At 42.5% G+C, this 69,638-nt stretch overlaps 6 protein-coding genes across 10 annotated transcripts in view; 2 read left to right on the top strand and 4 right to left on the bottom strand.

The window, feature by feature from the left end:
• Positions 1–7,901, bottom strand: part of ogdhb (oxoglutarate dehydrogenase b) — a 16,442-nt gene extending 8,541 nt beyond the window's left edge. The window contains exons 1-5 of one of the 2 annotated variants that reach the window (XM_084572627.1): positions 7,806–7,901; positions 6,445–6,873; positions 4,740–4,928; positions 4,127–4,220; positions 2,092–2,136 (exon numbers count right to left, since the gene is read on the bottom strand). In XM_084572627.1, the coding sequence (XP_084428753.1) occupies positions 2,092–2,136; positions 4,127–4,220; positions 4,740–4,928; positions 6,445–6,672 (556 nt within the window). In that variant the 5' untranslated portion in view covers positions 6,673–6,873; positions 7,806–7,901. The remainder of the gene's footprint in view (positions 1–2,091; positions 2,137–4,126; positions 4,221–4,739; positions 4,929–6,444; positions 6,874–7,805) is intronic. The other variant, XM_084572626.1, reaches the window with a different exon arrangement.
• Positions 7,902–15,370: 7,469 nt separating this feature from the next.
• camk2b2 (calcium/calmodulin-dependent protein kinase (CaM kinase) II beta 2) lies at positions 15,371–44,145 on the bottom strand (the record flags this gene model as incomplete). 4 transcript variants are annotated; one of them, XM_084572782.1, is made up of 20 exons in its annotated part: positions 15,371–15,606; positions 15,703–15,797; positions 17,100–17,175; positions 18,918–18,966; positions 20,758–20,802; positions 22,605–22,673; positions 25,367–25,404; positions 26,289–26,360; positions 27,935–27,977; positions 28,822–28,905; positions 30,524–30,646; positions 30,732–30,826; positions 30,924–31,007; positions 32,457–32,559; positions 35,268–35,340; positions 37,749–37,814; positions 38,366–38,420; positions 39,225–39,284; positions 41,012–41,106; positions 44,084–44,145. In XM_084572782.1, the coding sequence occupies 20 exons, from the start codon at positions 44,143–44,145 to the stop codon at positions 15,371–15,373; spliced, it is 1,623 nt and encodes a 540-aa protein (XP_084428908.1). The 4 variants fall into 4 exon arrangements, with proteins under 4 accessions (XP_084428908.1, XP_084428907.1, XP_084428909.1 ...); XM_084572781.1 differs by lacking the exon at positions 35,268–35,340 and adding an exon at positions 34,767–34,839; XM_084572783.1 differs by lacking the exon at positions 35,268–35,340 and adding an exon at positions 34,767–34,839 and having other exon boundaries at positions 18,918–18,969; positions 25,367–25,401.
• Positions 44,146–47,397: 3,252 nt separating this feature from the next.
• Positions 47,398–51,309, bottom strand: nudcd3 (NudC domain containing 3). The gene is made up of 6 exons (XM_084572001.1): positions 50,961–51,309; positions 49,848–50,173; positions 49,640–49,775; positions 49,187–49,330; positions 48,902–49,090; positions 47,398–48,046 (listed from the first exon to the last, which is right to left on the bottom strand). Exons 1-6 carry the CDS (start codon positions 51,156–51,158, stop codon positions 47,936–47,938), a joined length of 1,104 nt encoding a protein of 367 aa, XP_084428127.1. The 5' UTR covers positions 51,159–51,309; the 3' UTR covers positions 47,398–47,935.
• A 594-nt stretch (positions 51,310–51,903) lies between these two features.
• mrps24 (mitochondrial ribosomal protein S24) lies at positions 51,904–54,376 on the top strand. The gene is made up of 4 exons (XM_084572951.1): positions 51,904–52,005; positions 52,274–52,348; positions 53,574–53,685; positions 53,801–54,376. The coding sequence occupies exons 1-4, from the start codon at positions 51,964–51,966 to the stop codon at positions 54,082–54,084; spliced, it is 513 nt and encodes a 170-aa protein (XP_084429077.1). The 5' UTR covers positions 51,904–51,963; the 3' UTR covers positions 54,085–54,376.
• A 475-nt stretch (positions 54,377–54,851) lies between these two features.
• Positions 54,852–62,853, bottom strand: gnsb (glucosamine (N-acetyl)-6-sulfatase (Sanfilippo disease IIID), b). Its single transcript, XM_084572714.1, has 13 exons — positions 62,517–62,853; positions 61,708–61,767; positions 61,295–61,498; positions 60,032–60,097; positions 59,849–59,947; positions 59,290–59,457; positions 59,133–59,215; positions 58,929–59,047; positions 57,874–57,977; positions 57,676–57,777; positions 57,482–57,592; positions 56,490–56,600; positions 54,852–56,391 (listed from the first exon to the last, which is right to left on the bottom strand). Exons 1-13 carry the CDS (start codon positions 62,700–62,702, stop codon positions 56,242–56,244), a joined length of 1,563 nt encoding a protein of 520 aa, XP_084428840.1. The 5' UTR covers positions 62,703–62,853; the 3' UTR covers positions 54,852–56,241.
• A 735-nt stretch (positions 62,854–63,588) lies between these two features.
• Positions 63,589–68,674, top strand: polm (polymerase (DNA directed), mu). Its single transcript, XM_084571810.1, is given in 15 exon segments — positions 63,589–63,957; positions 64,821–64,995; positions 65,088–65,183; positions 65,254–65,424; positions 65,531–65,602; positions 66,638–66,758; positions 66,865–66,997; positions 67,136–67,238; positions 67,507–67,626; positions 67,628–67,701; positions 67,703–67,808; positions 67,923–67,952; positions 67,955–68,008; positions 68,395–68,436; positions 68,438–68,674. Coding segments are annotated over 15 exon segments (1,530 nt in total). The 5' UTR covers positions 63,589–63,769; the 3' UTR covers positions 68,483–68,674.
• The last annotated feature ends 964 nt before the right edge of the window (positions 68,675–69,638 follow it).

Genomic DNA, 69,638 nt, shown 5'->3' with positions numbered 1-69,638 from the left:
GTTGATGCAGGGTGAATTTCTAATGATTTCCCTTCTGACCTGTTGCTGTTTTAATAACTGTTCAGACCTCTCAGGGAGTTTGTTATAATCTATTTTCTCATTCTAACCTCATTTTAACCATCTATTGTACTTTATTTTACAATTTTAAATCCCATTCTGTAGGTTTTTAAGTCGTCTTTCTTCAACCGTCAATATTTAAATTCAGAAAACTGGTAAGATCAGATGTTTGGCATATTTGCTTCTGACTGATAAATGACAAATGTTAGTGGTGTGGTGGTTAGCACTGATGCCTCACAGCCAGAAGGTTCTGGGTTCTAATCCACCATGGGCCGACTGGTTCCTTTCTGTGTGGAGTTTCCATGTTCTCCCTGTGTCTGCGTGGGTTCTCTCCAGGTTCTCCAGCTTCCTCCCACCGTCCAAAGACATGCTGGTTAGGTTCATTGGTGATTCTAAATTGGCCGTAGGTGTGAGTGTGAGTGGTGGTCTGGCTCCAGCCCCCCCCCCCCCCCCATGACCCTCCAGAGGACAAGCGGGTACAGAAAATGAATGAATGTGTTTTTGTTTTCTATATTAGAGCCGTTGAACTACACGGGGCCACTACATTTTGTAAGCAGAGCATAACACGTTATCTCCATCTGCCTCAGAACCGAGACTGAACTGACCACATTCTCAAAATGTCTGAGCGAACCAGCCGAGCGAGATCAGACAAGTCCCGCAACGCTCGTTTCATTTTAACGTACAGTTGAAGGCCGTTCTCTTGTCTTTGTTGAGCTCTGTTCACTTTGCATTTGAAGGGTTTGGTTTAACCGGTCAGTAAATCCTTGAAACCCAAGCAGCTAAATGAGTTTAACTGAACAAATTTCCTTAATAAAACTCATTAACAGATTATTTATAGTTATTAGAAACTAATGCTGAATACCAGAAGACAAGATTTAATAGTCTGGACACTAGATCAACTTCCCCCTGGGTCTGGAGTCTCTCTGTTGGGAACTGATTCTCCTCTGTTGTAAAAGACACTGCCGGGAAAATAACTTTAAAGGATGAATAATTAACAGAAATGAAGGCGTTCGGTTGGAGGACTATCCAACTGATGCACTGGTTGAAACATGCGCCACAATAAAATCATAAGTGTGTACCTAATGCTCTGGCAAATGAGTGTAAGATTTAATTTCCATGTCCACTGTTAGAGTGATTATCTGTTTAAATGATGCTTTCAGCTACACGGATTAATGGACGTTTATGTCAGGCTGTCGTTTCTTTACAATAAATTTGTAATTTGTAAATTTTCTTTTGCACTTTTCTTGACTTTCTTCGTCTTTTACACTCGTTCAAACAACCGCAGGAAGTGTCTGAAGCTGTGTATATCCCCCCCCCCCCATGTGTCAAACAGCCAGAAGCAGCTGATGAGCAAACAGGACGAGAGCGGTGGGTTGGATTTGAGTCAATACTCTGAGGGGGAACCGTAGGAGCTTGTGTTTATCTACAGCATGCGACCAAACAGAGATAAGGCAACGTGGAACAGGAGGAGGGGTGGAGGGAGGGGTGTATCTGTGTCTGTTTGAACGTCTGTGTCAGCAAATTAGTGCTGAGTGCTGAGGACGTTTTTTATTTATTTTTTTCTCCAATCCGATACGACAGAGTCAGCGCTCTAAGAGATCTTTAGACTTTCCTCTCTTCACTCTGTGTTTTCTCTGACGGTGCAAAGCAGTCGAGGCAACGCTTACAATTTAATCACCGGCAACATTTACATGAAGCAGATAAACCTGGAGGAGACCCTTCAGTGCAGGGGTGTCAAACTTTAGTTCAAGGGGCCAACTCATGCAGAAGCGCCAGATTGTTCCCCTCTGGCGTGCCACTTTATGGCCTGCGAGCCTCATGTTTGACACCCCTGCTTTAGCGGATACAGAGCAAAGGTTGTCACACGCCTTCTTTCCGAGTAGTACTACCACCCTGCAGGTTGATGTGAAGCAAACACAAGAGGACACCAGGCAGAGGCCGACCACATCGCGCTTAATGAAGCACAGGAAACTAGTTTTAACCCAAAGCACCATGGGAGCAGCAGCAGAGCCAGTAGAGAGGGTCTCGTCCTACCTTGAGCGGTAATTCTACACATACGTTCTTTAAAGCGAGAGAACTCTGCAGACACAAACACACGGGTTAAACATTGCACAGAGCGGCTCACATGTTCCTTTCGACCTCTGTGAACCTCAGCGCGCCGCGCCGCGCCGGGACAAAGCAGAGCTGAACAATACCAGCGCTAACGGTGGAAACGTCCCATCACCTGCTGCTCGGAGGCCCGGCCTTTTCATTAGGCACAATGAGTGTTTGCTGCAGGAATGCATAACACACACGGTTTCTAAGTCGTTCTAACACTTTACAGCTTTGTGTCAACAAACAGAAACATGTTGATTTAACTTCAGTCCTTCATGATCATAACTAGCTACGGGCTGTGAGATAAAAACAATAACAATAACACATTTTAATATCAAACTTTACATTTGAAGGCATGAACCTGTTGATGATTTCCCAGTTCATTAGGTACATTAGTTAAAAAACAGTGTAATGACCAGTGCTGCTCTTCATGAAGGGTCTGGTGTTCAGCTTTACTTTAACATAAGATTAGAGCTGTTGTTGTTTCAACTGTGTCTTTATTGTGGAGGCTGCGGGTTGTTGTTCTATTGAACTGTATTGTGTTATTGTCTATTATTTTGATATTTTAGTTGGTGTGCTATGCTAAATAACTTTTAACATGAAGTTTATTTTAGTGTGGGACTGTTATATTTGAATGGATTCAATAGTGTACCTAATGAACTGGCCAGTGGACGTATGAATGATTACTCCCAGGTACTTGATCACAACTGTGAGTAAAAGGCTAACATCGGCACGCTAACATCAGCTTGCTAACATCAGCTTGCTAACATTAGTTTGCTAACATCAGCCTGCTAACATCAGCCTGCTAACATCAGCTTGCTAACATTAGTTTGCTAACATCAGCTTGCTAACATTAGCCTGCTAACACCAGCTTGCTAACATCAGCTTGCTAACATTAGCTTGCTTACATTAACCTGCTAACATTAGGTTGCTAACATTAGCCTGCTAACATTAGTTTGCTAACATTTGCCTGGTAACATCAGCCTGCTAACATTAGCTTGCTAACATTAGGTTGCTAACATCAGCTTGCTAACATTAGCCTGCTAACATTAGCCTCCTAACATCAGCCTGCTAACACCAGCCTGCTAAAATCAGCCTGCTAACATCAGTTTGCTAACATTAGCCTGCTAACATTAGTTTGCTAACATCAGCTTGCTAACATCAGCTTGCTAACATTAGCCTCCTAACATCAGCCTGCTAACACCAGCCTGCTAAAATCAGCCTGCTAACATCAGCCTGCTAACATCAGCTTGCTAACATTAGTTTGCTAACATCAGCTTGCTAACATTAGCCTGCTAACACCAGCTTGCTAACATCAGCTTGCTAACATTAGCTTGCTTACATTAACCTGCTAACATTAGGTTGCTAACATTAGCCTGCTAACATTAGTTTGCTAACATTTGCCTGGTAACATCAGCCTGCTAACATTAGCTTGCTAACATTAGGTTGCTAACATCAGCTTGCTAACATTAGCCTGCTAACATTAGCCTCCTAACATCAGCCTGCTAACACCAGCCTGCTAAAATCAGCCTGCTAACATCAGTTTGCTAACATTAGCCTGCTAACATTAGTTTGCTAACATCAGCTTGCTAACATCAGCTTGCTAACATTAGCCTGCTAACACCAGCTTGCTAACACCAGCTTGCTAACATTAGCCTGCTAACATCAGCTTGCTAACATCAGCTTGTTAACATCAGCTTGCTAACATTAGCCTGCCAACATTAGCCTGCTAACATTAGCTTGCTAACATTAGCCTGCTAACATTAGCTTGTTAACATCAGCTTGCTAACATTAGCCTGCTAACATTAGCCTGCTAACATCAGCTTGCTAACATTAGTTTGTTAACATCAGCCTGCTAACATTAGCCTGCTAACATTAGCCTGCTAACATTAGCCTGCCAGGTGCCAAAACCAGATGAACCAAAAACAAAAGAACGACAGGAACAGCAGAACAGAGCGACACATTATTTTCTCACCAACGTTCTGGAAACCGACGGCACACGGAGCGTCGTCAAAGTCGACACAGCTGATGTCCAGGGGGTCCAGCTTGGCTATGTGATGCCCTCGTACCTGGACGCAGGGAAACGCCATCAGTGTGTGTGTGTGTGTGTGTGTGTGTGTGTGGATGCTTTGACGGGTCAGTCAACATGTTTCAGAACGTCAGCGTCTGCCTCTCTCTTGTGAACTGCTGACAGCTTCCTTCAAGGTTTCCTAACATGTTAGCAGAATCCTAGATGCAGATTGAGGTCAACGTTTTTAAACGGGCCAATAAATTGCTCAGTTGGTCATTGTTTGGTTCAGGAGTCAAAATAGCTCCTATTAGCTGGGGAGGCTAGGAAGAGCTACTGTTAGCTGACATGCTAGGAAGCTAGGAAGCTAGGAGAGGCCACCTGTCAGATAGAGTACCAACAGTGTAAGGTACTGCTTCCTCTTTGCTTGTTTGCCTGTGTGACCTTTGTACACACTAAGTAACTATGAGATAGCACTAATGCCTCGAAAACTACTAATTAAGCAGCTGACAAGGAAACTTGTTTGACGACAGGTATGACCACAAACATTCTCAGCGTGACATAAACACCAAAGGTTTACCTGGTACGCTCTGATCAGCGTGTGCACCGCTAGATGATCCTCCACCAGCTTCTCTGCACTGGGCCGAGCCTGCACCAGAGCCTGGACGCTGGACAGTCCCCGGGAAGGTCCCGCGAGGGGCGGAGGGCTCTGGTAGGCCGCACCGGGCGGAGCCCCGGCGTTGGCGTTACGGAAAAATATATCCCAGGACTGCAGAAGAAGAAGAAGAAGAAGAAGAAGAAGAGGTGTAAATGAAAGTGTACGACATGGATGCATTAAACTGTTTCTGTTTCACTCAAAAGCACAAACATCAACCTCATGGTGAAGATGGAGGGAACGTTGGAGGTTGACCATGAATGTCACTGCATATGTGACTAAAATATATTTATTCTTTTCTTTATATTTCACAGCTATGTCCACAAATGTCCACCAACGGCCGCAGTAGAAAGGTCAGGGTCGAATCATTAGGATATATCAGTAGAATTCACTAGAATTTGTTCTCTAGGTGCCGTATACATCTTTCTTCAGATTTCCTAGTCGTGAACGTGGCTGAGAAAAGTCCCAAATCCCAACAGGCCTCAGGGTTCATCCTCTCAGGACCATGCACGTAGTTTTTAAGACATTTTAGTCCGGACTAGGATGGATGACCTGCATGTATATATCCCTGAAACGACACACAAGAGGTTAAAGCTGCATCTACCCAGAGAGGAGAGTAATATTATTATTATTATAATTAATAATTAATTAATTAATTAATAACTAATCGTACTCAATAAAACCCTTGAAGTGATAAACATCCTCTAAACACTGGATTCCCACACGTGTGCGTTCAGGCCGCCCACCAACAACCGTGATGTTCTGCACACAATGTTTGTTTTTACGACACATAAATGTGAAAGTCTGCGTCCACAGGTTCATCGTTAATCCACTTATCAGCTCACTGACTGTAAATCTGAGTTGCTCTACTTGGCCCGCCAAAAGCAAAGTTTAAAGTTCCTCGATAAGCTCACAAACGTCTCTGGCTCTGGCTCTTATCAAGGCTGGGGGCTTTGTTTTTCTTTTCAAGCTGGAGTGTTTGTCACTATTTGATTGAATCCAAGACGGCTGAGCTGAAAATAATTAAGTTATTTCTGATTTGGAGAAAGTTGTTGTGGAAACAGAGTCAGTCATTTAAATCAAGACCTTTAGCCAGATGTTTTTAGTGTTTTTATGATGAGTTAAATCAATTCCTATTCTTCTGCTAATGATTTATAGCATCCCAGTGTAAGCAGCAGGTATTCTGTTCCTGTAGTAATAATAGTAATAATAGTAGTGATCAATCATGCTGCGTTCACACACTGTCAGTTGAAGCTGGTGTTATAAACATCTGATCTGAGCCCTGAACCAATTTTGGTGTTTTGAGTCATTTTTATGTAGAAATCTATGAATGAAACATAAATGTAGTGAACGACACATCGATGGAAACACTTCAGAACACATGGACCCTAATTTGGCTCTGAAATTAACTTGTAATCATAGAGGTGCACCTCACTGATATGTAATATTGGCTCATTTCCCTGAATAAACAAACACACAATGTGTTTTGCTGGGTCCTCTTCGTCTACTGTCAGGACTTGTGTCACAGTCCGCTGGTGTTTTGAGTCATTTTTTTTGCAGAAATGTAGAAAAATCTACGAAAACACTTTGGTAAAAACATTTAAACATATTTATAGCAGATGTACTGAACCTTGTGCACATTCTTGGGATCCTCCAGCCACGCGTAGTACATCTCTTCTACATAGTTGGAGCTGGTGCCGTTAAGAAAAGGCTCAGCGGCCACAGATGAACTCAGGCGCCTCACACACTGAAGCGTCCCGCAGCCTCCTTTGGCCGCCACCGGTCTGGGCTGTGACGGCGCCGTCTGTGCGGCGGCTAACGGCCGAAGCCTCGACACTGTAGTCCTTAAACGGTGCATGGCTGCAAATCAGCCACAGCCTTCCTCCGTCACCCAAAACCTGCCTACAGCAGAAAACACTGCCCCGGGACAAGGAGGCTCTCCAGGCTCCTCAGCAGCTGCTAACTCTCAATCCTCCCTGACTGGATGAAACCGGTGAGGACGGCTGCTCCCAGGTCTGCTCTGTCTCGTCTCCTGAATGTCCACGGGACCCTCTTCAGTCTAAATGTGGAACCAAAGTAGTTTATGTTTTAGTTAATGATACACCCATAAACCAAGAAAACCTACAAAGATCCTTAATTACATATCTTATTTAAACTATACTGTATATGGTATCTATATATGCTTTCAAGCACATGACAATAACACGACCTAAACCAACAGTAAGTTCCTTAAAAACATGAACAAATATTACTTGTAAATAAGAAAGTAAAGGGGGTTTACTTTAAATAATGTTTTCAGCAGCTGATTAATCCACATTTTAATTAAACAAACTATATTCTCCATGTTTGTTGCATTTAATGAACATTTCCCACTTTTAGAGGAGACACAAAGGAACAAACTGACTTGTTATAAGGAGCAGTAACTTATGGTTTGTGTTTTTATTGATAAATAAAATATATTTAGTCAGTCTTATCTGGGTAGATGATAAACTGTACAGCAGATAAAGAAGCCTGGCTATAGTCCACGGTATTATCTGGAGGAGTCTTGTCTCTGAGCCTCATCGGTTCATTCAGGATTTCATTATTTATCTGTTAAATGTCAGAAACGAGAGGCGAAATATTCCCAACTTGACTAAAAACCAGCATTTTACTGACACGCACGAAATAAAAGCAAGAAATAAGTTTCTTTCTTTTACTTTTAAACTCATATTTGATCGTAACAAGAAGCTTTTCGAAGTTTTTTAGGGTTTCGATGTTAAATTTTCTGGTCAACAACCGTCAAACTTAAAGATTTACCTGAGTTTAGACACGTTTGTCCTCATAACGACTGGAAAACACAGACCGAAGCTCGACAACAGAAACTGTGTTTTAGTTTTTAAATTAACCGTCGAGTCACGCGAGGAAAAACCCCACAAAGTAACCCCGCGGTTAAAACGAAAGGTTAGCATTTAGCTAAAAGTTTGTGGCTAACGTTTTTGTTTTGTTTTTTACCTGCCGGAGCTCGTGCGGCTTCTCTTCCTCCGCAGCGTCTCGTGCCGAGGAGCAAACTGTCCTGAGCGCGAGCTGTGTGTGTGTATCTGTGTGTGTGTGTGTTTGTGTGGAGCAGAGTTCCCCGCGAGCTCGGGCACTGTCCAATCACTCTGGTGCTGATCTACGTCACGACGGCGTGACGTCAGCACAAAAACAGAAAAAAAAAAAAAATGAAAACAGGAAAAACAAAGAAAGTGAATTTAACTGAGCTGATCATAAACGGTGGTTAAATACAAACCCAGATTATTTTTGTAACACATTTATTTTTTTTACTTTTTTTTATTATTTACAATTGTTTGCATTTATGTTTTTTACTTAAAATATTTTGTATTTTAATTTTATCTATATATTCTTACGCATTTTTAAGTTAATTTATCTGTATTCATCACAAACGATGGTTAAAGATTAATTCAGGCTAATTTTAGCATTTTTGTTTTTTTATCATTTTATTATGTCGTTAATTATTTATAAGGTAGTTCAGCTGGATTAATCAAAAACAACAATAAAAGTTAGTTAAAAATTAATTTGTTTTTTGCTCATTTCTGTTATTAGTATTTTCAGTTTCTACTTCGTTCATAATTTTTTCTAAAATAATTTTATTTATATTGTTTAGTATTGTTTAAGCTAATAAAAGATTACGATTCTAAATTATATTAAAAGAATATGAAAGAATGGCTTCAAACAAGATAATGTGCAAAACATAGCAGCTCTGGCACATAGATGCAGATCAAACTCAGTGTACAAAGTCTTTATTTCTTCTATTTTAAAATGGTTTCCCTCTCAGCTTTCTCATTAAATTGTTCCCATACAGGACAGTCCTGCCTTCCAGCGTCCTGCTACCTCTTACTGTCATGTTAATGTGTGTTAATGATTTTGAGGCTTTGGCAACACAAATCCTCTGATCATGCAAATGAAGTCTTTGTGATACTAAAGACAGAGGAGAGACTTTAACCCAGCCTCCAGCGGCAGATTCACTTCATTTGTGGTGAACATTAACCTTTGTCCTCCTGACACTGATTACGTAAGGAGCAAGTCAATGAACTTCTTGTCCAGATAATGTTAACGTCACTGTCAGGTCTCAGAGAGACAGAGATGACCACTGTCCAGTGGCGGGAGAAGAATTCAGCAACTTTATTGCAGCAACGTAAAAATACGCAATTAACATTCTTTCTTGTAAAAACCATGTTTGTAACTGCAGAACTCAATGATTAGTTGATATACCTGAGCTTTTTAGTCAACTGACAGTAAATCAACAATCATGAAAGTAGTTCTTCATGAAAAAATACCCCAAATTTTATGATTCCAGCTACTTAGAGCTGCAATTTTATTCTTATTTTTCTTTGATTTAAACAAAATGTTTAAGTCCAGACGAGATAAGGATTATGAACTCTGGACTCTGGGTGAATTTGTGACTTTTGCAGCCAGTACCTGAATTTCTAAAGAACAAACAATCAATCAACGAATTGAGAAAACGGTCAGCAGACTTCTATAATACGTATATATATGCATTAGCAACACCTCAGTCAGCTACAACAGACCAAATATTAGTTGATTCTACTAAATCCCAGTGTGATGGTTTACAGTGTAACAATGCACTACATTTTCTGATCTTATTACATTTACTTCTAATAAAATATTAACCTGCTACTCAGTTCATTTAATTTGTACATAAGTTGCATTATCTTGAATTCAACTGACCAAAGACAAAACATTAGTTGATTCTACTAAATTCCGATTTGATGTTTTACAGTGTAACAATGTATTTTCTAAGTAAAGCAGTAATACAGCTTGACGTCAAATAGAGATACTGAAATAAAACCCAGTCAAGAACCTTAACATCTTTCTTTAGTGCAGTTCCCGAGTAAATCTTCTCTTCATCAGATAAAGACCGAGTCCAGCAGGGTGCGCTCTGCATTGTCAGTTTATTGTTTCACACACTGATTACATCAGATCACATTTCAATATTGATAATCATCTTCAGTATGAGTAAAATAAATAATAATAATTAAAAAAACAATGAATATTAAAACAGAAAAGCTTGGTTTTACATACAGTTAGTGTTTCTCAGTCGTGAGGCTCTTTCACCTACAACCCAAACCCGATAGCGGTTAACACAAGAAGGAGGAGTGGTTTCTGAAATAGATAATATTGATACTGAGCTGTTTACTCAGCTGATGAACGTGAATATTCCACTAAGGTTTCAGTTTACATGTTCAACCGTCTAGCTTTCTAATTTAACGCCTTCAACCGATGTTTTTCTGTGAATATTCATCCAGGTCACGGTGAAACTAAAACTCAGTTTCTTGAAGATGTTTCATCCAAGACTAAATGAGTTTAAGGTTTTTATTAGGAACATCTGGACCATTTGTTAGCCCTCTGATTGGCCTGTTGTCCACCAATCAGATGGCTCAGTCTGCTTTGTCAAGTCTTCCTATGTTACTGTTGCTAGGTCAGACAAACGCTATGCAGGGGTCCATTCCCAGAGAAAAACGTTGGAAACTTGTAATAATAAATCAGGAAACATTAGCAACAGTTAGCAACTATGCTAACACTGACCAGTTTTCAGTTTGTATTTATAGTTTTTATGTGAAAACTGGTATTCTTTTTAAAAATCTACTAATGTTAGCACAGTTTCTAACAATTGGTGACTTCCTCTAATTGACCCCTTGCTGGATTTCTTATTGGTCTGCAGACCACCAATCAGAGGCCTCCTACTCTTTGTCAAGTTTTAATTTCCTGTAACTGTTTTTGAGCCATCGCAGTTACAAGTTGCATTGCTAATGAAGTTTCCAGGTGTTCAACGCTTTTCTGTAGCCATGTAAGCTTTATTAGCACTGAAACTTGTAATTGTGATTCTTCAAAAAAATGTTAAAAACGTACCTAGCAACAGTAACATAGGAAGTCAGTGCTAGATGAAGAGTAGGAGCTCTCTGACTGGTGAAAGCCTACAAAGGGTCAATTTGAGGATGTTAGCAACCGTTTGCAACTCTGCTAACATTGGTAGATTTTTAATACATTTCTAGTTTCCGTCTTAGAAGAGTTATAATTATTGAAACTTACTGTGATTAACACTTTAAAAACATAACCACATATAAAAACTGGTGAGAAAACTAGAAATGTTTCCAAAAATAAAACGGTTGCTAACGTTAGCCACCTTGCCTCCAAGCTATTTCTAGACTCTATTGTTGCAGGTTTTTAATATTTTTCTATGAGAATGAACACTGACATGCCTATTGTTTGTCTAACCTAGCAACAGTAACATAGGAAGTAGGGACTTCACAAAGAGTAGGAGCCCTCTGATTGGTGGTCAGCAGACCAATCAGAAGACCAGCAAAGAACAAATTAGTGGAAGTTAATCAGATTAACCTGCTGGTGTCGTGTTACTTCACCATTAGCGATACTCAAACTATCAGAAAGACTCAAGCTGTGAATGAGGTCAGACATTAAGATTGTTCAGAGAGAGGCCGTCCTAAGATGGAAAGGGACAAAAGACACTTCTTTGAGGACATTTTAGCCAGAGAAGACATCTATGTAACACCAGTCTGAACATCTGTCCACGTGAAGTTTGACCTCCAGTCACATCTCGACTCTTTCTGCTGATTGGAGCACCCATAATTGTGAAGAAACACGACACCAGCAGGTTAATCTGATTAACTTCCTCTAACCGGCCCTTTGATGGCTTTCTGATTGGTCAGCTGACCACCAATCAGAGGGCTCCTACTCTCTGTAAAGTTCCGACTTCCTTTGTTACTGTTGTTAGGTTAGACAAACGATAACCAAGCTAGGGTCCACTCCCATAGAGAAACACTGAAAGCCTTTAACGGTAGAGTCTAGAGGTAACATGGAGGCAAGACAGCTAATGTTAGCAACAGTTAGTGCTAACACGGCTAGACTTTGGAAAAATGACCAACTTTCTCACCAGATTTCAGTTTGTATGTATATTCGAAAACCTTTCATGAAAGATTTTATAGGTAAGACAGCTAACGTTAGCAACAGTGCTAACACTAGTAGACAGGACAGGTTAATCTGAACACCCTCTAATAATAAAGGTTACTGCCAGGCCCTAGTCATGTGCATCAATGTCAAATAACAGAGAGCCGTTGATTCAACTGTGTTTTCATTTTGGAGCCCGTTGTCATGACGTGAGGAGATGATACATCATTTTAGAACAAGCTGTAATATCAGATGTTCCTGTTATTTATAAATTTCAGTCAGTGGACTAGGCTAAATGACTTCATTGTTTAATTCAATCTAAGATAAAGATTATTTTAGTGTGGCACAGTTATATTAGAATGGATGCACTAGCGTACCTAATGAACTGGCCAGTGAACGTATTGAATTCCTGGGCACGGTTGAGAGCTGTTGATTCAACTTTTCATTTTGGGGAGATGAAACATATTTTGGAACAAGCTGTGAACAAGTCTCTTTCACTCGCTGTGCCAGTTTATTAGGTACACCAGTGAAAACATCCTAATATAACAGCCCTGCGCTAACTCTGGTCTCCATGGAGGTTCTGGTGTTCAGCTTTAGTTTAAAATAACAGAGAGAGATGATGATTCTTCCTTTTGGAGGGAGACCGTTGTCATGACTTGGGGAGATGATACACATTTAAGAATAAGCTGTAAAGTCTCTTTTACTCACTGAAAGCAAACGTCTTCAAGGAAACACGTTTTAGCTTCAGATAATACCCTCCCGATACGTACATGCCCAAGAAATGCTCCTAAAACACAACTAGTGTCAGGAAAATGCTCCACAAACAGGAACCGTAATGTTTGGAATAAGAGTGCAACATTAATGTGCATAAATCATCCCATTAGATCAGTGGTGTTGTTATAGTTGGGCCTATCTTTTTGGGCTTTAACAAGCTGCAGAGTCTGATGATAACGACAAACTCGTTGGTGTGAAAGAGCTAAACCGACTCGCTAAGCTTCAAACACAACATGCTGCGTGCAAAACAAGAAATCACAGACCAAAAAAAATGAATAAATAAATAAATAAATAAATGAAATAAAAAGCGCGATAACAGGCAAAGTCACAGCTCGGAACATCATGCAGTTAAATACCATCGACAGCGTATTTGTAGTTAAGTCACCACGATGAGACTGGAAACAGCAGGATACTTATAGTTTCAACCAGTGTCGGTAGTTTACGTCAGCACACGGAGAATTTAGATAAGAAACGACGGTTAGCATGCCGCGGGGTTTTCACAGAGGCGCCGGTTCAGGGTCAACTACACTCCAGAGAAAGAGGGAATGAAACAAAGACATGAAAATTGTAGTAATTAACTACAGGTGGCGCTGTTTGTTTCACCTTAGTCGTGCAGAAAGAACAGTAACGCAGGTCAGAGTCATGCTCGTCATAAAAAAGAATAAAAGGGTTAAGATGTCTCGTAAATATACTGTACAGTGGAAAGAGCACAAAGATGAACGAGGTGATTAATACTAGAAGTAAGGAGCGATGTGAAGGATGGAGGCGTCGTCCAGGTCGGTCGGCCGGTGAGCGTTTCCTCGTGGCTGATGAGCGCCCTCTGCAGGGTGGGAGGGAGGGGGGCGTTGCAGAGAGAGGGAGGAGCCAGGTGGGGCTGCAGAGAGCATTAGGACGACCACCATCCAAGACAAAAAAGGTCCTCAAACCTACCCTCCATCCACCTGCTCCTCTCTCTCAGCGCTGATTCCTTCTCTGGGATTATTCTCTCGCTCCTCCCCTTCTTCTCTCCACCTCCTCGTGAAACCTGGAACACAGAGTTAGCGTCTCTGCTATGCTGTTGACGCTAGCGGCTGCTTTTAAGTCTCACGTTGCACTTGAATGCACCACAAAGACTAAACTCAACAAGCAGCTAATTTAAATGTTTGTGGAGGGGGCGTGGGGCATCAGCTGCAGGAGAGAGGTGTGGAGAGGGCTCATGAGAGCAGCACCAGGTGAGAGTGATTGGCACACCTGCATCCTGTTAGACTAATCACTCTCACCTGGTGCTGCTCTCATGAGCCCTCTCCACACCTCTCTCCTGCAGCTGATGCACCACACCCCCTCCACAATGTTCTACACCTGAGAGGAAATACCTCTTCATACCAGTAGGTGGCAGTAGACTGGATCCATCATTTAAAAGAGGAAACGGGAAGAGCTACTGTTAGCATCTTAGCCTCTCAGACAATAGTAGCTCCTCCTAGCTTCCTGGCCTCCCAGTTAATAATAGCTCCTCTTAGCTTCTTAGGCCCCCAGCTAGTAGTAGCTCATTCTAGCTACCTAGTCTCCAAGCTAACAGTAGCTCCTCCTAGCTTCCTAACTTGCAAGCTAACAGAAGGTCCTCCTAGCTTCATAGCATCCCAGCTAATAGTAGCTCTTACTAGCTTCCTAGCCTCCTAGCTTATAGGAGCACCTCCTATCTTCCCAGATAAAAGTAGCACTTCCTAGCTTCATAGTATCCCAGCTAACGGTAGCTCCTCCTAGCTTCCTAACCTGCAAGCTAACAAAAGCTCCTCACAGCTTCCTAACCTCACAGCTAATAGTAGCTCCTCCTAGCTTCCAAGCCTCCCAGCTAAATGTACATCTTCCTAGCTCCCTAGCCTCCTACCCAATGGCAGCTCTTCTTGCCACCCAGCTAACAGTTGCTATTCATAGCCTACTAGCCTCCTAGCTAATAGGAGCACCTCCTAACTTCCCAGCTAACAGAAGCTCCTCCTAGCTTCCTAGCCTCCCAGCTAACAGAAGCTCCTCCTAGCTTCTTAGCTTCCCAGCTAACAGTAGCTCCTCCTAATATCCTACCCTCCCAGCTAACAGTGGCTCCTCCTAGCTTCCTAGCCTCCCAGCTAACAGTAGCTCCTCCTAGCTTCCTAGCCTCCCAGCTAACATAAGTTCCTCCTAGCTTCCTAGCCTCCCAGCTAACAGAAGCTCCTCTTAGCTTCCTAACCTCCCAGCTAACATAAGTTCCTCCTAGCTTCCTAGCCTCCCAGCTAACAGAAGCTCCTCCTAGCTTCTTAGCTTCCCAGCTAACAGTAGCTCCTCCTAATATCCTACCCTCCCAGCTAACAGTGGCTCCTCCTAGCTTCCTAGCCTCCCAGCTAACAGAAGCTCCTCCTAGCTTCCTAACCTCCCAGCTAACATAAGTTCCTCCTAGCTTCCTAGCCTCCCAGCTAACAGAAGCTCCTCCTAGCTTCTTAGCTTCCCAGCTAACAGTAGCTCCTCCTAATATCCTACCCTCCCAGCTAACAGTGGCTCCTCCTAGCTTCCTAGCCTCCCAGCTAACAGTAGCTCCTCCTAGCTTCCTAGCCTCCCAGCTAACATAAGTTCCTCCTAGCTTCCTAGCCTCCCAGCTAACAGAAGCTCCTCCTAGCTTCCTAACCTCCCAGCTAACATAAGTTCCTCCTAGCTTCCTAGCCTCCCAGCTAACAGAAGCTCCTCCTAGCTTCCTACCCTCCCAGCTAACAGAAGCTCCTCCTAGATTCCTAGCCTCCCAGCTAACAGTAGCTCCTCCTAGCTTCCTAGCCTCCCAGATAACAGTAGCATGTTGTGTGATGGTGGTGTTTACCTCATCCCTGCAGGGGGGCAGCAGGAGCTCCTGAGCAGTGGAAGTGGACGTTTTGCCACCGGCTGTCCCTGCGGTGCCACACCCTGGTCTCCTCTGATTGGCTGGAGCGGGGTCGGCCCTGGCCGTCCACGAACTGCGTCAGGCGGATGTAGGCGATGCAGGCGGCGTCGTCTCCGATCATGTGCACGTGGGGGTTGAGGATGGTGGTATGGATGGGTTTGCTGTTCTTGGAGAGGACTGACAGGAGCGAGGGAGAGAGAGAGAGACACCTGAACACACCTGAACACGCTAACAGCATGCCTCATACGTGATGATAACAGCACGCCGCCTTACGGTTGTCAAAGTAAAATCTGTGGAAGTCCATTCCCTCCACCAGATTCCCCAGCCCCTCCGGCTCGAACGAGGTCAGACCAGGGTCACAGATCTTCCTGGAAAAACAAATTATGTGTTAGACCTGAGATCACCTGCACACCTGGGCTGTATGAGAGAACGATGAAATACAAAGTCTAGTTTAACATAGTTTCTAATAACTGTGATTTAACAGCTCTGAGATATGACGTAAGACAGCAACTCCAACATTTCCTCATTTTAACGAACTAACTCAGGATTTTGACTCATCATTGTGAGTCAGGACGTTGAGTTTAAATCTCATATTTTCATTTTTTATTACTTACTTCTACTAACTTCTATCTCTGGCTGTAAATGTAATCTTTAATCTTGACTTTAGTGTCAACTTTTGACTCATTATCTCGTCATTTAAGTCAAATTACAGTTTTTATTTACTGTTTCCTATCTGTGTCTTGTTATAAATCACATATTTGACTCAGTATTTTGCAGGTTTTGACTTATATTTAGTCCGTAATCATGAGTTACCGGCCAATAATTTTAATTTAGTAGTTTAGTAGTAACTTTTGACTGTTTTATAATCTTTATAAACTAATAACTCTTTTATGTGCTTAATTCAGGTCAGTTGATGTTGATCTCCTTCACATCTGTCCTTAAAACATTCTTTTATGACGTAGACTTTCCTGTTTTAATTAAATTTTAACAGTTTTTTTGGTTTTATTGTTTTGTTTTTTCTTAATTTTGTCTCATGTGCCTGTTTTTTTTGCAGATAAATCATATATTTGACTCAGTATCCTGCAGGTTTTGACTTATTTTCATCATGTTCTGTCTATAATTGCTCTTATTCGACTTATTTCAACTCCAAAGTTTGACTGACTACGTTTGTCACGAGTAAAAATCTTGACTTAGAAACTTTAAGTAAAATCTTAAAATGTCACGTCTTGTTGATTTGGACTCAGTCTTTGAGTTACTGCTTCATAAAGATATCTGTATATAACTGTGAGTCACCAGTATCAATCATTCTCTCTCTCTATATTATAACGATGTGTTCGTGTCGTGTGATTTAAACTCTCAGATTCCTGACTTTCTCTACTCAACCCTGACATTTGACTTCCTCTTCCATGGTTTTATTCCAGTGTTTGTTCATTTCCTGTAATTTCCCTTTATCCACCTCTCCACCAGCCGAGCTTTTATTCTTAATGGCACCGTGGGCGGGGGGGGGGGGGGGGGGGGGGGGGGGATGAAACAATGGCTGTAATTACTCTTTTAATCTTTTAATGCAACACATTAGCATGTCAATCAGACTAATGGTTCCCCCCGCCGCTGATGGAGCTTCAGATGCACTTTACTTTTCCCGCTCTGAAGAACAACAGAGGTGAACTCACGCGTAGGCCTCAAAGTCCCCGTTGTTGATGGCTTCGATCAGCTGCTCCGTGATCTTTATGATCTCCTGCTTGCGAGCTGCAGAGAAGAAACCGAACGTGAGGATCCCACAAGAGGTCACATTCTAGCCGCTGACCTGAAGCCCGGGACGCTGCAGCCTCGGGACGCTGAGGGGGTGGAGGGGGGTGGAAGGGGTTACCACTCACCTGAGAGCTTGTTAGTCATGGTGAAGCGGGGTCAGTCATCGCTCTCTCTCCTCCATGCCGCTGCACTCATCAAAAACTACTTCACTGCTACAAAATAAAAGCCTCCCTCATGTCTCCTGTTGGCATGTGAAGCTTCTTGAGCTCATCACGCTATTCTTGTCCCGGGCCCTTCAGATCAGATTTACTGTGTCCTTCTCCCGTCGCTTCCTCTCGACACTGAGAGGAAGGCTTAGCTCGCTCTGATTCTCCCCCCTCTCCCCTCTCTCTCTCTCTCCCTCTCTCTCTGATTTATTTCTGCCTCTATTAAACACCTCCTCACTTAATATACATGCTTCATATTCTAGGTAAAAGCGCCCTGTAAAACCAGCCATCAATACACTAAGCGGCCAGTTCATTAGGTACACTGGTGCATACATTCTAATATAACAGTCGTGCGTTAAACCTTCTCGTATTCAGTATTAGTTTAAATTAACTCAGAGAGACGTTGATTCATCTGGGTTCTCATTGTGGAGGCCGTCGTCATGACTTCAGGAGATGATGCACGATTTTAGAACAAGCTGTAATTTCTGATGTTCCTATTATTTTGACATTTCAGGCTAGATTACTTGAGTGTTTAATTCAATCTCAGACTACATCCTTTTCAAGATAAAGATTATTTTATATTAGAATGCATGCACCAGCGTACCTAATGAACTGGCCAGTGAGCGTATGAATTCCTGGGCGCTGCCGAGAGCTGTTGATTCAACTTGTCATTTTGGGGAGATGAAACATATTTTAGAAAAAGCTGTAAAGTCTTTTTCATTCCCTGAGAGCAAATACCCTAAAGATCTCACTTATTAATGGAGCTCAGTGAGTCTAGCAGCTTGATAACAGGCAAAGCAGGAAACTACTTGGGGTCCCAGACCAGTAGGGGGGTCCCAGACCAGTAGGGGGGCTCCAAGGGCCGACAAACCGTAAACTACAGCAGTGGCAAGTTTATATTGACAGCAGGAGACCTCATTCTCCAACTAAATCCTGTTACATGTCGTGTTTGTGACTCTTGAAAGTAATTAAGTGTGATAATTCAAATTTAAATTCAAAATGAGAAGAAGTTACGCATCCAAAGATGATTAATAGTAACCCTAACCCTAACCCTCAATAACTAACTGACTCAACTAATAACTTTAATTTGCTCTTTCTTTAACGGCTAACATTAGTTAGCTTAGCTAGCAGAGCAGTGAGTCCATGACAAAGACTAGTTTGTAACAACAGAATCATAAAATAAGAACAAAGAAAAAGCAAACTTGTTCTGCAGTCTCTCTGTTGGGAAATGATTCTGCTCCTGCAAAGATCTGTCGGGCCAATCAGATTGTTTAGGGGGCGGGGCTTAATGTGGTGATGGACAGAAGAGCAACAGCAGTCATACACGTCATCTGAGAGACGTGGAGGTGAATATGATTGGCTGCAGAGGTTGAAACACGCTCCATCGTGAAATCCAGATGTTACCAGACTCTGATAAGAGTTAAGCTACGTCTACGGCTGCTAGCTAGCATCACACTATTCCTTCAGCTGTTTCTTTAACGGCTAACATTAGCTCACTCGGCTAGCAGCTAGCAGCTAGCTCATTCTGCTCACCTTTCACGTCTTCATCCTCAATAGTCGTGTTGCTGCTGTCAGACGATCCCTGCTGAGGACAGATACAGAGACACGGATCAACAAGAGACTAATAAAAATAAATAAATCAACGAATAAAACACACACGACCACAGATGTGCATGCACACATACACACAACACGCTACCGCCAATAAAATATATATAATATCAGACAGTATGAGAATAAAAACAAAAAACTAATTTATTGAATGAATTAATGAAATTTGACATTAACAGTCAAACTCATTAGTTACATTATGATGTAAAAAACTATATAATTTATTGGCCGGTAACTTGCACATGAAGTAATAAGTCAAATATATGATCTAGAGTCAAATTTAATTAACTGAGTTCAGTAAATCCAGATTTTTATTTTTATTCTCCACATGTTTGACCAGTTTGGATATTTCAACTTGAAATAAATGAAAACCTGACAGATACTGAGTCTAATCTATGATCTATAGCGATAGTGAGTGAGTTTAAGTCAACTGTTTGGAGCTGAACTCAGTGAAATAAGTTGAAATGATCCAAACTAGTCAAATATTAAGGGAATAAAAATAAAAGTCTGGATCTACTGAACTCAGTAAATTCAATTTGATGTTAAAGTTTACTGACTTGATCACATTATGGAGTAAAACTAATCAGGTAAACATGAACTAATAAGTCACAACCTGCAAAATACTGAGACAAATATATGATCTGGACCATTAGTCAGAGTAAAGAGACCTTGAAGTCAAACGTTAACATCAAACTTCATTCATTCAGTTCGGTAAATACAGATTTTTATTTTTATTCCCTTAATATTTGACTAGTTTGGATCATTTCAACTTATTCCACCTATTTCAGCTCCAAACATTTGACTTCAATTCACTCACTCATCTCGTCATTTCAGTCAAACTTCAGTTTTCAGTCTCCGTCTCTTTACTGTGACTTGTTATAGATCATAGATTAGACTCAGTATCTGTCAGGTTTTCACTTATTTTAAGTTGAAATGATCCAAACTGGTCAAACATTGGAAGAATAAAAATAAAAATCTGGATTTACTGAACTCAGTTAATTAAATATGACGTTAAAGTTTGAATCATGGTGCAGATTATATATTAGTCTCAGTATTTTGCAGGTTTTGAAGTTTTACACCATAATGTCATTGATTTTTACTTCTAAGTCAAACTTTAATATCAAATTTAATTAACTGAGTTCAGTAGATTCAGATTTTTATTTTTATTCCTTTAATATTTGACTAGTTTGAACATCATTTCAACTTATTTCAACTCAAAAGTTTTGAGTTATTGCTTCATAAAGTGATCTCCATAGAACCGTGACTAAAGCTACGACTCTCTCATGTATTTGACTGAGATCATGATTAATATCATAACCACGTCGTTATATTGTCTATTTCAGATTCTCAGATTTCCGTCTTTCTCGACTCAATCTTTAATAAAACAGATAATAAAATCTACAACACGGCTCACGAAGCCTGACACCACCATCTGACCAGAAACACAAACAACACAGCTCTGCAGCACGGTCCCGTCTACGCACTGCACAACATTTATTCACCACCGAACAAGAGTCTGTGGAGACCAGGACCAGGTTTTAAATGGAAGCTGATCAGCAGCAGCAGCAGCAGCGTCTATTCGTCTGAACACAGAGGGGCAGCAGGAGGCAAGAAAAACACTCGCTCCCACTAGATCTCATGCAAGAAGAAACACAACACAACGTCCTAGCAGGTGGAGGAACAGAGTAAAGGATGGAGGAAGAGATGGTGGAGGAGGAGGAGGAGGAGGAGGAGAAGGAGGAGGAGGAGGAGGAGGATGTACCTTGGTCCCATCTACTGGATTATGGATAACAGTAGTCTGAGGCTCCTGGAGGGAGAATGGAGAGAAAAGAAAGAGGAGAGAGTGGACGGAGGAATGAATGTCTGGTGATGATTTAGAGGAAGTTTCATGGTGAAGGATGATTTCAGTCAACGTGAATGATTATTAATCTCTCTCTCTCTCTCTCACTTTAGTCCCAGTAAATAAAAACACATTGAACCGTTCGTGCTTGATTGTACTGATTCCTGCTGTTGATTCAGGACGCGTGTTTCCACTGTTTGAGGTTTAGAAAGTATCAAATCGTCCTTTGTTTCCTTTCGCCACTTCCTGTTTCTCTTCCCTCGCTCCGGTTCTCTAAACCAAAGCGGCCAGTCAGAGCGGAGTGATCCCTCTGACCGACTCAAGACGCCAAAATTGAAAAGCTGCGACAGAGAATCCAACGAGTGGCGATGATGCAGGAGACGCCGGAAAACAGCCGACCATCGCCCTGCAGCGTTACAGCCTTCACAGCAAAACGACGACAAGTGAATCCGTCCGGAAGCAAAAGGCTCCAAAATGGAAAGTATAAATATAATAACTGAGAGTCTACCTCCAGGTTTATTGAGTATAGCCGGATGAGAATTAACTGGAGGGATTATAGTTTCTACATTTGTGCATAAAAACGACTAAAAACATCAACAGATTTTCACTGTAAGTCCTGAAAGTAGACAAAGAGAACCCAATAAAACTGAAACTGAAATATTATACTTGTTTAATCAAGAAAGCCAATATTACATATCAGAGAGGTGTAAACGTAAATGAACTTAAAGGAACTGAACCACACCTGAGTCTCATTACATTGATGGAAACACTTCTGAACACATGGACTCTGATTGAATCCTAGAGGAGCACCTCTCTCATATGTAATATTGGCTCACTTTCCTGAATAAACAAGTATAATATTTCAGTTTCAAGGGTTTGATTTGGTTCTATCTTTGTCTACTTTCAGGCCTTGTGTGATAATCAGTTGATGTTTTGAGTCATATTTATGCAGGAATGTAGAAAATTCTGACTTGACTTTAGATCAAGCAAATAAAAAAGGTTGGATGGACGTTGGTTCTAACTTCGTTTCAACTGTATGAACCTTAGACTGTATATAAATATGAACTGTGGAACAGCTCCTCTAAAGTGAAGCCAAAGCAAGTAGAGCTCCCCCTGGTGGCTGGCTGCAGTATAGGTCATAAGCTCCACCCCCTCCATGTTAGTGGGCGGGACTTGGGCCAAACTAAAACACTGAAATACACGTCTAATAATTTATTTTCAAGGATGGTTTCTGTCATTTTAGGTAGTTAATATAATGTTGATGGATGTTCAAGAGTCAAGTTTTGTTTTAGTTATTTGACGCTATAGAAACATGTGACATAATGGCGACCAGCAGTTGCCATGCCAACCGCTCCGTAAGTCGTGACAGTTGTAAAAACAAATAAAATGTATAATCCATCATCTCCTTGTAACAGGTGGAGGTAGAGCAGAGCGTAGTATTAATTAAAGTGAGTCTGGAGGAAGTGTGGGCGGGGCATCAATATCACGGCGCCACGTGGCTCCGCCCTCAGACCGTACTGATCAGACTCTGGATCCAAACTCACAAGATGGCGCCGCCCCTATCCCCGGGAAAATAGAGTCAGTTTGACCAATGAGAGGAAGTGGAGACGTGGTGTCCATGTTTATATACAGACTATGCTCTGAACAGTGAGGAATCATTACAACAAGCAAACAAACACCGATCAGACCCAACTGCACACGCTTCCCTCCCTTTACACACTCATCCCAGGACGTGGTTTGGACAGACAGACGGACACGGGGCTGCGTACCAGTGCAGCAGAGGGGGCGGGGCCTTTGGGGCTGGTGACTATGCTGTTTCTCGTGCTGTTTGTCTGGGGCTGTGCAGAAAACACAAAGTGGCGCGTTAGTGCTGGACGACGATAACGGCTGAAAGCCGCCATCTGCTGGCTGTGACGTGGGCGGGCATTGTGCAAGAAGAAGAAGAAGAAGAAGAAGAAGAAGAAGTGTAATAACAAAATAAAAATAGCACAGAGAAGCTCCAGAGACAGAAATAGTGCAGAGTGTGGTCGTGCAGGTCGTTTCCATTCGTTAATCAGTCAGAAAAGAAGCAGGAGAATCTAAATGAACCCCGGTCACAGCTTTTTCTTTTCATTAGCAGATGGCAACGACAGCTGAGCACATCTACAACATCTGTCGGATATAAAGAAACGTCCGTTCTGACATTAGCGTCTCTAGAGGTTTCGCTGCAGAGTGAACTACAACACGAACCCACTGAATATACAGTTAATAAATATATACACAAACACACAGAGACAGACAGACAGACAGGAGGAAACTGTTAACTCTGAGCTGGACTCAAGAACAACGGCGTAAACGTGTCACCTCTACTAAGAGAGAAAATAAAATAAAATAAAAAAAGAGCTTGTGCTGAAGCAGAAACACTAAAATAGCTCCAGGGTTGTGTGACGTCAGGGAGCAGCCGAGGAGAAGCTGTGATTATGTAACGATAGATTAATCATCTGGTGGGAAATAATCTGAGATTAGCATTAGGCTACTGGAGGAGGGAGGGGGAGGAGTTAGCACGAGAGGAAGGAGGAAGAGGAGGAGGAGGAGGAGGTTAATGAAGGCGTGTCTTATAGATATACTAGAGAAATATACACAAACCAGCCACAACATTATAAATCAGAGAATGGACATGGGCCTTCTGAGGGTGTCCTGTTGTTAGTGGGGGGGCCTTTGAGGGGAGGGGCCTCTGTGGATCATCCCACAGATACTTGATCAGTTTGGGATCTAGTGAATTTGGAGGCCAGGTCAACACCTTGTGCTGTTTTTTTTAGTTGTTCCTAAAGTGTTTTTGTGGCTGCATCCTGCTGGGGATGGCTGCTGCCAGGCACCCCCACCCCATAGTGCGGGGTGGGGGTGCCTGGCAGCAGCCATCCCCAGCAGGATGGCAGTGTCTGGTCTAGGTGGGTGCTACATGTCTAAGTAACATCCACACCAATGAATGCCAGGTCCAGAAGTTTCCCAGCGAACACTGAACTGTCACAAGATGGTTTAAATGTTATTCACTTCTCCTCATATCCAGTCATAATGTTGTGGCTGAACGGTGTAAATCTAAAATAAAAAGTGTAAAAGGTAAAACAAAACACTTGTGCACTAAAATAAACCCGTCTCTACTCTCCATCCAGCCTCATGAACTCATCCAGAGGCTTCATTCAATGCTGACTCATGCAAACTCACCATGCAGGGCAACACTCACGCACTAAGTTGCAGCAGTGTGAAGTGCAACCGCATACAGTCACGTACAGAGCAAACCGGCAGAGCGCAACAAACTGCAAACGCTCTAAGAGGAGGAGAGAGGAGGAGAGAGGAGCTATAGAGGAGCCAGAGAGGAGCAGCGCTAACGCCAGGAGCTTTCTGCTCATTCAGCGTCTCCTCTTCAGGGAAGCCGACGGCGCATGGAGGCCAATCTTTATAATGAGCTTTTTCTTTGGCACCGGGTAAAATATTTAAGGTGAAATATGTCTGCGGTGGACTGATGCCAGCACATAGAGGTGTCTGAGTGAAGGTGGAGGTCACAGGAAGAGAGAGACGAGTCGACTGGCCTTCAAAATAAAAGCCCTCACGGTTCATGATCCCACATCTAGCCCCGTTTACATTAGACTACAGATAAATAATAGTAATAAACACAGTGATGTTCCCATCTTATTGTGTTAAATTTAAGGTTTTTATCTTTTATATCCTTCAGACAGGATCAACACATTTTATCAGCGTTATCCTAAATATCAAAAACTTATAAAGCAATAATTTTATGTCGTGATATATTGTGTTTAAAACAAGATCTTAATCTTATACATGAAGATTATTATCAGGAATAAACAACACCTTTGTTTTTTGGTCAGTGAATTGGCTGCAGATTTTTAATAATCAGTTAATTGAAGAAAAAAATAATAATCCACGTGCAAAATGAACTAACCTTCATTTTGCACATCTAGATTATCTCGTATCATGTCTGAATATCAAATCTGAACAAGTTTATTTCTAAAGTTTTGTGCATAAAGTTCCTTTGCAGCAGTAAAAAAGCATTTTTTCTTGTTATTCTATAATTATTTGTATTTTTATATTGTCTTTGGCCGTGCAGCGACTGGTCTAGTTATTTCTAATAATCAAATCAGTTAATTAACTAATTTAATACTTAATATACTAATATAATAAGATTTAGGCTTCACTTTTTATCGTGTATTATTTATTATTTATTTAAATAATGAGTTTAAGGATATTTATTGAGCAATACAGGACATTTACTAGACAAAACACTGACGTAATTAATCGATTACAGATCATTAAATTATTTGATATCACTCTGGTTCTATGTGGAGTTTAATTATTAATCTGAAAATGTGACGATTAGATAAATGCTAATTCCAGAGATGCATCTTTGAGCTGCAACGCGGAAACGTGCAGGACAGGAAGCGGCTCCTGCATCACTCCTGAAATACTTCTGCAACAACAACAACAACAACAACAGCAGAAGAGCAGCCGAAGGGCAGAGAGAGGCGAGCCGGCTTACCTTGACGTCGGCCTTCTTGTTCAGGAGACTCTTGGCTGCTGCAGAGAGGCAGAACGACACACCCTCAGACGGAAGAGTACACATCATACACCTTCAGATGACCACAGCTCGGCACTAACGCAGTCATTCATTCATGCACGCTAACAAAAATAAAAACAAAAAATAACAAAAAAACGGTCACCTGCTCCTCAAAGGGCTCGAAATCAGAGAGCAGCGACGCTCATCTCTGAACATTTCCACCCTTAAAGGCAGAAAAATCCCTCCCTCTTACAAAAAAAACAAAAAACAAAATCACCCTCCCTTCATCCTGCAAAAAAAAAAAAAAAAAAAAAGACGCTGAAACAAACTGACTCCAAAAAATCTCCATCCAGCCGGCACCTCCTAACCCTGATCCGCTGCCCAGAGCGTTAGATAAGCAGAGGGCATCCGGCGTGAGAGGAGGGGAGGGGAGGGGAAAATAAAAGTCAAACTAATTCTCCATATAATCCAAATACACTGGCACACAGATGCACAGATAGATGGGGATTAGGAGAGAAAGCGTGAGGGGAAGCAGAGATGCAGGTATGTGATAATGGGTCTGTTAATCTGAAGAGTGGGCTGGATTAATGCAGAGTTCACTGGAAAAAAACATAAAGAAATCTGAGGCGTGCATGAGAAGACCGGACCGGGACATTTACTCTCCCCTCCCACACGGGACAGGAGGATGCTTACCTTGGCAAACATTTGAGAAGCATTAAAGAAAGAGAGAGAGAGAGAGATTTAGCGAGATTAAAAGGAGCTGAAGGACTTTTCGTGTGATGTTGTGACTCTGAGGGGAGATTTCAGTTTAATCGTGTCGTCTGCAGCCGGCTCAGTCAGAGGAGGAAGAGGAGGAGGTTGAAGTTTGAGGAGGAGGAGGAGGAGCAGAGAGGGAGGAGTTCACCTTGTTCCACGATGCCGGCGGTGGTTCCTGCCATGGCGCTGACGGAGGCGGGGGCTGTAGTCTGTCGACCCACTGAGACACAGAGAGGAGGACGGGACGGGACGGGACGGGACAGGGGGTTAGATGGACACACATTAAGACCACAAAACCAAAATAAACTAAATATTCTTGACTAAATGAACACTCCATAATAAAGATAACAACAGTAAATATGTTAAATCTAAGTGTATAAGGAATCCCACCATTTAACTCCTACAACAACTCATCTTTAGTTTCAGGCTGGTTCATGCAGATAATAATTAACCTGGTTCAGCTTTGTTGCTCATTTATTCAGATTAAGATTAATACATGCTTCTATAATAAGGTTTAATTAAATAAGACAGTAGAATCAATCAATAAACACAATTACAGAGGCTGCAGAGGTGGAAGTGACTGCTAATCTGCCCGTTAGCTTTAAGCTAGTAAAGATAAAATGTTAAATTCTGTGTTTTTAGTCTAAACGTTGCAGGAAAATCTACAAATAAAGTGTGTTTAGACTTTGTGTAATAAAATGAATGTATGATTTAAAGGCAGTTTGATCAACTGAACGCTGCAGAGGTAATCAGCTAGTTAGCTTACTAGTTCATTAGCCAACTAACTAGTTCACATGTGGGAGCTTTTCACAGGTTAGTAAAACAAACGTACAGGATAACACCTTCATTTTAAGACTTATAGGACTAAATACTTAAGATTTATGTATTTTATTAAGTGAAAATAAGTGACTGCTAATCCGCGAGTTAGCTTTCAGCTGGTTAGCTTACCAGTTCAGTAGCCAACTAATTACTTTCCGTATGGGAAAGTAAAACAACATATAACACTTATTAATTTTAAGACTTTTTCATACCTTAAATTATTAAAATGTTAAATTCTGCGCTTCAGTTTAAATGTTGCAGTGAAAATTTACAAATAAAATTTGCTCTAGTTGCAGCTTTGTTTGCTCGTTTATTCAGATTATGAGATTAATACATACTTCTGTAATAATATTAATTTAAATACCGGATTTAAACGCAGTTTAATCAAATAAAATCACTTGCATTAACGAAGCTGCAGAGGTGGAAGAGACTGCTAGTCTGCTAGCTTTTAGCACCAAGATTAACTGTTAATTAAATTAGCGATTAGCTGCAGCTTTAATAAGAATAATCCCTAATAATTCCATTAAAATGTGGACGAGATTTATCCAGGCTCTGGTGTCAGTAGCAGGCTTTTGGCAGCCATTCCCAAAATGACTGCCATCATGGGTCGACTTTCTGGTTTTTGCAGGAATAATTTTTAAAACATTTATGATATTTCAATATGAGTATTCAGATTAGATTAAATTTCTCCTTAAAGAAACAGATATCTAGTTTGTCCTTATGATTTTTAAGGCAACAAATGTCTCTATTAACCACCAGGATGTGGTTTCATGTTACACTGACGATGATAAACGTTATTCATGAAGACTTTCTGAGTTACTTTGGTTCTTTTTCATTCATCAGACTGTAAAATGAGAGCTCATATATCTGTGACGTCCCGCTGTGTGTTCATGTGTGTGTGTGAATGTGTGAGGAGACGGCTGAAGACAGATGGCGTGTCATCTTGTCCTCGACGTCTCAGAGAGCAGCTCTCACCAGAGAAGTTCCTGGAGACGAGCATCGTGGTCAAAATGGCTCCCTGAGGAGGAGGAAGAGGAGGAGACGAAGGTCACGAGAATCCACCCCGAGGCTGAATTAACATGTTACTCTAAAGTCTGAAGGAGATTTTAATACTTAGATATTTTAAATGTCCTGCCCCATCGATTTGTCGTCATTGACAGGACGAACTGTCATTAAACATTAAAAGTTTAAACCTTATTTTTATGCTTTTAAAGGCTGATGTGTTTCAAATGTTGCAGTGAAATACTGCAAACCTACAAATAAAACATGCACTTCAACTATTTTTCTTCATTAGGCTTCAATTAAGATGATAAACTGTTAATTAAATTAGAGATTAGCTGTAGCTTTAATGAGAATAATCCCCAATAATTCCATTAAAATGTGGAGGAAGATTAAGAGCAGAGAAACTGAGGATAGACTGAAGGTTAACGCTCCGTTCAGACCTTCCATCAACATCCCACCTGGTAGATCTGATCTCACCTGTCCAGTTTTTAGTTCACACCTGGTCTTAATATAAATGTGTCTCCACATGCGTCCCCAGCCAGCAACTGAGATCTGATCTCAGTTTGTGTGTCTGTAAATCAGCAGCGCCATCATGTGGTCAGTAGAATATTGTACCAGCTGCTGTCTCTAATGGATCTCTACCTACCGCTGGATCAGAACCATCAACAGCTGCTTGTTGTGTGTGCGTCACAACATATTCTGGACTTTAATCTGGACTCTTGTGATCAGATTACCCAGGACTGATGTTAATGTGAAGACTAAACAGCCAAGTAAACATATCAGACATACTGTGATGGAGCAGAAACCCTGCAGTGAGTCAGGAGGAAGCTGCAGAAACTGTTTTATTGAATCATTCACACCTTGAGTTTCCTCCTGGCGTTGAACTTCTTCAGGCACTCGACCGTCTCCTGTCTGTGCATCATGGAGGCCACTGTCGAGCGTTGCTGCGAGGAGACAGAGAGGGAGAAAGATGCCGAAAATAAAACATCACAGGAGACGCTCTGACAGGTTTATGTGGGCAGGAGCTGTCGGAAAAGACTCGCTGGAAATGTGTTGGCTCGGAGGTTCTTTAGGCAAAAAACCAAACGGATTCAGGTCGGCTTTACGGTGCCCAGACAATCATCACCCTCCTATGCAGTGATTCTGTTTAATTATAGAGAATATGATGTGACATGTGAAGCAGAGCCAGTAACAAAGGCAGAGTACTGCACCACAGAGAGAACGAAGCACAAATTAATTTACAAATTCCAATTTTATCAGTCTGGCTTTTCAGTTTACTTTGAGTTTAATTTCATTCAGTTTTAATACTTCAACTTGTTAGCTGAGTTTGCCACTAGTTTCCACTCCAAAAGCTAGATTCTAGTCTGGTTAGCTTAGTTTGCTAACTAGCCAGCATACCAGCGAGATTAAATTTTGAAGTCTGGATAGATACATTTGCTACGTAACTCAATTCCACTCTAAAAACTAGTTAGCTTAGTCTGCTAGCTTTCATTTTGTACTTGGAGGGCACCATAATACAAATTGCTGTTAGCTAGCAAGCGAAAATAGTTAGCTTGCTTCCCCTCCAAAAGCTAGTTTCCAGTCTGAAAGTTACCCTAACTAGCCGTCTTAATAGATGTTGGCTAGTCAAAATACCAACTGGCTTCTATTATGAAGTCTGGATATGTAAATTTGCTACGTAACTCAATTCCACTCTGAAAACTAGTTAGCTTTGTTTGCTAGCTTTGAATTTCTGTGCTATAGGATAGCCTGAGTTGGCAAACTAAACTAGTTAGCTTTGTTTGCTAGCTTTGACTTTCTGTGCTATAGGATAGCCTGAGTTGGCAAACTAAACTAGATAGCTTAGTTTGCTACATAGCCAATTAGATTACATTCCAAACAGCTAGTTAGCCTCCTCTTCGAAAGTTAATTCACTTGGTTCGCTTTAATTTTCTGAGGATTACACATTTAACAGCAGTTTCTAATCTATGCTAGTTAGCTTAGATTGCTAACTTTCATTTTGTGCTTGGAGGGCAGTATTATACAAATTGCTGTTAGCTAGCAAGCCAAAATAGTTGGTTTGCTTAGTTAACTAGCCGTTTTAATACAAGTTGGCTACTGAGCAAACTAAGTTAGCTTAGTTTGCTAACTAGCCATCATACCAATTTGCTTCAGTTCTGAAATCTGGATAGATAACTTTGCTACGTAACTCAATTCCACTCTGAAAACTAGTTAGCTTTGTTCGCTAGTTTTGACTTTGTGTATTATAGGATAGCCTAGTACAAATCTCCTCTAGTTGGCAAACTAAACTAGCTAGCTTGGTTGGCTACATAGCCAGTATGAATTGTAGTTTGTTTTAATTTTGTGAGAGGACTACACATTTAGCAGCGGTTACTAACCTACTGCTAGTTAGCTTAGATTGCTAACTTTCAGACAGTTTGCTGTTCTGTGGATCGTTTATGAGTGGCAGCTTGAGACAGATGTTCTCAAACGTGGAGGATTTACAAGCTACACATTGTTGGACAGTTAAAAAAGTTAAAAAAGTGTCAGTAGCAGGGAGCTGGATGTGTGGTTGCTACTTACGCAGACCCATGGATGCTTCAGAGCCTCCTGGGCCGTGATTCTCTTGGCTGGGTTGATCGTCAGCATCTGGTTGATCAGATTTTTTGCCTCCGGCGTCACCGTGTCCCATTCTGGGGAGGGAAACTAAAACGCACACATGCCCACATTTATGTCAAAAATATACACGATGCAACGTCTGGTTTACAGCGAGGCAGATCAGGAGGCTCACATCGTACGCTCCGGCTTTGATCTGCTGGTAGAGTTTGTGCTGGTCCTCGTCCCAGAACGGAGGGTACCCGACCAAAAGGATGTAGAGGATCACACCTACACAAAACACAACCTTTATCTGAGTGACATGCAGAAGAGCGAGGAGGCGGCGGCAGCGTTGGTGGCCGTGGCGAGGAGCGGACAAAGAGCTTACCGCATGCCCAGATGTCTACAGGTTTACCGTACGCCTCCTTCCTCAGCACCTCTGGGGACAAGTAGCCGGGAGTCCCTGCAAAGCCTGGACAGAAAGACAAACACAAAGTTCTTGATGCGGTGAAGGTCTGAGAATAGGTAGCATTGGTTGCTGCTCTCCATGTAGGGCAGGGAGGTCCCATAACAGAGACATACCACCAAAAATGGGCCTGGCTAATTTTAGTTTCTGAACAATTTGAGATCAGAGGGAGTTTCACCGAGACTCTGAAGGTGTGAAGCTGTGGTATCTGGTACCAAGACGTTAGCAGCAGATTCTGCTTTAAGTTGAGAAGTGGAGCCTTCATGGATCAGACTAGTTTCTGGATTGGACTGAGATCTGGAGGATTTTGTTGTTCCTGCTGATCCTGCTGAAAGAGTCCATCAAGGAATGAATGGGTGGACATGGTCTGCAGCAATGTTAAGGTAGGAGCTACGACTCAAAGGAACATCCACATGAATGGAAGGACCCAAGGTCTCCCAGCAGAACATCCACCAAAGCATCACGCTGACTTCTTCCCATAATGCATCCTGGTAACATATGCTCCCCAGAAATCCTAAAATCTCAACGCTGTGTTTGCTACAAGGTGATCTTATGGAAATGTTTTAATGGGGAATAATTATATTTCAGACTCAATCGCTTCACTAAGTGCATTATGAAAGCGTAGCCTAATGTGCAGCCAGAGCTTTTAGCTTGAGTCTCTTTATATAATTGATCATGATGATCATTAGCTCTGGGTCAGCAAAGTATAAGGAAGTAAATTTAAACCACTTTGTTCAGGCTGCCTGGAAACACAGCAGCGATCGTTTCTGTTCCCCAACAGGAGGGCTCTCAAATTAACAACCCCTCCCTATTCAACGTAAGGTCATTTAAATAACAAAGACTGTGGTTAAATACAGATAAGGGCTCTAAACACAAGGATATTTAGCTTTCAGTTGGTATAACATTAGAGGATGAAGAGGAGGAAAGACCATTTCTTGTTTGAGAGTCGAGGCAGAAAATGACAGCATGGGATGAACAATCCTGCAGAAGCCGACACTTTTCTCCTTCTAAGCAGGATTCAATCATGATTAAGAGGAGGAGGAGGAGGAGGAAGGTAATACTAGAAGAAACTACAGAGCTTCTTAAGACTCTGTGGGCATTGGCGACTTGGTAAACTCTGATTAATGAGTGTCACCAGGGTTTCCCCAAGCCTCCAGTCTTATTTATGTTCCTGATGAGTGGTAGAAATGACACAAACGCAAACACAATTTTTAGATAAATGTAATTTACTTGTGCATTTTGAATTTAAATCAGTTTAATTCTTTGACAAATAATTTGACGCTGTGATAATCTCATTAAATCCTTAAAACCTTGATTTCGAAGCTCAACCTAGCGCCTCAGGCCGTCGCCATCTTGGCACGTCTCAAATCGTTCTTGTCGTTTGTTTGTCTTGTTGTGACGCTGTTTGTGTCTTGTGTGATACAGAAAGACAACATAACAGAACCGACAACTTACCAAACCAGGCCTGCTGCTCTCCTTGAACCTCGATGGCCAGGCCGAAGTCGGCCAGCTTCACGGCGGCGTTCTTACACTTGCTGGCCAGCAGCAGGTTCTCCGGCTGTGGGTTCAACACAAACACCAAACACAGTCAGTTCCTGACTGCTGCACAGTAACACAACAAGCTAACAAAGCTTCTCTTATTAGGTCATTTATAACTCTAACCAACCCCAGTGTGAATGCAGCAATCTCATTACGTTGGACCAAATGACACGTCAACAAGTCTCAATTAAACGGTGGCTTATTAAGAAATGCTGCAGCAGCACAAAGAGGCAGAGAGTCTGTCTCCCAAGATCAATAACTTCCCTCAATTAGTGTAATAAACTCAGACACATTATAATATTGCCAAATTTAAGGAGATCAATCTTTCTTTTTTTTTTTTTACATCACATCGCTCTGATAAACTATTTTCCCTGAGCTATGTGACTCATAGCAACTAACAGAAAAGTTACTCTGGGGTTGTTTAGGGGGGATTTTTGTGGTTTGTTTACCTTTAACGTTATTTTTGTGGTAGTTTTTTGTGTCTTTTAGGTTATTTTTGTCATCTTTGTGGTCACTTCTTCGTCTTTGTGGTTGTTTGTCGAACTTTTCCTGACTGTTTGCGGCAATGCGTTGCCTCTGAAGCAGCTTTGTGTCTCTTTGAGGTTGCTGCTTTGATCCTAGTGGTCAATTTTGCATCTTTCAGGCATACATTTCAGTCTTCATGGTTGTTGTTTATTTGTTTATGATCACTTGTCAACTCTTTATGGGATTTATGCCTCTGTGGTTGTATTGGGTATCTTTAAAGTTGTGCTTTTCGTTTTGCTTTGTGCGTCTCTGTGGTTATTTCTTAAGTCGTTGTCTAGAAAATGTGTGAGTTTTAGCTGAGTGGTGGTCATTTTCAGTTTCTTTATAGTTATCTGACAAAATGTCAAGCTTCAAAGTGAGGCATCTGTCTCTCATTTTCTGTTTTATATCTAAATTTAAAATTAATGCATGAGAAGAAACTTTAGCGACCAGTTAAATCCAGATCAGACGACTAAGAATAGCTGCACAAAAGCACATTCAGAGCCTTGGACGGACAGATGGGACTTAAAATTACTTTAAGCCTTTTTTTTGCCACTTGTTTACTTGAGGACGAGCAGAAACAGCTGATCTGTTTGCTTGTCTTTGCTGCTCAGACGCTGATGTAACAGCAGTCTGACAAACAGCTGCATCCTCCAGCTGCAGGACGGTCAGCGTGTCACCCTCTGCTGGAGGATTTAGAAACTCAATCACAGGGAGGTCAACAAAGTTTCTTCCAGTTGAAGTTTAAACAGAATCTCGGTGGAGTAAACCAACATGCACAAGGCTTTAGCTTAATGACTCATGCATGTGCTGGTTGACAGACGTGCACAGACAGACATGCTGGCTTTTGGATATTTTTCACTTACCAGCTGTCAAAATCTAGAACATGTAAAGTCACATAAAACAAACAACTCTGGAGAATAAACAAGAACATCTGAAAAGAGGCCACGACTCGGAATTAATCAGGTTTAATGGTCGACATGAATAAGAGCTCAAGTCATCGCATTCACAACTCATGGAAACAACTGATTAATATCTAAATGGTATCAGTGTGTTCAATTGATAATATGAAAATGGGAAAATTGTACATACTCTTACGAAATTTACACAAATATACATTCACCTGCCAGTTCATTAGGTACACCAGTGAAAACATTCTAATATAACAGTCCTGCTCTACACCTAATCACCATGAACCTTCTGGTATTCAGCGTCAAATAGAGAGATGTTGATTCAACTGTGTTTATTAATAATTCACAGACTGGTGTTACTGCACACATTCAGTCAGGACAAGTCATAATGTTTGACTTAGATTTAGTAAATCCTAGCTTTGACCAATCTCATAAATTTACAAGCCATTGGACAAATGGTCTGCGTGATTTTCAGCTTTTTTGGAGTCTTCCAAAAAGGGGCGGGGCTAGCATCTCTGCAGTAAACTTTAAAGGATCACCTCCGAGAACTAGGGTTTAAGAGGACTGTTATTATATTAGAATGCATTAATTTCCACTAGTGTACCTAATGAACTGGCAAGTGAGTGTATGTGGGATTTTTCTTGGGTAATCCCGATCAATTGTAAAGTGTTTTCCATAATCTGTGAGTACAATCACTAATTTGTCGTCCACATGTTTGATTGTTTACCTCTTTGCCGTGTCGGCCATTTTCCTGAAACGGTAGCCTCTAACACACACACACACACACAGACACACACCTGCATTGACTCACCTTTAGGTCTCTGTGAACCACCCCCATCTGATGGCAGTGGAGCACGGCCTCCAGGATCTGCTGGATGCAATGACTGCATGCAAACAGCAGGGGGAGCTGGTTAGTCCGGACACATTCGGCCCCCACCAAACCGATCCATGCAGAGGCAGCAGCACACATCCAACACACAATCGCTGCAGTCACACAATCATACGAGTTCTTCTCAGCGTAGGAATCATCTCTTTTTGCAAAAGAAAACATTCGGAGACACTGCGGCTAACCCGAACAGTTTCTGTGTAATTCAGCAGCAACGCAGCTTCCTCGGCACACATCGGGAAATAGTAAAACTCCAGTTGAGACAGTCTATGCAACAAGAATCATAAAACATTAAGACAGGCAGAGACAGACAGACAGACAGACAGACAGCAGGCACAAGCAATCACAGGCAAAAACAAATAAATAAAAAAACACGAGCAACCTTTGTACAGGAGGGCAATGCAACACAATGAGACACAGACACACCTTGAGGTCCCTGTGCACTATGTCATGTTGGTGGGTGTAAGACACACTGTCTAGAATCTGATGGATACAGTGACTGTGGAGACAAAACGACAAGGTGAGGAGCAGGAAACGCGGTAAAAAAAGGCGGTAATACAAGGAGGAGGAGGAGGAGGAGGAGGAGGAGGTTTTAGGATGAGGAGGAAGGAAAAATACGTATTCCCTGATTTGTTTTGAAAGTTGCAGAACGTAGTCTGTAAAATAAGTGAACGTCATGACAGCTCCTCAAAAGGGAAGCCAAAGCATGTGGAGCTCCCCCTAGTGGTGGCTGCAGGTTAGGACATAAGCCCCGCCTCCTCCATGTTAGTGGAAGTTCATGTCAAATACAGTTTTTTTCAAGGATGGTTTCGTTTTAGTTGTTTGACGCAATAAAAACATGATGATGATGACGATGACAGTTGCCGCTGACAAAAGTGAAGCAGTCCCGTAGGAAATTGAGAGTAGGATAATAAATAGCTAGCATCAGTGGAGACTCTTCGTCCAGTTTTCTACAGTCTGTGGGGTGAGCACACAGGTGGAGGCTAAGGTCGCGCTAGCGGAGATAGAGCAACAAGCCACAACTCTTTTTCTGTGGAAGACGGCGATGTGAAGCAACGAACTGACGACTACATATGAAAGCTCCAAGTGAACCAATTATAGACGTTTGTGAACTTGTGACGTCAACAACAACGCCAAAGAGCAAATATTAGCATGCTAACAATCTCTAGCCATAGACCAAAGATCCCTTTAACCCCTAACATGTGTTTGGCTATTATTTAGAATTACTCATAAATGGAGCAATTAGCTATAGAGACCAGGCTGGAAACATGTTTATTTCTTCTGTAAGCTTGGACATTTTAACATGGAAGTCTATGGGGATTGACTCGCTGCTGGTGCCAGCTGCAGAGATGTTCCCCTAAATGAACGACCTCATTAGGATTCATCCTCCGGAGACCGAACATATTAATCCATCCGTTACGACTTTGGAGAATCAACAGAACGCGCTCTTGTTGTCGTTCCCGGGCATCTCAGAACCTGGACGCATGGAACGAGAAACGGTCCGTATGGTTTTTGTGTAATTTGGGTGAAGCCTGAACGATCACCACAGATGGAGCGCGGAGAGGAAACCATCAGTGAGATACCGTTGGACCGAAGTCAGGCCATGATATTCACACGCCCACACACAAACACACACACATAATTAATGCACAGACGAGAGAGAATGAAAGAATGAAGGGTGATGAGGGGGAGCACAAAAAAACAGAGACGACACAGAAATAATACAGTCAAGTTAATTTAACCTCTCTCTGCAGGTGTTTAGACGCCGACTTTTACCATGTTCTAACACGTGTTTTATTAGGTTTCCAGCCTCCCAGCTAACAGAAGCTCTTCTTTGCTTCCTGGGCTCCTAGCAAATAGTAGCTCTTCCTAGACTCCGAGCTAACAGTAGCTCTTCCTAGACTCCTAGCCTTCCAGCTAATAGCAGCTCTTCTGAGCTTCCTAGCCTGCTAACTTATAGTAGCTCTTCCTAGCCTCCCAGTTAACTACATCTTCCTAGCTTCCTACTCTCCCAGCTAATAGGAATTCTTCCTAGCTTCCTAGTCCCCTGAGTAATAGTGGCACTTCCTAGCCTCCCAGCTAACAGTAACTCTTCCTAGCTTCCTAGCTAATAGTATCTCTTCCTAGCTTCCTAACCTCTCAGCTAAAAGTAGTCCCCCTTCCTAACTTACTAGCTTGCCAGCTAATAGTAGCTCGTCATAGCATCGTAGCCTCCTAAGTACTAGTAGCCCTTCCTGGCCTCTCAGCTAATGGTAGCTCTTCCTAACTTCCTAGCTTGCCAACTAACAGTTTCTCTGCCTAGCTTCCCAGCTATTGGTAGCTCTCGTTAGCCCCCAGCTGATAGTAGATCCTCCTAGCCTTCCAGCTAATAGTAGCTCTTCCTAGCTTCCTAACCTCTCAGTTAATAGCAGCTATACATAGTTCCCTAGCCTACCATAGGGTTAGTTAGGGTTAACCCTAACCATAGTCTTCCTAGCTTCCTAGCCTCCGACAGACTGTTCTCGTGATGTGGTCGACTAACAGTTCGTCGGTAAAGGGACAGATGTTGATGTCTAAAGAGAAAAATATTCCTCTTCCTCCTTTTAATGTTTCTGTCCCCTTCGTTTCTTCTCTCCCTCCTCGCCTCCACAAACCGCCTCCACAGACAAATTGATTTACCTCCTGAAGGGGTTGCAGCGGGGGTGGCTGTGCAATTTATCTTATTTATTTATTTAATTTAGTGCATGTTTGCATCCTCGACCTCCATTTAAGATTCAGTTCACAGAAAACTGCACAAACGTGTTTACTCGTCAAAACTGTGCTGATGAGATGAAAGACTGCAGGGGCTGGAGGACCCACACACAGAGAAGAAGAAGAAGAAGAAGAAGGAGGAGGAGAAGAAGAAGAAGAGAGGGCCACAGTATTTACCTGGCATCTGCTTCGCTGTAGTACTCTCTAGCCACGATATCCTCAAACAGCTCCCCTCCTGTCACCCTGAGGAAGACGGAGGTTAAAATTATTTATTTATTTCGTTTTTTTTTTTTATTATATATTAACACAAACACACACAAACACACACTGACAGGAGGGGGATGTCCTCATTAGGGGGAAACCCCGGCTGCAGGATTCACTCCGACTGGGTTGCCATGGAGACTGGCTCCAGTGCGGGGGAGTGTAAAGCCATGTGTGCGCTAAAGTGGGAGCCGCAAGGAGGGGGGGAGAGAGGGGAGGAGAGAGGGGAGGGGAGGTGTTATGTAATGGAGTGAAGGAGGAGGGGGATGAAGAAGAAGGAGAAGAAGAAGAAGGAGAAGAAGAAGAAGAAGAACTAGGCAGATGTAAAGGAAGGAGGAGAGGAAAGGTTGAGGAGACAGATGCAGCGAGGAGGAAAGTGGAGGGAGGAGGAGGAGGATGAAGAGGAAAATGGGGAGGAAGAGAAAGGAGAGCAGGAAGATGAGGAATGAGAGCAGCTTGGCAGGGAAATTTGAAGAAGAGGGAGGAGGAAGAGGAGGAAGAGGAGGAAGAAGGTAAGGATGGAGGACACTCACAGGTCAAAGAGGAGGTAGTGGAATCCTTCCTCAGAGATGCTGTCATGGAGACGAACTGGAAGAAAAGAAACAGAAACAATAAAAGAGAAAAGATAAAAGAACAGATTTCTTCTTCTTTTTCTACTCTTGAATGAATGAATGAATGAATGAATTAATGAATTAATTAATGATGGACACGCTGATACAAAACAGACTCAACTGTTTATTGATGACATAAAAACAGAAGAACAAGTTTCTACAGCTGATTCAGAGTCAGGTCTATAAAGTTTGGGTTTGGTGTTCCTCCTCCTTCATCTTCTCCTCTTCCTTCTTCTCCTACTTCTTCCTCTCTTTCTCTTTTTCCTTCTTCTCCTCCTCCTTCTTCTTCTCCTCTTGCTCCTTCATCTCCTCCTCCTCTCTCTTCTCTTTCTTCTCCTCCTTCTCCTCCTCCTTCTTCTTCTTCTCCTCTTGGTCCTTCATCTTCTCCTACTCTCTCTTCTCTTTCTTCTTCCTCTCCTTCTCTTTTTCCTCCTCTTCCTTTTCCTCCTTTTTCTTCTCCTTCCAATCCTCCTCCTCTTCCTCCTCCTTTTTCTTCTTCTCCTTCTACCCCCCCATCCTCCTTCTTCTTCTCATTCTATTCCCTCTCCTTCTCCTTTTCTTCCTCTTCCTCCTCCTCCTGTTCTGTTTCCAGTAGACGTGATGCTCCTCTTCATCACTAAAGTTCTTCAGTTAACTGATGTGAACTCACGTATCTAATCACATCCTTTCATTCCGTCTCCATAGCGACAGTTAATCTCTGATCAGAGCCATTGATCAGGTTTAAGACACGTTTAGTTTAGTATAAATATAATTTATATTTTAAATGTTGGCGGAGTCTCACCGATGTTGGAATGCTTGAGCAGTCTGCAGATTCTGGCTTCTCTCTCCAGCTTCTGATGATCTACAAGAAACAAGAACAACAACACGACAAAAACGTCAGACAGGTTCAGAAGCTTTGAGACGGACGAGGACAAACAGCCTGAAGGTGACAACTGTCCCAGATGTTCATTTAAATACATTTACCAGAGAGGAAACGAGAAGGAAGGAAAACAAGGAGAGAAGGAAGAGAGGGAAGAAAGAAGACGAAGAGAAGAGGGAGAGGAAACAAGAGGATGAGAAACAAGAAGAAAGGTGGAGGAGGAGGAGAGGAGACAAAGGAAGGTGGAGAGAGAACAGAGAGAACAGAAGGAAATGACACAAGGGTGGATGTGAGAGGAAATGAAACGAGAACAGAGGAAAAGAGAAGAAATAATAAAGGAAGGGAGGAAACAAGAAGAGAGGAGGAAGATGAGAGGAAAGAAGGAGAGAGGAAACAATGGCTGACAGAGGAAGAGAGGAAACAAAAGGATGGGCAACAAGAACAAAGGAGGAATAAACAAGAGGCAATAAGAAGAGTTGAGAGGAAAAAGGAAGAGAGGAGAGGAAATAGGAAGAAAGGAGAGGAAATGGGAAGAGAGGAAATAGGAAGAGTTGAGAGGAAATAGGAAGAGAGGAGAGGAAATATGAAGTGTTTAGAGGAAATAGGAAGAGAAGAGAGGAAATAGGAAGAGAGGAGAGGAAATGGGTAGAGAGGACATAGGAAGAGTTGAGAGGAAATAGGAAGAGAAGAGAGGAAATAAGAAGAGTTTAGAGGAAATAAGAAGAGTTGAGAGGAAATAAGAAGAGTTTAGAGGAAATAAGAAGAGTTGAGAGGAAATAGGAAGAGAAGAGAAGAAATAGGAAGAGAGGAAATAGGAAGAGGAAATAGGAAGAGAGGAAATAGGAAGAGAAGAGAGGAAATAGGAAGAGTTGAGAGGAAATAAGAAGAGTTGAGAGGAAATAAGAAGAGTTGAGAGGAAATAGGAAGAGTTTAGAGGAAATAAGAAGAGTTGAGAGGAAATAGGAAGAGAAGAGAAGAAATAGGAAGAGAGGAAATAGGAAGAGTTTAGAGGAAATAAGAAGAGTTGAGGGGAAATAGGAAGAGAGGAAATAAGAGAGGAGAGGAAAGAGGAAGAGTTGAGAGGAAATAGGAAGAGAAGAGAGGAAATAAGAAGAACTGAGAGGAAATAAGGAGGAGAGGAAACAGAGAAGATGGAGAGAGTAAAAAGTAGGACAGGATACAAAAGGAGGAAACAAGAAAAGAGGAAACGAGAGGAACTGAGGAGAGAGAGGAGAATAAACTATGTAGAGAAGGAAACAATGTGAGAGGAGAGGAAAGAAGGAAGTAAGGAAATAAAAAGAGAGAATACGAGCTCATGGTGAAGCATCATTTGTGTCTAAGAGACAGTTTGTCTCGTGTCCGTCGTGGAAAAACAAAATAAAAAAACGTCAGAGGTTTTTTAATAAAGGTGTTTAGAGAGTGACGCTCCTCCACTTCCCAGCGCCATCGTCTCATTTCTGGGCTGTAATCACACCACTGCCTCTATTCTTAGAAGCTTTCTGAGGCGTTTGCTCATTATTTGATCTGGAGAAGAAGACGAGGCAGATGCTGCTTCATCACAGTTTGGACAGACGATGAATTTATGTCTAAAAATGTTTGTGTTTCTGGTTTTTAGTTCTCAGGTTCATCCTCGAGGAATCAAACCAGCGCTAAAATACGCTAACGTTCGCGTCTAGATGTGGGACACGTGTCTGCTGTGATTCGCTCACCTCTGGCCGAGAGCTTTTTGGTGTTGATGATTTTGGCGGCGTACTCTTGGCCCGTGCAGAGTTTGACACAGCGGCGCACCACTGAAAAGGCTCCCCTGGGAAACAAGCAAAAAAACAAAAGGACGAGTCGGGGTCAGGAGTTGAAGAAGCTTCGTCAGCAGGAAAACGGAGGCATCTCAGCGATCGGACTGATCTCTCTGCCTTCACATCGACCTGATCTGCATGCCTGATCGGATAAAAGGTTTTAGGAGATTCCCATCAGTCAATCAGTGCCATCAGAGAGGCGTCTGATGGACTCAAACCCACTCAAATGCAGTCGTTTTCCCTTTATCTCTTCTCCAACTCCAACCTCATCAGGCATTTCTGCGATCACAAACCAGCTCTACACACAACTACAGCATCACACTGTAAAGATTGTGCTTTTATGAACTTTTAAGCCAGAACTTTTGTCTTTATCATCCACTTTTGTGCAGATTTAACGTCTGAAACTGTGTCAAACCAAGATTCAACAATGAACTCCTAGATATCTTGCTATCAATGATATGAATGAAAATGATTAAATAACAACACAAAAACAATGGTTAGCTTGTTAGCTAGCAGCAGTCGCCCCACCAACGCACTTAATCCAGTTGTGATAAATCAGATCAATTAGAACCAGTCATAAAAAACTAAATAAAAGTTAAATATATCTACCAGCGCCATCTTTTGCACGATTTTAACATGTGTAACTGTAAAACCAGTGGTTGACCATGAACTTGCCTACATGGAAAGCTGTCTTGCTAACTCCATTAGCTTAACAAAAATTAAGTTTCCTGCACCAAATTCCACTTTTGCATAATGTATTAGTGCCTGGATTAGTAAGAAATGATGAAACAAAGATAAATTCTAGCTAAACTTAAAGCTAGCGAGTTAGCTAGTTAGCTAGTTAGCTTGCAGCAGCATCCATATCAATGCATGCAATCCAGTCACAAGAAATATGATCAATTAGAATTATTTGTAAAGTCTAAATCAACTAAGACCAACTTTTACACAGATTTAACAGCTAAAACAGTTTAAAACAAAAAACATGAACCGCTAAAAATTAAGCTAGCTGCCTGCTAAGAAAGCTATCATGTTTCTTGCTAACTCTATGAGCTTAGCAATCATTACATTTCCTGCACAAAATTCCACTTTTGCATCATGAACTGTGTCACTGATGTTGGCATTTGATGAGAAAAAGACAAATTCTTACTCAATTCAACGTTAGCTAGTTAGCTAGTTAGCTAGTGGCAACATCCATGCAAACATGTGCGATCCTGTCTGTAATTAGCACTAAACACAAAGTGCGGCTAAAACTAGCAGGTGTGATGGCTGCGTAGAAGTTTGACTTTGAGAGTGAAAATATTAAACTAATATAATATAAACACGGTAACATGGACGTACTGTATTTTGTGCTTAGCCTCAAGTGGCCAGTAGTGGAACTGCAGCCTTTAGCACTTTACTTTTAGCTGTAACACCTGATTTGTTCCAGTTGTTTTATTAATTAAACCATTAACTGTCGGTGACATTAAGCCGGAGTGATTTAAAAGAAGGAAATCAGAGTTTCAGTGATACTGTTTGTGTTCTGGAAGTTTTAGGGCCACGTTTGCTCATCATAACCCGTCGGAGACCGAACAGAAATAACCACCTCTGTCAATTCCACGAGCTAATTTTATCTCACCTCAGTGTCGTTACACAATGAAACCACTCACACTCCCCCCTCTGAGTCCCCCCACCCACCCGCCTCGCCTCACACGAGCTTTCAAACATTATGAGGAGACCAGGTGAGTAAGCCCGACACTCGCTGGCGTCCTGCAGCACGGCTTCAACATGACAGGTAATCTGCAGGGCAGGTGGGAGTCAGGAGGGGGGGCTGGACGTGGCTCCAAAAACCTGGATTAGTTCAGCTCAGGCTGCAACACATCTCTAATCAAGTACTGCGTCTTTGCTGGAAGCAGGAAGACATGCCAGGAGGAAAATAAGCCGGCTCACTCGTTACTATGATGATAAAATCATAAGAGTGTTTACTACACGTTTAAATCTGACGCTGCTTTTCTATAAATTTTAAAAATAAGAAACTTTATCTGGTCCTGCTTTTACGCCTGCACCCTGGAGAACGGCGGAAAGTGAAAACACAAGCAGAAGAGCAGCAGTGAGTTTATCTATTCTACTACACTCCTTCTATTGCTCCTTTTGTCTTTAACTTATCACAACTGCTCTGGAGATCCTCCCCCCGAAAAAACTCTAAAAATCAACATTAAAGCTTCAAAACTAACTCTTTTTTTTTATATCTTCCCTGCCCCCTCTTCGTCCTCTTCCTCCTCCTCCTCCTCCCCCAGGGCTGCCTGTGGAATAAATGTTCCTGTGAGGCAAACATTGCAGAGAGAGATTCTCTCTACCCACGCACAACCTGACAGAGACACTGAGTCCACTCTGCATCTACCCACTGTGGCACCTCTGCAGCCGCTCTCCATTTGTCTGCACGCTATTAGTTGCCACCATCCACAACCTCTACAGTTCTTATTTTTTTATTTAATCACAGGGCAACACCTCATTAGAGCTGCACCACCAGCAGCAGCAGCAGCAGCAGCGTTATATTCTCTGACTTCTACTTCTCTGCTAAGCTGTGTGCCTCTGTGATTAAAGCCAGCTGATGATGAGGGAGCTTAATTCCAGCACATCAGCTTTTCCCCTCTGATATTAGGCCTGTTTGTCCCTAATTAGCCTTTGGGCAAAAAAAAAAGAGGAGGAGGAGTAGGAGGAGGAGAGGGTGCCCAGAAGTGCTTTTTGGGCTCATGCAACCCCATCCTCCTGCAGCTGATGTGATCCCTGTCACAGAAGTGCTCAAAGAAGAAGCTTTGGGTTCATCTCTTTAGAAGCTCCAGAGCAGCGTGCAGTTTGTTTTGAAGGTGATGGATGCAGCTCCATCACCGCATCCCTCACGCTGCCACAGGCTGCAGGACAGGGAGTGGGGAGGAGGAGGTTTGGGGGGTGGGGGGGTCAGGCTGCATGCAAGGCGGGAGACTCCGGATAACAAACGGAACAGCCGCTTACTTGCCGAGCTCCTCGTACAGCTGGTATTCATCCGTGAAACGCGTGCAAGTGGTCGTTGCCATGATGCTTCGCTCCTCGGAGTCCGGAGTGCTCGGTGCGTCTGTGGCTGCGGACGGGAGCAGGAGGAGCAGGAGCAGGAGCAGGAGGAGGAGGAGGAGGAGGAGGAGGAAGATGAGGGGGGAAACCTCGGGCTCAGTCTCCGCCCACCTCAGACCCTCCGGGTGGCTGGGAGGTTCAGCTTGGAGCCGGCAGAAGAGCACACGGTCCCCGGCTCGGATGGCGCTGGGTCTGGGTCTGCGCTGAGGAAGAGGAGGAGATGAGGAAGAGGAGGAGGAGGAGGAGGAGGAGGAGCAGGGGGAGGACGGACTCTTTAAACACCACAGAGAGATGGAGATGTGAGCTCAGCACATGACGTGGTCCCCCGGATATGAAAATATAAAAATTACACATTAAAAAGAAAGAGATTAAAGAATAAGAAATGAAAGGCTGAGCTGATTGGAGAGAGACCAGGAAGTGATTACACATCATCATCATCATCATCATTATTATTATTATTATTATAAATCATAAAACGATGGGAGGGCTGCAGCAGTGTGAGGCTATTTTTAGGCTCCAGAGGAAACCGTCATCATCTTAAATCTACTCTATTTATGAAACAAATAGAAATAATAACTTTTACTCTACTCTACATATCTATTTATTATACTTTACACATTCCAAAGCAACATGCAAATACTTTTATACAAAGAAACCTGTAAACAATATTATTTTTAATCTGTTTTTTTAAACTATTATTGTATTTATTTGTTTAATTTTATTTATTTATATATAATTTATAACGTGCACTGTTTTGTATGACGATAAACTGCACTAAACCGTTTTATTTCTGATCAATAAATCACAAATAAACCTGATGCTATGCTAACAAAGCTAATGCTACGTGTCGAGCCTGTGTTGGCGTTAACAAAGCGTTTATTAACATTTTAATGTTTACTTTTATTTACGAGTGAGAAACAAGAGAGATAATAAAAATCTAACGCCAAGCTAAGTAGCCTCTCGATTAGCCTTTAGCTTTATGCTAATGCAGCAGAGGCTAAATATCTAGCTATCCCATGACACTTTTACTTTTGTTTTATTATTTTGTGCAGTTTAAACAAATAACATATAACACGTTTACCGACAAGCTAGTTTTCAGTCATGCTAAGCTATGCTAACTTAGCTTTAGCTGCAGTTTCAGAATGCTATCAGTCTTAGAGACGGTTAACTTCATCGAGAATGCTAAGCTATGCTAACTTAGCTTTAGCTGCAGTTTCAGAATGCTATCAGTCTTAGAGACGGTTAACTTCATCGAGAATGCTAAGCTATGCTAACTTAGCTTTAGCTGCAGTTTCAGAATGCTATCAGTCTTAGAGACGGTTAACTTCGTCGAGAATGCTAAGCTATGCTAACTTAGCTTTAGCTGCAGTTTCAGAATGCTATCAGTCTTAGAGACGGTTAACTTCATAGAGAATGCTAAGCTATGCTAACTGGCTGCAGCTTCACATTCAGATATGAGCGTGGCGTCAGTCTTCTGGTCTGAACCTCAAAAAATATTAGTTTCCCCGGAAAATAAATCCATGGCTTCGTTCCGAGCTCCAGTTTTTCCTCCAGCTGAGGAGATTAAGGTGCTCAGTCTTTCTTCACTTTTCGCATTTCCATCCTTCCATCTTCATTTTTCCCTCTCTTCTCAGTCCTTTATCAGCTCATTATTTCCACAGCGGGAGACAGACGGCTGAGTCTGTGAGTTTAGAGATGACTTCAGCAAAATCCAGCTGTAGGATCCAGACAGGATGGAAGAAAGCTGAATTAAATCAATGCAGATCAAGAGGAAGTGATGGGGAGGTGACGTTTTTAGGTCCTTCACCTCGATGTACACTGACTGGCCAAAAAAAAACTTGCCTCCTTTATCTTTGATTCCAGCTCATTCTCTGTATCATTGTTTCAATGATCTTCTCCAATGTCTCCAGATTTATTTCCATCCAGTGTTGCATTCATTTCTAACCAAGATCTTGTATTGATGATGGAGAGTCTGACCACTGCACAAAGCCTTCTCCAGCTCATCCCAAAGACTGTCAATGGGGTTCAGGTCTGGACTCTGTGGTGGCCAATCCATGTGTGAAAATGATGTCTCATGCTCCCTGAACCACTCTTTCACAATCTGAGCCCCATGAATCCTGGCATTGTCATCTTGGAATATGATCCGTTGATGGAATAACCTGGTCATTCAGTATATTCAGGTAGTCAGCTGACCTCATAATGTTGCTGAACCTAGACCTGAGCAACTGCAGCAACCCCAGATCATAGCACTGCCCCCACAGGCTTGTACAGTAGACACTAGGCATGATGGGTGCATCACTTCATCTGCCTCTCTTCTTACCCTGATGCTTCTCCACTATCCTTCCAGTTTTTAATAATGCGTTGGACAGTTCTTAACCCAGTTTTAGTAGTTTCTACAATCTCCTTAGATGTTTTCTCTGCTTGATGCATGCCAATGATTTGACCCTTCTCAAACAGACGACCACAGGATGTGTCTTTAGACATGGTTGTTGAAGAAATGAGAAGCTACTCATTGCATCAGTTGGGGTTAAATAACTTGTTGTCAGCTGAAAGATAAAAATAAACCCCCTACTATCTTTTATTTATTCTTCTTCTACTGAATGAATCCAATGAGTCCAGATTCAAGGTCAAGACTTTTATTTTTTTGGTTTTTAACACGTTTTTATTCAAAAAAAATTTTTGGTTGTTCAGGAGTCAGATCATCAGACAGTCCTTCAGCGTGCTGTGATGTTGTCCACCAGTACGATCAATGAATAATGAACTGGAGCACACGGCGTTGATGGCACTGGAGATAAAATAAAAAGGTCTCCATCCAGCTCTTCTGTTCTGTTCTGTCCAGTTTTTGGCTGAAGTGGAGAGGTGAAACTCCACGGCGCCCAAATGACTTCTGTCCATCACCACATTAAGCCCCGCCCCCCAAAACTATCTGATTGGTCCGGCAGATCTTTGCAGGAGCAGAATCAGTTCCCAACAGTGAGACTCCAGATAAACTTTTGTGGAAAACCCCACTCCCAGTTATCCTGGAGTGGTCGTTCTCCATCTGGATTTAATCATGGGGCGTGTCTTAACCCATCACCACTTTAGGCCCCGCCCCTAAATGAACTGATTGGCCATCAGTTAAAACCATAGACTGTATATAAATATGGACAAAACGTCACCAACAGGTGAACATTCATCAACATTATATTAACGACCTAAAATGACAGAAACCATTCTTGAAAAAAATTGTATTTGACATGTACGAGTTTGGCCCAAGCCCCGCCCACTAACATGGAGGAGGTGGAGCTAATGACCTATACTGCAGCCAGCCACCAGGGGGAGCTCTACTTCATTTGGCTTCACTTTAAAGGAGCAGTTGCGTCCTCCATCTTTATATACAGTCTATGCTCCTGACAGAGAGACTCCAGATTAACCCCTAATGTGAAATAACTGAGATTATCCAGAACCAACTTTCAGTAAATCTGGTTCATGTCTGGACGACTGAAAGCTGAATAACAGTTTAGGGAACTTGTACAGAAAGAAAATAATATAATGACTAAATAATGCAGACAAACACACTCAGGCACTGCAGAGGAATTAAATAAAAATATTTATCAATCATTCAGGGACACGTCCTCAGAAGAATCAGGACAAACTCGTCCCACTCTTCTTAATCCAGTTTCTAGAGTTTAACGTCGGCTCCACGTCGACCGAACCAGTTCTGTGAATAAACTGGACTCAGTTCACATTTGGCTGAAGTTGTGGCTGCAGTCGTCCTCAGAACTGAACCGCACTGGGAGGGATGTCAAACATGGACGGGTCAAACTGCTGTCCTCTGAAAGGAGACCCCTCAGCGTCCCAGCCCTTCTTCAGCATGTCGTGGACTTTCTGAGGAGGAAACGCGAACAGCTGAGAGGTAACGTTCATCTGAGGACGGAAGCTTCTAGAGTTCAGATCTAATCTGAGGCTCTAAAATACATAACCACACAAATAAAGATTCCTTCATTCCTTCACTTAGCTTTCATCCTTCCTTCCTTCCTTTCTTCCTTCCTTCTCTTTCCTTCCTTCTTTCCTTCACTTAGCTTTCATCTTTCCTTCTTTCATCTTTCTTTCTTTCCTTCCTTCCTTCCCTCCCTTAGCTCTCTTTCTTTCTTTATTTCCTTCTCTTTCCTTCAGTTAGCTTTCATCTTTCTTTCTTTTTTCTTTCTTTCGTTCCTTCATTCCTTCTTAGCGTTCATCCTTCCTTCTTTCCTTCCTTCACTTAGCTTTCATCTTTCCTTCCTTCCTTCTTTTCCTTCCTTCCTTCCTTCCCTTAGCTTTCTTTCATTCTCCTTTCCTTCTCTCTTTCTTTCTTTGTTTCCTTCTCTTTCCTTCACTTAGCTTTCATCTTTCCTTCTTTTTTCTTTCCTGCCTTCCTTCTCTTGGCTTTCTTTCCTTCCTTCCTTCACTTAGCTTTCTTCTTTCTTTCTCTTCATTCCTTCCTTCCTTTCTTTATCCTCTTTCCTTCCTTCACTTACCTTTCCTTCTTTCTTTCTCTTCATTCCTTCACTAAGCTTTTATCTTTCATCTTTCTTTCTTTCTTCCTTTCTTTCATCCATTCCTTCCTTCCTTCTTCCCTTCCTTCTCTTCCATTCGTTCATTCTTTCTCTTAGCTTTCATCCTTCCTTCTTTCTTTCTTCCTTCTCTAAAATATAACGGCAGGTAGATAGAATTAAGATCGATATCCTGTGTTCGTGTTCTCACCATTTCATGACTCTGTGGTTTTCCCTGCAGCTTCTGGTTGTAGTCGAACGTCAGTCGGTCCAGGACGGCGTGCTCGTCTTCGTCTACCGTCGCCATGGAGCGCTCGCGGTTAATTTGGTTGATATCGATCTCTTTCTCGCCTTTCAGCACCGCGTTCCACCAAACCTCGGAGGTCTTGCTGAGCGACAGCTGGAGGTCGAAGACAGGACGTTGAAATAAAACGTGACCCGTTTTTCGTTGAAATGAAACTGACTTGATATTTGACTAAATGACGTTTGTACTCACGACGACGCAGCTTCCAGGTTCCAGACTCCACAGAGAGTTTTCGGTGTTGATCTTGTGCGTGAACTCTCCCTCCATCAGCGTTTTGTCTTCAGCTCCGTCCCTCACGCTCACTCTCACGCTGCCGGTCTGGAGGCTAACGCTGACCTGAGGACACAACAAGCACAGGAGCCATCAGCAAGATGACCGACAGAGACTCCTGTGAAGGTAGGGACGTCCCAGTCAAGAGTCGACTGGATTCAGTCCGACAAATCTTTCTGTCAAAGTTAATGTGGAGAGGGTTTCTAGAGTGTTTTAGTTATTATTGTTCTTTTATGTCAGTTTTAAAGACCTAAAACAAACAACTACAAAAGATCAGACTCGGATGATGCCTGACACCAATCAGATCATTTTAAAAACACCTGCATCGTCCCATCTACTGATCGGGACATCCCAAGTTGAAAACACTGTGCTCACCTGTCGGCCCTTAACCACCGTCTTGGGAACGATCACTCTGACTTCCACGTCGGTGTAGTCCTGAGACCAGCTGTAGTTTTCCCTCACCGCTCCGTTGTAGCTGTCGGGATCAGACTGAAACTTGTCCTGAGTTTTTCTGAAACACAAAGTTCACACGTCATTTTCCAGTCAGAATAAAGAAACAGAGTCTTCAGTGGTTTCTACTCACTCTTCTGCTGGTTTTGCTGCTGCTGATGCTGATGCTGTCTGACCTTCCCGAGCGGCTGGATCTCCACTGTTGCTGCTGCTGCTTGCCTGAACGCCGACGGTCGCACCTGAGGCCGCTGAAGCCGAAACATCGCCGCCATCCGAGGGAGCGCTCTCCCCCTGTGCCGCCGCCCCCGTGCTCTGCTCCTCCTGCTCCTGGCGAGGCTCGGAGATGACCTCCAGCTCCTGGGCGGCCGGAGGAACAGCTCGGCTCTCCTCTCTCTTCTGCAGCTCGCTCAGCGCTCTCTCTCGGTCGTGCTCCGACAGCTTCTCGAACAACTTGAACGTCTGAAGACAGAATGGAAGATCGTCATGGGACATGGTGTTGATTAGCTGCTGCAGTGGTGTTAGCTTAGCATAAATTTAGTTTATAGTTTAAAAGCTAATCATTAACCATTAGCTATTAACTCTTAGCTTACTGTGCATTAATTCTATGTATCCATAAACCTGAGGCTAAGTGTTAGCTTTTCTAGATTTAATTACTATTAGCCATCTAGCTATTAAACCGGTAGCTAATATTTTAGTTTTATTAAACATTATAATCCATTTACTTAAAGTAATTATATTAGGTATTATCTTTTAGCTTACTATACTATATATTAATTTCTTGCAGCCTTTAAACTAGCACTAGCTAGCTGGCTCTATGATTTAGACATTAAAACCACTGCTGTTAGCTAGCTAGCTAGCTAGCTGTGACTTTTACTTAAAAAACAAACCAGTAATATTTAATTTTTATCAAACCTTATCACCTTGTTAGCTAACCATCATAAAGCTATAGATATTATTGGTTTACTACACTCTACATTAACCATAACACTTAATGCTAGCATTAGTTTTAGCTAGCTAAATATTACATTTAGCAAAAAAAACAAACCTTTAGCTAACATTTTAAGTTTGAAGAACATTTTGAGACATTTAGCAAACATCCCAGTAACATTTAGTTGTGACTAAAACCGATAAAAGTTTAACAGCTCTAATTATTAAAGGTTAAATGACTTCAGGAGCCTGTTGCCATGACACCAACAACATGTAGCTGGCTGGGTAGCTAGCTAGCTAGCTTGCTGGCAAACTTCACCTTTAGCACCATCTTCTCCGCCACACCCGGGGGGAAGCCCATCTTGTCGCTGGGACCCGACAGCAGGCGATAGAAGTCCGTCTTGCGGTACAGGAACCCAAAATAGACCTGAAGAAAGTCCTGGATGTTCCCAACGTGCTGCAGGATCCCGAGCAGAGCGTTGTCGTACATCTCCGTCATCTCCAGCGGCGACGCCATCGCAGCTTTTAACGTCTGTCCCGAATCCGACGAACCGTTAAAGTAACCGGGGAGACACCTGCCGCGCCAGAACAACGGGTCTTTGTCAAGAAATATAGATTCAGGAATAAGTGGGACGCTGCGGGTAACGTTTCACAGCGACTGTTTTCCTCTTTCCTGGTCAACAAAGATACTTCCGGTGCCTTTATTTCAAAATAAGAGCATGATCTTTGATAAACATGCTGTATGTGTCGCTAAAGTATCAAAAATATAAGTAAAAAATACAAATAGTACAAGTATAAAGTGATTATAGATCAAATAGACCCAAACACAATGATATAAAAAAAAATAAAAAAGAATTACAGTCACAATAAATCAAAATGCCCTTTTTAAATACACATTCGCGTGGTAAAATGTGTATATAAATATTGAAATATATGTATTTAAATGTAGTTCTTTAAAATTAGTTATAAAAAATGAACATCGTAAGCTTCAGATGTTAATAAAAACATAAAAATAAATAAATAAAAAAGATAATTCTTCCTCCTGATCTTTTATTTTCTGCATTTTCCTATATCCGGTTGGTGTCCAGTTCCATTAGCCGTCCGGTGGAAACGCGTACCTGAATGTGGAATAAACAGTTCCCGTTTACGGCGTCAGTTTCAAAAAGAAATGTTCACTTTGTCGTTTTGACACGAGCTAAAATAATCGCAGCGTTCATGTGAATGTTGGACTATTTTATAAAGATATAGCGTAATTTTAAAATAAATAAATGAGATATTGTCGTTAGCCTCTTCTGCACAGTAGGTTGATCACAGAAACAAACATGGCGGCGTCCTTGAGCAGCTCAGGGAGCGTGAGACTTCTGGTAAGAAAAGTAAAATAAAATGTCAAATACATAAGATAATAACTTGGCTGGTAACTGAAAACGTTCTTGGAGCTTAATCACATGTTGAGTAGACGGATGTTTCCATCGTGTTGCTTCTATTTGCGTCATCGAGCAGAGTGAGGGTGGATGATATGGAATCAGTGGGGAACTATTAGCTTAGCTTAGTCATGACAACCAGGTAATCAGCGTTTATTCACTTCACCTGTAGGTGGTCATAATGTAATGCTCACCTCTGTTTTCTCTGCAGAGCACCTTAGCCCGATCCACGTTATGTTGCTCATCTGGAAGCAGAGGACTCCACGTCACAGCAGCGTGCTGCAAGGTAAACACTGAGGACACATCAGTTTGTCTTGACCCACAAGTGTCCAGGTGTGAACACTGACCTGGTCTCTAGTGTCCAGGTTAAACAGGTCCAGGTGTGAACACTGATCTGGTCTCTAGAGTCCAGGTTAAACAGGTCCAGGTGTGAACACTGATCTGGTCTCTAGAGTCCAGGTTAAACCGGTCCAGGTGTGAACACTGACCCGGTCTCTAGTGTCAAGGTTAAACAGGTCCAGGTGTGAACACTGATCTGGTCTCTAGAGTCCAGGGTTAAACCGGTCCAGGTGTGAACACTGACCCGGTCTCTAGTGTCCAGGTTAAACAGGCCCAGGTGTGAACACTGATCTGGTCTCTAGTGTCAAGGTTAAACAGGTCCAGGTGTGAACACTGATCTGGTCTCTAGTGTCAAGGTTAAACAGGTCCAGGTGTGAACGCTGATCTGGTTTCTAGAGTCCAGGTTAAAGAGGTCCAGGTGTGAACACTGATCTGGTCTCTAGTGTCCAGGTTAAACCGGTCCAGGTGTGAACACTGATCTGGTCTCTAGAGTCCAGGTTAAACAGGTCCAGGTGTGAACACTGATCTGGTCTCTAGAGTCCAGGTTAAACAGATCCAGGTGTGAACGCTGATCTGGTCTCTAGAGTCCAGGTTAAACAGGTCCAGGTGTGAACACTGATCTGGTCTCTAGAGTCCAGGTTAAACAGGTCCAGGTGTGAACACTGATCTGGTGTCAGTCCACATGTGGAGGTGGTCTGGGACACATGTGACCTCCTTCCTTTGGTAGTGTGAACACACAATGAGTCCTGGGTCACATTAAAGACCACCTACTCAACAGGGCTGATCTGAGGAAGAGGAGTTTAACTCATTCATTCAACCACTAGTAGAAATGATCACATGAATCAGTGATGTCTGTTCATTAGTAATGAGAGCCTTTTAGAAGATTCTGGCCTTGGAGCTGAGAACCAAACTAAACTAGAAACTAATCCTTCCTTCCTCTTTCCATCATTTATTTCCTTTTTTCTTCCTTCTTTCCTTCCATCCTTTCCTTTCTTCTCTCCTTCTTCCATTTCTTCCTTCTTTCCCTCATTTCTTCCCTCCTTCCATCCTCGCTTCCTTCTTCCTTCTTTCCTTCCTTCCTTCCTTCCTTTCCCAGCTTGAATATTAATAAAGTTCTAAATGCTCTCTTAAACATTTTTTACCAACATTTGTTCCTTTTTCTTCTTCTCCAGAATCGAGCCGCTCGTATCCGAGTGGGTAAAGGAGACAAACCTCTGACCTACGAGCAGGCGTTTCATCCTCATGAAATCGCCCATCGCAAAGGATGGCTGTCACAGCACACCAGTGAGCTTCAATACGTCTCCTAGCTTAGCACAGAGACTGGAATCAGAGATGAGAAAAGATCTTATTCGTCTTTTAGTTTAGTTTTAAGCTAAATTTGCACTGTGTCTCCTCACAGGTAACCTCAAAGGTGAAGGGGGGGCGGCTGAACGCACCGTGGAGGACGTCTTCATCCGGAAGTTCATGTTCGGGACCTTCCACGGTTGCCTGGCCAACGAGGTTGTGATCAAACGGCGCGGCAACTTGCTCATCATTTGCGCTCTGATGATCCAAAAACTACCGCCACACAAGTTTTACTTCCTGATCGGCTACTCCGAGTCGCTGCTGTCGCACTTCTACAAATGCCCCGTGAAGTTAGATATTCAGACGCTGCAGGATAAAGCTGTGTACAAGTACATCTGATGGAAGCGTGTTGTGCTAATGCTAATCCAGTTTACTGTCGTATCTGTACCAGAGATTTGTGAAATGAGCAAATATTTCACATATTTATTTGTTATTTTGATTTAAAAATGGAGGATTTGTAAGTTTGGAAAGGGTAATTTGTTAACTGTTTAATGAAGTTAAATTAGCAGCAAAACCAGAACTTGCTGCTAATTTTTCATTTGAAATAAATCCTATTAAATAACTTCAGTAGATCGAGTTTTATTTGTACATCTTTGAAACAAAGAAAACTCTTGTTCTTTGTGCAAATACTTTCCATTAATTAATACATTATCTGCTCCGGGCTAGCTGTTGCCTCCTGCTTCAAGTCTTTATGCTAAGCTAGGCTAGGCTAACTCCTAGCTTCAACAGCCAAATGGAACGCCGCATTGGGAATAGTATAACTAATAAAATGGCAGATTATATCATACAAATTCCAGATTTATTAGCATCTTGTAAGCTACAAAAAATGTGAAAATGGAAGATTATCGTCTCTGATGAAGTTTATTTTTATTAGTGCACCATGGGTACGTTTTAAATCACAGCACCTTTACAAACAAAACTAAAATCTGTGGACATGTACTGAGAGAACAGGAAATAATAAGGCATTTTTCCAAGTCACTGTCACTGCAAATACTGTTTTATTTTTAAAGAAAATTGGCTTGTATGTCCACAGAACTCATGTTTCTAATGTTTACCATAAATCAGAACGAGCCTCTAATTATTACTGTACATAATAAACCGTATATTTTATCACGCTGACTGCAGGAAGTTCACCCATGATGATGTTTTAAGAAAGAAAAATGACAAATGAATGCTTATTTCGATTTTCTTTAATTGATTTCATCACAGTGCAAATTCATTCACATTGACTGACCTCGTCAGTGCAAACACAAGGCACACAGGATTAAAGCGTTCATTTCATATTCATCGTGCAAAAAGTTCCCTTGACAGATTACTCACACTTCTCTCTCTACAAACACATCTTAAAAAGTCGTCCAGCTCAAACGTATAATAGGCTCTTTGCAAAAGCTTTCATTAATTCTCTGCAAAATGCAGTCACAACAGACAAACATCAGGACTGTTCAAGAAAGTCATCTTAATTTCTTGCATTGAAAGTGCTCCAGAGATAAAAGTATGAAAACAAAGCTCTACATCATCGTTCGACAGTTTGGAAAATGTTGCCACAAGTTAGACGAGAAGATTGATACCGCACTCGCACTGGTAGATTACATGTGTCGTTAGCTAGTAGACAGTTAGCTTAGCGTAGCTTAGCATAAATGCAATTCTCAATTGTTACACTTCAGTTTTTGAAGTAATTAAATAATGTAGATTGTGCGTATTAAAATAGAGCCAAGCTAGCTGTGTCAGGTAAATTTTATGCTATGCTAACTAGCTACTGGTCACGGGTTTAAATGGAACGGACAGACGTAAGAGTGGCGTCGTTTATCAAACTTTCAGCAAGAAATCAAAATAACATATTCCGCAAAATGACAGAGACGACAGTGGATCAGCAAACCTTTGGCTGAGTCGTCGTCGTCAAAAACAAAAGTTTCTCGTGTTTCTGTGGCGGCACTTTGAAGCGCTGATCGGTTTATTGTGCAGTTTAAACGCAGAAACACATCACAGTATGGATGAGAGTTTAGAATAAAAACTATAATAAACTCTTTAAAGGTTTAGATAATTGAGCACAGCTCAGGAAAACAACATTTTATAACTTGTCGTAAAAAATAATAAACATAAAAACAGAAGTACAGGTGATAGAAATGTAATTAGATGTTTGAGGGTTTGGACCCGGTAGTATAAAAACTACAAATCACAGTTTTACGCCACACAGAGCCAAGCTAGCGGTTTCCGGTCTTTATGCTAAGCTAGCTGCTAGCTGTGGCTTTATAGTCTAGATATCGTCAAAAGAGCAAATTACCGAAAAAGCTGTGACTCTGTTTTGCACGACACCAGTACCCTGAACCTGAAGCAGCTAAATGGAACTCAGCCATCACTCTTTTTAAACTGTTTTCCCTCAGAATGACGCCAAAGACGTCTTCACACTTAAAAAGTTAAGACAAGCTGACTCCACCCTCCTCACTATGGCAGCTCCCTCATTTAGCCTCCTCCTCCTCCTCCTCCTCCTCCTCCTCCTCAGTTGATGTTACGGCAGCTGTCCCCTGAGCAGGACTGGAGCTTTATGAGCCGCTGGTTCATGGTCTGCAGGACGGACGGGTCCACCTTCTTCACGATGTTCTCCAGCTGGTGGGGGTCCGCCTTCAGGTCGTACACCTCCACAAACGACTGAGGAAACACAAGAGAGAGAGAGAGAGAGAACGTGTCTACATCTGCTTCAGGATCCATCAGACGCGAGTAGCCGAGCAGAGTCCAGATCTATTTACCTCGCTGTCTGCGAACTCACAGTACTGCATGTTGAGTTTGTTGTCCAGAGACCTGACGCAGGCGTACGTGTTGTTGTAGGCGTCTTCACACACACAGTCTGGGAAACATTGCTGAAGAAAATGAGAATGTCAGCGATGGAAAATGTTTTAAAATAAACATGATGATGAATATTCACCGTATCAACATCTACCAGTGAGTTACTTTGACTCAGATGGAAACTAATAAAACACAAACGTTTTAAAAACAGGTCTGAGCCCACATCCTGTCCCGTGAGACGAACTCGTGATTACGACACGAGAAGAAGCTGTGAACACGAAACCTGTGGTGTTCAGGGGTTGAGTCGTGAGAACACCCTCCTCTTCTTCCTCTTTTTCCACATTCTCCTCTTCATCTTCTCCCCCACACTTCCCTCTTCTTCTTCTTCCTCCTGCTCCTCCTCCTTCTTCTTCTTCTTCTACTTCTTCTTCGTCTTGTTGTTTTTCCTCCTCCTCCTCTTCTTCTTCTTCTACCTCCTCCTCTTCTTTTCCTTATTCCTTCTCCTTCCCCTCATCCTCTTTCTCTTGTTCTTCCTCCTCTTCCTCCTCATCCTCTTCTTCTTCTTCTACTTCTTTGTCTTCATCTTGGTCTTCTTCTTCGTCTTCTTCTTCTTCTTCCTACTCCTCCTCCTCCTCTTCTTCTTCCTCCTCCTCTTTTTCTTATTCCTTCTCCTCCTCCTCCTCTTTCTCTTGTTCTTCCTCCTCATTCTCCTCCACACTTCCTCCTCTTCATCTTCCTCTACAATCTTTTAGATCGTAGCGATGCTAGCAGCAGTGAGCCGGACAGAAATGTTTTATATTCATTATTTCTCTTCCACTGAGGGAATAATCCCAAACAACCAACAACTCTTCTCCTAATCCCTCAATGAAGATGCTACTTTAGATATTATGTGTAATTAAATTCAGGTTTATTACAGATTAGCCAACGTTAGCCGTTTAGCCGTTCAGCTACTCACAGACACTCCAGGACCTAGTTTAGGACAAGACGGGTCAGGTGTTGGACTTCCCTCTCCGGTGTATTCCACCAGGAAAAATGGTCGCGCCGTGCCGTTACGCAGCGACGGAGCCTGGAGATGAAAAGTTAAAGATTTAAGAGGATATTAAATACATGTAGAATAAACAGTCAGGTCGTAGTAAAGCAGCGGCTGACCATCTGAGACAGGAACGACTGTCCGTCCACGTTTATGGACGACAGGTTGAGTCCAGAGATGTCCAGGATGGTGGACGCCAGGTCGATGTTCAGCACCAGAGCCTGAAAGAGTCGAGAGATGAGGAAACGTTAACTTTTATTTATTTATTTTTTATTTTTTTATTAAAGACACGTAAGTTAGAGGAGGTTTGATCTGACCTGCAGCGTCTGGTTCGGTTTGATGCCCGGGCCGCGGACCATGAGCGGGACCCTGATGTCGAACTCATAGAGCTGCCTCTTATCGATGGGCAGAGAGAACTGACCTGGAAATATTTAACAGATAAATCCTTAATTTAATCCTCATTTAGGCCGATTATTAACAATATATTTAAACCAGTGCTGCACATTTTGTTATCAAGAGCTTGATGGAAGTGATCAGAGCGGCGTGAACCAGGAATGAAGTCAGTTCGTGAAGGTTCTTGGTCGTCCAGGTCGTGGTTTATCCAAAAGTTTAGTGTTTATTTCTTTCTTTAATAGTTTTTAGATATATAATATAATTACCACTTGAACGCCAACAAGTTCCATTAAAAAGCAATGATTGTCTGTGGTTTGCCAGCTGAACATTTTGTACGCCCTCCATCCGCCCCGACCTCCTCACATAGACTTCAATGTCATTCAGATCGTTTGTTTACAGGAAGCATGAAGCTCCAGTGACCTAACCTGTAGACTCTACAAGTCCAGTCGACTTTCTTTAGCGTTTTTGATATGAATTAAGTCAATGAGGAATGAATCCAGCTGCAGGAGCCCTCCATCCACCCCAACCTCCTCCCATAGGGTAGTTCAGATACGTTGTTTACAACAAAATGGCTCCGTCTGGTTGTAGGACTATCCATTTGTGTGTCTGTGAAGGTTCTCAGTCATCCAGGTCATGGTTTATCCAACAAAGGTTCAGAAAAGGCAACTACAAGTCCAGTTTCCTTTTTTGAACCTTTGTTGGATATCCAATTGTGTGCAGCTATTTTTCCCCCTCTGCATCAGTTGAAACATCATGAAATGCAGATGGTGTGTTAGCAGACTGGCTAGCACACCAGGCTAGCACTAGCTTAGCTGCTTTATCGGCTATACACAATTGCAGCCACTTTCACAATGACAAGGTGGCAAACCACAAGGGAACAGGCGAGGAAGGAAACAGGAAGTGTCATTAGCAGAAAGCTCCGATCACGAAGACCTGAGGCCTCTACCAGTCCAGCTGCCTTTCTTTAGCGTGAACCGACCTGTGTGGTAGCCGTTGTCTGAGGTGTAGAAGATGTAGGTGTTGTTCAGTTCGTGCATGCTGTCGAGCTTCTTCACCAGCTTCTCCACCATGTCGTCCACAGACAACAGCGTCTGCCACCTGCAGGACAGATCGGAGCTCATTTATTTATTTATTTTTTCATGAAATCCGATTAGATTTCATTTTTGAAAGTTGATTTTTGTACCTTTTCCTGAAAGCACTGTCCAGGAAGGTGAGTGAGCTGTTGGACATGGGGTTGGCGGCTTGGCGCAGCAGCCAGTGTTTGTCCTGAAAGAAAAAGAAAAACATTAGAAACACAATAAATAAAACCTTTTATATGAGGCGTTATCTCAGAGATGTACCTTCGCCGGCTTGTCGAAGCTGCCGTCTCGAGGGGCCCGAACGTTGGTGAACTCCTTCTGGTACTGAGGCGCTGACGTCCAGGGGGAGTGAGAAGCTGGAGGCGACAGCATCATGAAGAAGGGATGCTGAGGACTCCGGTCGTCCAGGAAGTGAAGGGACCGGTTCAGCTGGAGCGACAAACGGGCCATAATGTTACGGCTGAACTAACGTGAACTGTGAAGGTGATGACGGAGGGTTCATCTCCCGTAAACTAGTTTCAAAGCGGATTAAGTTGTCAGCTGGTTGAGCTGGTTCAGCACAAAGACGTCGTGTCACATGAACAATGTGAAACTTTGACACGACATAAAAATAAAAAAAATAAAAACAAACAGATACTAAACAAGTTAAATCACGTTCTTCACTCGTTCTGCAGCAGGAGATGATTAACCGCTCACTCTGCTGACTAACGGGCGTTTTTTACATTTCCGTATAAACAGCAGCTGATTCAGACGGTTTGCAGTTTTATTTCTCGCCGTAAACTGTCACATAATCATGAAATAGTGCTGATGGTTGACTCACTATGAGGTCTGTCAGGTAGTCCTTCTCATAACTGTCGCCGTGTTTCTCTTCTTTCCCGTTCACAGACAGAGTGTAGTTGTAGTACTTAGAGTTTCCCACCTGAAAATCACAAAGCAAACGAGTGTGACGACAGAAATACTCGTGGACAGAACTGATCTGGTTCGTGTTTACATGTGAACCCACCAACGCATGCCACTGGTCCCAGCCGGGAGGAATATGGCCGACGTCTCCTGCAGCTTTGTGACCGTACTGGAGGCAGGAAAAAAAAACATAAAATAAATAAAAAGTTTCGGTCAAGCTAGCTATTCAAACAAAGCTACGAGCGCTAATGTTTACATGCTAGCTTGCTGATGTTTGCGTTGCCCTTTTAAGACCTGGCAATGAAATAAAGTAAATCACAAGTTCTATTTGTGGGTATCACATGATATCAGCATGTTAGCATGTTAGCACTGTTAGCACTGTTAGCGACCTTAGTCTTAGTTGACATACTACAAGTCCTAAAAATGTTTACTAGATCCAGACTGTATGAGAAATAGTGATGTTCCCAACAACCTCCTCTGTGTTTTGTGTTTCCTACATTAAGTTTTCTACCTATTAGCATGCTAACTGTTAGCCTTGGTAGCTTGTGGACAATAACTGTTGCCTTGCAGCAGTGTTCTCATGACTTACAGTTGATGTTAGCACTGGAACGGCAAACATTTAGTGTAAATGACTAATTCTGATTAACAAGTTCCATTTGTGGGTAGCACATGACATCATAGCAACATGTTAGCATTGTTAGCGTGGCTGTAGACCTTAGTCTCAGTAGACATACTACAAGTTAATCTAAAAATGTTTACAGCAAGTTAACTAGATTTAGATTGAAGTTTCCAACAAACTCTTCTGTGTTTTTATGTTTCCTACATTAAGTTACCCATTTGTTAGCCTGCTAACTGTTAGCACTGGCAGCGGCAGTTCCCATGATGTTACCAAACACTTAGGCATATGCATATGATACTACACTATCATTATTAGCATTGTTAGCGTGGCTGCAGACCTTCATCTTAGGTGACATACTACAAGTTAATTTAAAAATGTTTACAGGTTAGCAAGAACAGTTTTACTGAGGCTAAAGTGGATGGTAAGCTAATATAGTGTAATTTAGTCGTATAGAGGTTTCTTTGTAGTTTTATAATATGTCTGATAAATGTTGATGTTCCCAACAACCTTTTAAATCTATAAGCTAACAAGGCTAGCATGCTAACAGGTATCACAGGCTAGTTCTCATGACGTTTTGTGCACATGCTAACTCACGAGTTCCATTTGAAGGTAGCATATAATAGTATCATGTTAGTATTGTTAGCGTGGCTGCAAGTTCATCTAAAAACGTTTAGAGCAACTAATACTGTGTGTTTTAATATTATTTGATAATTAAATCTGATGATGTCTGGTGAAGTGTGTCCAGACCTGGTTGAGGTATTTCCCAGCGAAGAACGTCTGGTAGTTCTGTTTGCCGAGGAAGACGGGGAAGGCCTCGGCCTCGGGTCCCTTCTGCCACCCGGGGCTGGAGCAGTTCCCCGACAGGGAGTTGTTCCTCACCTGGTGGTTGTGGGGGTAGCGTCCCGTTAGGATGCTGCTCCTGCTGGGGCAGCACAGCGGCGTGACCGTGAACTTCACGAGGGCAGGAAATGAGAAGAGGAAGAGGGAGAGAACGGACGACAAAAGAGAAGCATGACAACGGAGAAGAGGATGTGGAACTCCTTCACTCGTGTCCAAATATCCACCAGTTCATTCCCTTTATCATTTTTAGTTTTTAAATTTGACAGATAAAAATGATTAAAGTTTAATCTGAGGAAGAAGCAGCAGGTGAAGACACTCACAGCGTTCACAAACGTCGCTCCTTCACCTCCAATTAACATTTTAGTTTTCTTCATCGGCGTCTGCAGAACAGAAACAAGAACAGACAGATGTCATCATTATATATTTATATATAAATATATATATACACACACGCAGCTGCCAAAACATTAGGTACAGCAGTGAAAACACTCTAATATAACAATCCTGCCCTAAGGGAGTGGTATTCAGCGTTAGTCCATCCAGTTTAACAGCAACTCCATCCTCCACAATGATCAACTAGTTGCGTCAACACTTTCTGACTCTGATTCATCAACTCAATATAAAATGAATTGTGCAATAAATCCCCGTTGGGTTTAGTAAACTTATTTTAAACGTCAATGTCGTTATAATTAAACCTGTAGAGAGAGAGTGTTTAACTGGAGTGTACACTACCTGTCCAGTTCATTAGGTACACCAAACTGTGTACACAACAACTACACAACTTTAACACAATTCATATACAACAACTACACGTCAGCAGTCATGCTTTAGAGCAGGACTTTGATATTAGAATGAATTCCACTGGTGTACCTAATGTTTTGGCGAGTGTCAGCTGTTTATCACATCATGTTTTCCTTATTTTGACTCAGTCTGACTTTGAACTTCCTGCTCCTCTTTGTTCTTATCTTATATATCTTATATTTGTGGTATATTATCTATAATGAGGAGATAAACCCTCATGAAGGATGATGATCATCAGGCCTTTCAAACAGATTTAAACATGTGATTAACTTTTTAGACACGCAGCTGCTCCAGGACCTGTCCCGTGGACCCCCCTGTCTTCACTCACCATGCCACCCAGCAGGAGGTCCTGGTCGTCGGCCAGGATCAGGACGATGTTGCTGGGTTTGGAGGTCTCCGCACACCTGACGCAGCAGGTGAGCAGCGCCGACAGCAGCGTGAGGAGCGTGACGGCAGCGTGGCGTCCCCTCCCCCGGCAGCTGGTCGCTCCAGCTCCGCTCCTCGAACCAGACATTGGGCCACAACCACAGAACCACACACACACACAGGTACGGACACACACACCGCGGCTGAGCTCGGCTGGAGGCCCGGATCGGTTCCTGCTCAGCGGGGAGAAGAGCTGCTGGAGACACGGACACGCAGGGACACAGTGGACCCACGGAGACTCGGAGTTTGAGGAAGTGGAGTCAGAGTCTGGGGTCACGTGACCAGACTGAGTGGGAGGAAGGAGGACTGAGCACGGGGTGTACAACTACACAACAACTACACAACAACTACACAACCACAGCTACACGACACTCATGCACAACAATTACAAAACACCAACAACTCACCAATCATTCACAACAAATACACAATAAAAACCCAACAACTACACAACCAATACACTACAACTACACAACTACACAACTACACAACATCTAGACGTCTTCCACACAACTTCAACCTCATTTAATGTCATTTCGTTTATTTTATTTTATCCAGAATAAAGAAAAATATTAGCTCCATGATAAATTGTATTGATCTGTTGAAACTGTGTAATAATTTCATTTAATTTAATTTAATTTTCATTTTATTATTTGTTTCTTTCCTCATCCACCTGTACAACTCCTCATCTGTGTGTTTGTGCATTTACACATGGCTGTTTGGTTATTGGTTGTAAATCCATTTAATTTCATTGCAGTTTAATTTTCTTCTTTGTTTAATATAATATAAATAATATTTATTTAATGTTATTTTATTTATTTATTTATTAGTTTTTGTTTTATATTATGTATGGTGTCAAGTATCAAGTTTAGTTTAGTTTTAATGTGATCGTACAGTTCGTTGTTTCCAGTCGGAACTGTTTTGGTGACGCACCGGCGCCGGTCCACAGCTGTAGCGCAGCTGCTTCCGGCTGAACCGCTCAGCGCTGAATAAAGCGGGTTTGTTTCCCACAGACCGACCTCAGAACATGAAGACGTTACATGAAACACGTTTAACGAACCGCGTGGACGCGTTTTATGTTTAGACGATATTTAGTTTAGTGACAAACAAACGAGCTGCTCATCAGTCATGTCGGTTAACAGCTGAGGCTCTGAGATGATGGTTCCACTGAAGAGGAGGAAGCTGGTGTCCTCAGTGACCGTGGACACTGGGACAGACAGAGTGTCCTCCAGGTTCCCTCATGTGGCTTTGTTCCTGCTGGAGAGGAAGATGGGAGCGAGCCGCAGAGCTTTCCTCTCTCAGCTCGGACGAAAGAAAGGATTCCAGGTGGAGGACGAGTTCAGGTGAGACTGTCCCAGAGCAGGTGAGACTGTCCCAGAGCAGCTGAGACTGTCACAGAGCAGCTGAGACTGTCCCAGAGCAGGTCAATAAATCAGGAGGAATAGTTTAGTTTAGTTTAGTTTAGATTCAGGTGAGACCAGAGAGGCTTTAACTGACCCAGGTAGGTGACTAAACAAGAAATAATAGTAGTTTAGTTTAAATACAATTAACAATGAACAGTTGACCTGGTTTTGTTAAGTTTATTTTTACAACATCTGGCCTGTATTAGTTTATTTTTATAACATATGCAGGTAACATATTTTATTTTATTTTATTTTTATGATATCTGACGTATTTTATTTCTTTTATTTAATTTTTGCAACAACTCCCCAATTTTATTTTATTTTTATAACAACTGACCAATTTTATTTTATTTTATTTTATTTTATTTTATTTTTATGATATCTGACATATTTTATTTTATTTTATTTTTATGATATCTGACGTATTTTATTTTATTTTATTTTATTTTTATGATATCTGACGTATTATTATTTTATTTTATTTTTATGATATCTGACATATTTTATTTTATTTTATTTTTGCAACAACTCCCCAATTTTATTTTATTTTATTTTTATGATATCTGACGTATTTTATTTTATTTTATTTTATTTTTATGATATCTGACTTATTTTATTTTATTTTATTTTTACAACAATGGACCTGTTTTATTTTATTTTAGTTTTAAAACAACAAATTGATTTTATTTTACTTTTTATTTAGTTTAATTTCAGCTGTAACTTTAGTGTAGTTAGTTTAAATCAGGAGCCATGTAGTTTATTAACGGTCATATTTCGTGTTTTCTCTGTTTCATATAAACCAGTCAACGCGTCACGCATCTTATTTCTGAAAACAACTCTGCTGACGAGGTCCGGACGTGGCTGGAGGCTCAGGTCAGAGGTCGCGGCTCCACGGTTCACCTCCTGGACGTCGGCTGGTACACGGAGAGCATGCGAGCGGGACGACCCGTGGAGATACAGGACACACATCGACTACAGGTACGTTTTATTTCACACCTCTAACAAATCAACTTATAAAATGCTGAGGAGTTGTTTTGATGAACTGTTGATTTTCTGGTTGTGACTTTCAGGAGCAGATGAATGAAGCCGAAGTGGTTTTGTTCTCGATGCCGAGCTACGCCTGTCAGAGGAGGACCACGCTGGAGAACCACAACGCCTCCCTCACCGTACGTCCACACGTCTCAGCCAGCGCCTCCTCTAGACGCCGTCTAAGCTCCGCTGCCTTGTCTTCCTCAGGACGCTCTGTCGCTGCTCGCCGAGAACGCCGAGCTCAGCGAGGAGGAGGGCCGGGGCGTGGCGTTCCGACGGGCCGCCGCCGTGTTGAAGGCGCTTCCTGTCAGGGTGACGGACATGTCCCAGCTCAGAGGGCTGCCCTGTCTGGGAGAACACTCGCTGAGGATCATCAGGGTCAGTCGTCTTCCTCCTCCTCCTCCTCCTCCTCCTCCTCCTCCAGCTGCTCACAGATTAGACGGAGTCATTTATTATTATTTGTTTTATTCTCTGGTCTCTGCAGGACGTCCTGGAGAACGGGGCGTCTAGTGAGGCTGAATCCACCAAACGGTCTAAGAGGTTTAAAGCTCTGAAGGTACGTCAGCTCTTCAGCCCCGGAACATGAATCACTGAGTGTGTTAGTGTTTTATTTCTATTTGTTCAGAACTTTAATGTAAGGAGTTAATTTAAATCCTCTTCTTACCTCAGACATCTAGTCTGGACGTGGCTGAACCTTTATATTAAATCGTTTAAATCTGCCAAAACATTATGACCACTTATTATCTGGTTCTCATGGCTCCTGTCAGTGGGAGAAGATATATCAGAGAACAAGTTGAAGATTTTAGAAGAAGGAAGAGGAGGGAGGGGACCGGGGGGGGGGACAAGGAAGAAGGAGAGGAAGAGTAAAAAGAGGAGACGGAGGTAACAAGGGACAAGGAGGAGGGAGAGGAGGAAGAGGAGTAGGGAGAGGAAGAAGAAGAAGGGGAGGAGGAGGAAGAAGAAGAGTAAAATAAGGAAGAGTAAAATGAGGAGGAAGAGGAGGGAGGGGAGGAGGAGGAGAAAGAAGGAGAGGAAGAGTAAAAGGAGGAGGAAGAGGAGGAGACGGAGGAACAAGGGACGAGGAGGAGGAGAGGAAGAATGGGAGGAGGAGGAGGAGGAAGAGGAAGAGTATTGAGAGGAGAAATAGTAAAAGGAGGAGGAAGGGGAGATGGAAGAACAAGGCAACGAGGAGGAGAAGGAGAGGAGGAAGAGGAGTAGGGAGAGGAGGCAGAAGAAGGGGAGGAGGAGGAATAAGGAAGATTAAAATGAGGAGGAAGAGGAGGAGATGGGGGGACGAGGAGGAGGAGGAGGAGAAAGAAGAGGATTAAGAGGAGAAATAGTAGAAGGAGGAGGAAGAGCAGGAGAAAGCGCAAGAAGGAGAGGAAGAGTAAGGAAGGAGGAACAAGGGGATCAGGAGGGAGAGTATAAGGGGGAGGAAGAGGAGGTGAGCAGCCCCAGGAAGGAGGAGAACCAGAGTCAGGGTGAAGGATCACAGAGTCTGACCCGTGTGGTTCTGGTCCAACAGAGGAGCAGCATCACCTCCAGAGGCCCAGAGGTGGTCCTAATGTTGTGGCTGATGGGTGTGTTCCAGGTGTTGACAGGTATCTTCGGGGTCGGAGCCAAGACGGCCGACCGATGGATCAGAGAGGGGATACGTGACCTTCATCAGCTACGAGCGTCGGGACAGAGTCTGAACAGAGCTCAGCGAGCAGGTTTGATTAAGACTAAGAATAAGTAACGTTCCTTTATTAAAGACGTAGCCATGGTGACGTAGCCATGGTGACGTACCTGTGGTGACGTATCCATGGTGACGTCCAGGTCTGGAGCACTACGACCACCTGAACCAGCCCGTGACCCGAGCGGACGCCGACGCCATCGCTAAGATCGTGGAGGACGCCGTGTCCTCGGTGCTGACGGGGGCTCAGATCGTTATGACCGGAGGATTCAGGAGGTGAAAGACGATTAAAGACGAGTAAAGACGATTAAAGACGAGTAAAGACGATTAAAGACGAGTAAAGACGATTAAAGACGAGACAAGAAAATAAAAAGACAGAAATAAGTCTGAACTAAAACTAAACTCATTGTCCAGAGGGAAGCAGAGCGGACACGACGTGGACTTCCTGATAACTCACCCAGAGGAGGGGAGAGAGATAGGACTGATGGACAAGATCGTCTCCTGGCTGGAGGCAAAGGTGGGGGTGGTCACCATGGTAACCACTAATCATTCAGGACTGGAGGAGGACATACTTCTGTTGTTGTTGTCTTCTGTTTCTTTCTCTCCTCCATTCTTCCCTTCCCACTGACCTCTTCTTCTTATCTCCTCCTCCTCCTCCTCTTCCTCCTCCTGGTGCTCCTCATCATCAGAAACTCTTCGTCATCTTGACATTAACCCCGTGTATCTGATCACATCATTTTACTTGGTTTCCACGGTAACAGTTTGTCCTTTGTCGTCTCCATTAGGGTTTGCTGTTGTACCAGACGACCACCAGGAACTCTTACCTGGAGTCCAGTGACGGTCCGGGACGTCCCGCCTCCAACATGGACCGCTTTGACAGGTGCCTGTCCATCTTTAAACTGGTGGGACAGGAAAGATGGAGGGACGGAGAAGGAGGAGGAGGAGGAGGAGGAGAAGGAGGAGGAGGAGGAGGAGAAAGGAGGAGGAGGAGGAGGAGGACAGAGGGTGGAGAGCAGTGAGAGTGGACCTGGTGGTGTCTCCAATCAGCCAGTTTGCTTTTGCTCTGCTGGGCTGGACCGGATCTAAGGTGACAGCTCCTCTTCCTCGTTAGTCTTCCTCGTTAGTCTTCCTCGTCAGTCTTCCTCCTAGTCTTCCTCGTCAGCTCGTCTCTGTGTCGATAAAGTTTCTCTGTTTCCTGCAGCTGTTTGAGAGGGAGCTGAGACGTTGGGGCCCGGTCGTGAGAAAGTCATGTCTCTGAGTAGCCACGCCCTCTACGACAGCAACCAGGTCAGAAAGAGAAGAAGAAGAAGAAGAAGAAGACACGGGTTCTCCTTCTTGTTCTTTTCTTCTCTCTTCCTTTCTTCTTCTCGTTTTTTCTTTTCTTTTATCTTCCTTCCTTTGTTCTTTTGCATCTCCTTCTTCTCTTCCTTTTCTGTTTTCCTTCTTTTCATCTCGTTCCTACCGTCTTTCTTCTTCCTCTACTCTTCTCCTCCTCTTTTCCGCCTCCTCATCTTTCTTTTCTTCTTATCCCTCTTTTTCCTCCTCCTCCTTTTTCTCTTCGTTCCTCTCCTTCTTTTCTCCTTCTTTTGTATCTCGTCCTTTTCTCCTCCTCCTCCTCCTCCTCCTCCGTCTGATTGTGACGGATGGCGTTTTGTTTTTTCTTCCTGTTTCAGAATAAATATCTGAGAGCTTCGTCAGAAGAGGAGATCTTTGCTCTATCTGGGTCTGGACTTCATCCCTCCATCAGAGAGAAACGCTTGAAAACCAGAAGAAACGACAAACGACCGACGAGATGAGAGAGAGAGAGAGAAACAACAGATGGACGCCGCCCAGACGCCGCGCTGAGCTTCAGGAACGTCCACATGACTTTCATGCTCCTCCTCTTCCTCCTCCTCTCTTTTTCTTCTTCTCCTTCTCCTTGTTTTCTTCTTCATCATTTTCTCCTCCTCCCTTTTCTTCCCTCTCCTCCTTTCCCCCTTTCTTCTTTTCCTCCTCTTCCTTCTTCTACTTCTTCTTCTGTCTCCCTCTTATTCTACTCCCTCCTCTTCCTCCTTCTCCTCCTCTTCCTTGCTCCTTAGTTATTTTCTGTCAGAATTAATTTCACCCGTTCGCTGACTTTGACAGGAAGTAAACACTTGATCTGTTTTTCTTTGTGCCTTTATTCAAGTGACCAAACTTAAGATTGATGAAATCAGAGCTGTTGTATAGATGAAGGTTGAATATATGAATATTTATAAATATATGAATTTAATATAAATGATCATCTATTCCCAGAGGAAACCGTCTGGTTTCTCCTCAACACTTTAGTTTCACCTCCTCAACTTTATTTTTATAATAAAAGACGAATGAAGCAAAAACATGAACCTCTTCTTTCTCTTCTTCCTCCTCCTCCTCCTCCTCCTTCATGCTGATAAACTGGAGTTTCGTTTCTTCTTCTTTGGTTTTTCTGAACGTTCTCTCCTGCAGACTCACACCTGTGTCACAGTGACCTGAATTCAACAACGTCCTCGACTGGAGGGAAACCACACGACTGCAGAGAGAGACAGAGACCGTTTGAGGTACTACACCTGAGTATATAGGTCACCTGCACATGCCACTTCATAGGTACACTAGCGGAAAACTCTAATAATATAAATGTTAAGCTGTAAATTGTGCAGTCTGCAGCTTCACCACAAGGTGGCGCCAAATCCCACATACTGGTCCTTTAATGGTTGATTTAAAGATGGAGGTCTCAGAACACTTGTATTTCATGAGCCTCTAGAAAACATCTGGAATAAACCTTTTAACGGCACTACATTTTATTTTGATGCATGATTAATGCACAAATAGTATAAACAAATTATGAAAAAAATTTACTAAAAGTTTAAAAATATATATATGCATGAGGACCAAACATAAATATACTAAAATAAAAATA

This window comes from Chelon labrosus, assembly GCF_963514085.1.
Source record: "Chelon labrosus genome assembly, chromosome: 22".
Taxonomy (NCBI): Eukaryota; Metazoa; Chordata; class Actinopteri; order Mugiliformes; family Mugilidae; genus Chelon; species Chelon labrosus.
The sequence above is the reverse complement of the archived record's forward strand: the minus strand, read 5'-3'. Positions and strand labels throughout refer to the sequence as shown.

Bases quoted from the DNA above. Each gene is read 5' to 3' on its own strand.
- nudcd3 (XM_084572001.1), bottom strand. From the start codon at position 51,158: ATGGCGTCGCCGCTGGAGATGACGGAGATGTACGACAACGCTCTGCTC. The intron at 49,331-49,639 runs GTGAGCACAGTG...TTGTGTCCTCAG, and splicing joins CGGTGGTTAAGGGCCGACAG to GTCAGCGTTAGCCTCCAGAC. The intron at 48,047-48,901 runs GTGAGAACACGA...TTTCCTCCTCAG, and splicing joins AACCACAGAGTCATGAAATG to AAAGTCCACGACATGCTGAA.
- mrps24 (XM_084572951.1), top strand. From the start codon at position 51,964: ATGGCGGCGTCCTTGAGCAGCTCAGGGAGCGTGAGACTTCTG. The intron at 52,349-53,573 runs GTAAACACTGAG...CTTCTTCTCCAG, and splicing joins TCACAGCAGCGTGCTGCAAG to AATCGAGCCGCTCGTATCCG. The intron at 53,686-53,800 runs GTGAGCTTCAAT...GTCTCCTCACAG, and splicing joins ATGGCTGTCACAGCACACCA to GTAACCTCAAAGGTGAAGGG.
- gnsb (XM_084572714.1), bottom strand. From the start codon at position 62,702: ATGTCTGGTTCGAGGAGCGGAGCTGGAGCGACCAGCTGCCGGGGGAGG. The intron at 59,458-59,848 runs GTGAGTCAACCA...TTGTCGCTCCAG, and splicing joins ACTACCTGACAGACCTCATA to CTGAACCGGTCCCTTCACTT. The intron at 57,593-57,675 runs GTCAGCCGCTGC...TTTCATCTCCAG, and splicing joins AGTCGTTCCTGTCTCAGATG to GCTCCGTCGCTGCGTAACGG.